Genomic DNA, 72,089 nt, shown 5'->3' on the forward strand with positions numbered 1-72,089 from the left:
CTTGACCGTGTGGAAGACAGAGTGTTTGTGGTGGTGCCAATCTGACTGGAAGCATTATCCGCTATCCAACTAACAACCTGTTGACACTGGTCTTGGTTCAAGAGCGGTGTACTGCTGCGGTCCCCAAGAATTTGGGACAGGACGTACGAGCGAGTAGATGTGGCCCTTTGTTGTGGCGAAATTAGAGCTTGCACACGACCTCGGTCTCTGCCTGCACCACCATCACGTCCACTTCCTTGTTCATTGCCAACGCCCCTGCGCATTTTGCAATGCTGTGCTGATGTGTATTCACTAGACTTGTGCGTTATATCCAAGTTTGTGCAAAACGCACACAAGTGCACCTGAACGCTGCCACCAACAGGCACACACGTGCGGTTTTTAAATGCAAGCACGGACGCACTAAGAACCTAACAGGTCTCTATCCAGGGACAATGTGGAGCCTCCCAATTTTTGGCTGCCCTGCCAAAGGGCTATACTACAATAGACCCACTTCCTTACAATGGGCACTTCAGGTTTACAGGCCCTCATGCACGTCTCTATCCAGGGACAACGTGGAGCCTCCCAATTTTTGGCTGCCCTGCCAAAGGGCTATACTACAATAGACCCACTTCCTCAAAATGGGCACATTAGACTCAAGAGGCCTTCATGTACGTCTCTTCTCAGGGACATCGAAGTGCCACACAATGTTTTCACGTAAAATCTTTCATGTAATCTCCAAAAGTAACATACACCAGCTCTATCTCACTATTGGGTATGTGCCCTTAACATTTCCGCCATGAAAATTCATTTTGGTGTCATTTTGGAAGGTTTTCTGGTGAGTCCATAAAAATGGCGTAAAACGCGGACAAAATTGTTCACAGCTGTGACTTTTGAGTGATAAATGCTTCAAGGGATCTTCCCCATGCTGTTGCCATGTCATTTGAGCACTCTTCTGAGACTTTTGTGACATTTTTATGGTTTCTACATGCTGCCGGGGGTCATTTCATAAAAATACTCGGGTCTCCCATAGGATAACATTGGGCTCGGTGCACGGGCCGAGTACATGAGTATCTTGGGATGCTCGGCCCGAGCCTCGAGCACCCGAGCTTTTTAGTACTCGCTCATCACTAATGTTAAAGCAATAGCAAAGTGGTTGTAAACTTAACTTGTAAATATCCTTACACTCTCTGGAGTGGAAGGATACATCACTCTCAAGTGATGTATCATTTTCAGACTGTGTATAGCAGTCTATTCATGTGTTCTATGACTCTAGAATTTGTATGAACTGGCGTTTGATTACCAAAACGTGCCAGACTATCTTTTACAGCAAAGACTTTCCTTAATTATGTGTAAAAAGTAGGATCAATAGCTTGTGTACTAGAATAAATTAAACGGAATGTTAAACAAAACATACAAAATACATATAAAACACATAAAACACATAATCCTATATTAATAACATTAGTGTCAAACCTCAATGGGAAATATTACACACAAAGAGTCGTATGTCACATCATATAGAAATATTTGTTCCAACTACAAGAACCCTTTCACCATTCTGAAAAAAGTGATTATAGCTCAGCTTCTTTATTCCAGAAAGCCTTGTCTTCAGCTAATAGAAAAAAATAGCTGTTGGTACATTTCATTTCAAGACAGGCTGCACTATGATAAATCTTAATGTGACATCTAACTGAGAATGTTGGCAGAGAAAATAATCCTGAAGCCCAGGGCAGGAGTAAAATGGGCTTGTAATGGTGTTGTCAGATATGACTGCACCACAGCACTACTGTCCAGGTTCCAGAGGAGATAAGAGAGTGGTGACCAGGGAAATCATAAAGCCTTATGCTTTATGTTCCACAATTTAGTAATTCCCTAAAGGCAATTTAACTCAGTTCTCTGCAACAACAAACCATTTTCTCAGTGTTTGGTAACAATTATACTCAAAACGTATCAGATGTTGTTACATTAGCCATAAGGACACCTATAAAGGAAAATTAAGCAGTGGGTCCCCTACATTGCAATTTGTTGAGTTTTGGTACTAAAAGTCATTTGTCTTTAAACCTCAGTGGAGATGATGACTGAAAAGCATGGCAGGTTAGATTGTACACTGCAGATAAAATAAAGACTTCAGAGTTGTGAAAACTATGTATGTAGAGAGCAAAAACATAAAGTTATATATGAATGAAGATACTTTTTTGATATACTATTATACTTTGATTTACTGTGAATATACACCTTTTTGTAAATCTTTTATATCTTTTCAAGGGACAATACTAAAGATACAACACTTTTATACAATGTAAAGTAGTCAGTATACAACTTGTATAGCAGTGTAAATTTGGTGTGCCCTCTAAACAACTCAACACACACCCATTAATGTCTAAACTGCTGGCAACAAAAGTAAATACACTCATATGTGAAAATGACCAAATTGTTGTGAATGGGGATCAGGTGTGTTAGATTTGGTGTTATTGCTTACAATCTTTCATACTAGTCACTGGAAGAGCAACATGGCATCACAAGACAAAGACTTCTCTGAGGATCTGAAAAAAAAGAATTGTTGTTCTATATAAAGTTGCCCTAGACGTTAAGAAGATTGCCAACACTCTTAAACTGAGCTGGAGCACAGTAGCCAAGACCATACATATAAGACAGGTTCCACTCATAACATGCCTTGCTATGGACAACTAAAGAAATTAAGTGTACATGCAGAGTCTTATACCCAGAGGTTTTTTCAAAATAGTTGTCCGAGTGCTCCCCGCATTGCTACAGAGTTTAAAGGGGTGAGATGTCAGAATGGCATTGCTTGGACCATACGCTGCACACTGCATCAAATTGGTCTGCATGGCTGTCACAGAACGAAGCCTCTTCTAAAGTTAATGCATAAAAAAGCCCGCAAAGCAGGCCCGCAAGCAGACTTAAAGGCATGGATTAGTGGAAGTATGTCCTATTGTTGGGTGAGAACGAGATAAATGTATTTGGTTCAAACGGTGTCAAGCATTTGTGGCGACAAACAGATGAAGAGTACAAGACTATTGTGTCTTGCCTACAGTAAAGCATGAAGGTGGGGTATCTTGATTTGGGGCTGCATGAGTGGGGAGCAACAGTTAATTGAGTGAACCATGAATGCTAACATGTACTGTGACATACTGAAGCAGAGCATGATCCCCTCCCTTTGGAAACTGAGTCACCCGGCAGTATTCACATATGATAATGACCACAAACACACCTCCAAGATGACCACTGCCTTGCTAAAGAAACTGAGGGTAAAGGTGCTGAAGTGACCAAGCATGTCTCTAGACCTAAACTCTATTGAGCATCTGTGGGACATCCACCAGTTTCCATTGGAGGAACACAAAATCTCTACCATCCACCAGGTCTGTAATGTCATCATGGAGGAGTGGAAGAAGATTCCATTGGCAACCTGTGAAGATCTATTGAGCTCCATGCCCAAAAAAGTTAAGGCAGTGCTTGAAAATAATTGTGCCGCACAAAATATTGACACTTTGGGCACAATCTGGCCATTTTCACTTAAGGTGTGCTCACTTTTTTGCCAGCAGTTAAGACCTTAATGGCTGTATATTGAGCTCTTTAGAGTGTACAATTAATTTGCTCTGTTCTACAAGCTGTACACTGAATGTGTACATAATATCAAAGTGTCATATCTTCAGTGTTGTCCCATGAAAAGATATAAAAAAACCTTTACAAAATTGTGATGGCTGTAGTCATTATTTTGATATACTGTACATAATATTATGTGTGTGGTTAAGTGTATATGGAACATGAGCATAAGACATGTATATAAAACACACCTTTGGTATATATATTTTGGCAATATCACTTTAGTTCCAACTAGTCATCTGGCCGTGATTAAAAAGTGACAAAGGTAAAAAGTTAATAGATCAAATCCAATCTGAGAACCACTGATGGCATCTAATTAACTAATAAATATATAAATATTGCAGCGTCATGTAAATCATTAATGTCACATCTTTGGGGGTCTGTCGCTCTGTACACTGCTTATTGGTAGGTGGCTGACACTAACGTATGTGAGATTGATGAGCTATCACAAATGACTGCAATTTCTTTTTGTTTTTTACATTGCCACGTTCTAAAAGCAAGACTTTTTTTTCTGTTAACCATGTAGGGCGTCTTTTTTGTGAAGTATATTACAATTGTCAGTGCAAAACACTTATGGAAACATATAACTTACTAAATAACTTTATAAAATCTTTGTGCAGGGAATGAATGAAAGAACAGCAATTGCACAATTTTTTTTTCCACTTTCATCGAGTTGCATATATCATGTTCAAACTTTATTCTGCAGGTCAGAATGAGTTTACCTAACTTACATGTTATATTAATGTCATTATCCTCTTTTGGAAAACTTTTTGCTTTAAGCTGCTGTAATTATATAAGACATTCTGAGAACAGATTGGAGAATTGATTTGCAGGACTCCACACCATAGACTGTCAGTAATTTGTAACTACTGGATTAGAGCCCTGCAAATCTTCTATGTCCTTGCATTCCTGGCTCTTCTATTGATTAATCGGCTTGTAGTGATGTCATCATTGCAACATGAGGCAAATAAGACAATACTTTATTGAAAGAAGAGTCAGGTGGTAAGGAGGTTCAGAAGCCTCCTGTCTAGCAGTCACAGACTACTCACCAGAGTCACCAGTGTGAAGGAGGCCTTAGAGATGGGAGAATCGATTTGCAGGACTCCCACTGTGGGATACTTGATGGCTGATCTCATGCACTCCAATACTAGTGCACTGCAGTGCCTGAGACCGGTCACAGATGTTCACTGAAACAGCCTGTTAGACCTTGCTTATAGCAGGATCAAACAGGCCACCATACCCTGAGGTCATCAGATAACCTGCTGTAGTTGTGCAAGGACAACTAGAAGCACTTAGGACAAGGACAACTAGAAGTGATTACGATCTCAGGGGCCAATGGTATTAAAGGATGTCTTTTAACTCCATTTTAACCAATTAGATCTGCCTTGATTGGTACCAAAACTGGTTGGGTGTGATGCCACAGGGTGCCAGTTGTCATGTACAGCTGTCAATCATGGGAATTTTACCTACTTGGGAATGGGGTGGGTGCTATATACTTAATCCTTGGCTCTGTGAAAACGTGGTTCAGAGAATTAAAACTTCTTAATGACTGCTGTAAAAGGGTGTATTGGTGGTTGTCAAGGGGTTGGGTTAAGGATTGGGGTTTACACATTTTACATGTTCTTCTTCCCATTACATGCTACATAAGTCTACACACTCACACATATAAACACACACTCATATACACACACTCGCATATACATATACACACAGTTATGTACACACACACTCATATACACACATATACTCACATAAACCCACACTCATACAAACACAAATGTACACACATATACACTACTCTGCACAAACACTCTCCTAAAAACATATGCACACTTATATACACACATACTCATATACACACATGAACACATAGTCTCATATACACACTCATATACATTTAGATTATCATATATACAAGGATAACCATGTTTTGATCAAACATCCAAACTGGTAAGTTAAACTGTTATGTTATGGTATGGAGCACTTTTTGTTATGGAGACTAGCCATAGTATTCAGGCTTGACCCCTTCAAACTATATACCCTTTCAAACTCCCCAAAACCAAAATTCAACATTTTATGAAGAACAAAAATGAAAAAATCAAGCCCACCATTTGAAAAGGGAACCCTGTCTTTTCCAAAGTTTGACCCTCCTTTTTGTAGAATCATATTTTTGCACCACCAACCTGCTAGGGTTTAAATGTGTGCGGTATTAACCTATAGTGCCGTCTCTCTTCATCTTACTTGTTTCTGAAGCTCAATGCAAAATCTCTCTAATGGTCAAAAAGTAAGAATGTTTAAATTCTACCTCTTCTAAATTCTATATTGTGCTTCCTCTTTTACATGTGCTTCCAAATGTCCTTTAAAACAAACATACATACTGTACTTACTTTTGCAGACTCTGACACTGATAACACCCTATCATGCTTTTGTGACACCCCTGGACTATTCAGGTCGTTGCAGGGTACTGCACAATCTTGCCTCCCCATGCAGGATTCAACCCCCCATGGTTCCGGGTCTCTATCCTGCATTACTATCTCCACAAGCAAATAAAATCCTAGCTACATCTTGCACCACACCCTGTCAGGCACACCAGTGGTCGGCTTAAGCTGGAATAGGGCCGCCCACCTAGGGGTCAGGAAGGGAGGTGGGAGGTGTCAGTACAGAACAGTGGTAGCCTTTGAGCTGAGAGAAGCTCTGAGGAAGTTGGGAGTTGTAGCTCCTAGGGGAAGCACACTAGGTTGCAGATGGTGGTCTGGGCCTAGAGGAGTTGGACCCTCGGTCGCAGGGGATTGAGGCTAGGTGCCTGGGACCTGTCTTGGAGGACGGTCAGCAGCCTAGGCCTAATAACCGGTCCGGGACCGAAGACACAACAGGGTACATGGACTCTAGGTCGGGAAGAAGCTTTGGGCGACCCGACAATTAACCTGTGGAGGACAGGGCCTCTATGGACTGTTTCTAAGAAGCTCAGAGAACAGGGGCACTAGCGCAACAAGGGGGATAGGGCTTTCCAAACAAGCAGCCCACTGAAATCCCAAGCGTGAGGTCCTGAGAGCAAGCTCCTTCACTTAGCCATAGTGGGGTGCGGGGCCCGGGAAGCTCTAAGAGACTTGATTTACCCAGTTGTCAGCGTCTGCTTTATTGCGGAGTGAGTACCTGATTAACACCTGCCATCATCAAGCCTGCGCTCCCCCTGCACCCCAGCATATCATCCAGAGTCCCGGGGCCTTCCCCTACCCGTGGATGGTAACGACATCCAGCTGCCCCACTCCATCACCCCGGGTACTTCCAATGGCAGCAGCGGTACTCCCAATTACTTTACATCACGTGTGGCATCACAAACTATATCTCCCCTGTAAATACCCCCTTATACATTTGAGTGTGGCTCCTAGCCCCCTGGTCCGGAGACCCTCGAGCCACGAGTAACCACCCCACATGGATCTGAGTGGTACGACCGCTGCAGGTGCGGCATACCTCAAATTTCTGGTGTCATGAACAGGATACGGACTGGACCCACTAACCTGCATGACGTACGCAAAAAGGCCCCGTTACACGCAGCGACGTATCTAACGATATATCGCTGGGGTCACGGATTCCGTGACGCACATCCGGCATCGTTAGCGATGTCGTTGCGTGTGACACCAACGAACGAGCGTTAACAATGGAAAATACTCACCTTATCGTCCATCGTTGACACGTCGTTCATTTTCAAAAAATCGTTAATTGTGGAGGACGCAGGTTGTTCATCGTTCCCGAGGCACCACACATCGCTATGTGTGACACCTCGGGAATGACGAACTACAGCTTACCTGCATCCACCAGCAATGCAGAAGGAAGGAGGTGGGCGGGATGTTACGTCCCGCTCATCTCCGCCCCTCCGCTTCTATTGGGCAGCCGCTGAGTGACGTCGCTGTGACGCCGAACGTCCCTCCCCCTTCAGGAAGAGGATATGCGCCGCCCACAGCGAGGTCGTTTGGAAGGTAAGTACATGTGACGGGGGTTACCGACTTTGTGCGACACGGGCAACAAATTGCCCGTAACGCACGAACGATGGGGGCGGGTGCGATTGCACATGCGATTGCACGATAAATCGACGCGTGTAACGGGGCGTTTAAAATCCAAAACTGCGTGTCAAAAATCCCGTTCCAGACATTTTCCACCATCTTTGGCACCAAAACGCCATTTTCCAGACCAAAAGCCTGCAAAGCAGAAGCCCCGACCTTCGTCCTGAGAGTGTGACCGAAATCGGAAGTTCCCAGGGTGCCCCAGCGCGAAAGTGAGTAGCTGGTGAAAACCAAGGGGAAGCGTGAAGATGTCAGTGCCGGATGATGGAAGCATTGCAGCGCTATTCCCACCAGACCAGGGTGAGGCGTATGCAGTGGGCGCTGCTCCGGTCGCAAGAGTGGCGGCACCCGGGGCTGAGGCGGTCATACCAATCATGCTGATCACCTTACCCTATGTGCCTGGCGCTGCCTGGATCCCACAATATGATGGCCAACCCGATGAATTACAGAGATTCAAGCGGAAGATCTGCAGAAGCACAGTCCTTGATATGTATGCCCCAACCGGCCGGCAGCGAGCGTCTGTGGTACTCGGTCAGCTGACAAGCGCGGCTGAGCTGGAAGTGGAAACTTGGACTGATGAGGACCGGACTTTGGTCCCTGCCATCTTTAAATGGCTGGGAGCTGCATTTTAGACCCGCACCGAATCTGAGCTGAGAATGAGGTTCTACAGCTGCAAACAGTGCCCCCAAGACAGCATCAGAGATTACGTTCTGAGACTGCAAGCGACGCTACAGACTCTGAAACTGATTAATGACATCAGTGAACAGGAGGGGAACAAAATGCTTGTGGAGCAGTTCCTACAGGGCCTGGGATTCGTGGAAGACCATAAGCAGCTACGGCTGTGGGCCCTGGAGCATCCAACATTAGACTTTGGTGTCTTGAAAGAATGGACGATCAAAGCTCCTGACTGTCCCCTCCAATCTTGGCAAGCCGGCACCTCTCCTCTACATGTGAAGCCTCCTGCCTTAGCATTGCCAGAACCAACACCTTCGGTAATGCCCGGGGGCGGAATCAACGATTATCTTCACAGGTGCAGCAGCTCAGCAGTGATGTCGCAAGGATATTAGAGGCGATGCAGCTCAAGCCAAAAACCAAGCCAGTAGGAAAGATTCAGCTAGCCAACTGCCAGGAGGATGTCCCATGGATGAGAGGGAGGACCTCGACATACAGAGGATGGAACAGCGACCGGTATGGACAGCTTGTTTGCTATAAATGTAATAAGACTGGCCATTATGCTCGGATCTGTCCTTTAAACGGGCAACCCCTGGGGCCAAGGGCCAATCCCTAGGAATAAACTCCCAAGGCCCAGCAGACTGGCGAGAGTGGTATGTGGGGGGACGACTCATCATTTCCATCAATCTGGATGGGATCCCGACCTCTGCACTTCTTGATACCGGCTCCCAGGTAACAACTATTCCCTATGAACTGTTTAAGAAGTTTTGGTTAGATGGTGAACTCACCCCGCTAGATGACAGCATTACTATCTATGCCGTCAACGGGTTACCAGTGACTCAAATTGGGTACAAGGAGGTGACGATTAAAGTTTGCTGGGTAGAGTTGGCGCGACAAGGACTCATAGGGTCGTGCAGAATGACCCTAGTGATTGGAACCCTAAGATCATTTTAGGAACAAATGTCATTGAAAACTGTATGGGGGAAGTGTTGTTTAAACTACAACAGCTATCTGAGACTATAGGAGCAGGGCAACAGAGGGTCCTGCAATGAGAGATCCGAGCCCTCCTGCAGCGGCAACAGGAAAATTTATCTGGAGGAGAAATTGGTGGTGTACGGGTAATGGATGTGGCCCCTCTTGTAGTGCCCCCGCGGAGTGAGATGATATGTTGCAGGGCAGCTGTAGGCTCCCATGGACAAGATTACCAGGCAGTGGTAGAGCCCCTGCCCTCAGAGCATTGGCCAACAGAATTAACGGCCAGGGGGTAGTCGATGGTCGGAAGGAAACGATGCCCGTGCGAATGTTGAATTGCGGGGAAGAGGAGGTTACGTTGCTCAGGTATGCCACAATTGCCAAGCTGTTTACAGTGAGCACAGACTCCATCCATACAGTGAGTTCCCCAAACACATCAGATCAGTCCCCCAGTGACAGTTCCAAGGGACAGTTAGAAAAGTGGTGCCAAGAGCTATATGTGGACACTGACTCTACACCTCCACATCACAAGCAAGGGGTCTACAGGGCTGTACAGGAGTACGAGCAGGTCTTTAGCAAGCATCCACTAGATTGTGAGCAGATAAAGGGAGTACAACACCACATACCCACAGGCGCACATCCACCCATCAAGGAAAGGTATAGGCCCATACCACCTGCCTATTACCAGTGCGCAAAGGACATGCTCAAAAACATGAAGGAGGCTGGGGTTATCCGTAATAGTTGCAGCCCCTGGACAGCTCCCCTGGTATTAGTGAAAAAGAAAGACGGCACTATGAAGATGTGTGTGAATTACCGACAAATCAACAAGATCAGATATAAAGATACCTACCCGATACCCTGAATTGAGGAGTCGTTAGCTGCCTTGAAGTCTGCCAATTATTTCTCTACTCTTGACCTTACTAGCAGATACTGGCAAGTGGCTGTTGCTGAGAAGGACCGTGAGAAGACTGCCTTTGCTACCCCGATGGGATTATGTGAATTCAACAACATGCCATTAGGGCTGTGTAATGCACTGGAAACATTTCAGAGACTCATGGAGTGCTGTTTGGGTCACTGCGACTTCAAAACTGTACTGCTGTATTTGGATGACATCATCGTATACTTTAAGACGAATGAAGTGCATCTGGAACACCTAGCGGATGTCTTCGAAGCCCTGTCCAGGTATGGGATGAAACTAAAACCATCTAAATGTCACCTACTGAAACATAAGGTCCAGTACCTGGGACATGTGGTCAGCGCTGAGGGTGTGGCACCGGATCCTGAGAAGATTACGGTCATCTAGAACTGGCCAAGGCCCAATACTGTCAGAGAGGTGCAGCGATTCTTGGGCCTGATGGGGTACTACCATAGGTTTGTAAAAGGCTACACCAAGATGGCGGCTCCCTTACAAGACCTCCTGGTGAGGCAACCAAAGCATGGCAAGCCCTCTGTTCAAGTGGGGTAGGGAACAAGAAGATTTCTTTGGGTAGATGAAGTCAGCTCTGACGGGGGATGAGATCCTCACATATTCCGACTACGGTCTCCCTTTTGTACTGGATACAGATGCCAGCAATGTAGGGTTACGAGCGGTCCTGTCCCAAGTCCAGAAGGGCAAAGAAAAGGTAATTGCCTATGCCAGCAGGAAGCTGAGGCCTACCGAAAGAAACCCTGAGAACTATAGTTCTTTCAAGTTGGAGTTCTTGGCACTCGTGTGGGCTGTGACTGAGAGATTCAAGCGCTACCTGGCTTCCACGAAATTTACCATGTACATGGATAATAATCCATTGACTCACTTGGACACGGCAAAGTTTGAAGCCCTGGAGCAGCGTTGGGTTGCAAGACTGGCGAACTATGATTTCACCATAAAATACAGGGCTGGCTGCAAGAACACCAATGTGGATGCACTATCCTGGATGCCCCATTTACGCGATGATAGAGAGGATGAAGATGACCTGGAGCAGATTGAATTGCCTGCCATTCATCGGCCTGTTAACGTGGAACAGCCCCTGTCCCATAGCAGTCAACAGAAGACAGCCTTCAATCCATTACCCCATCACGGTTGGTAGAAGGCTCAGGATGATGACCCTGCAATCCAGCTAATCAAAACACTGATAGCCCAAGCTGGCTCTTGTCTTGAACCAGGTGCTCCTGAAGATGCGAAGAAGCTGTAGCAGGAAAGGAGTCAACTGTATCTCCATCAAGGCAAGTTATGCAGAAGTCTTACCAACCCTAAGGGCGGCTTTGCACGTTGCAACATCGCACGTGCGATGTCGGTGGGGTCAAATCGAAAGTGACGCACATCCGGCGTCACTTTCGACATTGTAGTGTGTAAATCCTAGATGATATGATTAACGAGCGCAAAACCGTCGTTATTGTATCATCGGCGTATTCTCCGACATTTCCATAATGCCGGTGCTGCGACAGGTACGATGTTGTTCCTCGTTCCTGCGGCAGCACACATCGCTATGTGTAAAGCCGCAGGAGCGAGGAACATCTCCTTACCTGCCGCCGGCGGCTATACGGAAGGAAGGAGGTGGGCGGGATGTTTACTTCCTGCTCATCTCCGCCCCTCCGCTTTGATTGGCCGCCTGCCGTGTGACGTCGCTCTGACGTTGTACGACCCGCCCCCTTAGGAAGGAGGTGGGACGCCGGCCAGAGCGACGTCGCAGGACAGGTGAGTGCATGTGAATCTGGCATAGCGATAATGTTCGCTACGCCAGGAATCACAAGATATCGCTGCTGCGATGGGGGCGGGGACTATCACGAGCAACATCGCAGCATCGGCTTGCGATGTCGCAACGTGCAAAGCCCGCCTGAGATGCATGAAAGAATCTGCCAGATAGTGATACCTAAAGCGTACGTCCCAGTGGTTCTGGAAGCATACCACGACAGAGCATGGCACTTTGGATGGAAGACGTTAGAGATGTTGCTGAGAAGTCGCTTCTAGTGGATTGGGATGAGAGATACCATAGAAGCCTGGTGCAGGAACTGTGGTCCTTGCGCCTTGAGGAGGCAAGATAGCACCAGTCAGTGAGCACCACTCCAACCAATAGTCACCAAACAGCCCCTGGAGATTGTAGCTTGGGATCACGTCAAGCTCACCCCAAGCCGGAGTAGTTACACCTATGCACTCATGATGGTGGACCACTATTCCCGATTCCTGGTGGTGGTACCTGTGAAAGATCTAACTGCCAGCATAGCGGCGAAGGCATTCCAAGCACACTTTTGCAGGCCAAATGGGTATCCAGATCAAGTCCTCACCGATCAAGGTCCAGCATTTGAGGCTGAAATCTTCAAGGAATTCTGTAGCCTGTACAGGTGTAAGAAGATACGCACTACACCCTACCATGCCCAAACAAATGGGATGTGTGAGAAGATGAACCACTTGGTGATCAACCTGCTGAAGACTCTTCCACTTGAGGAGCGGAACCAGTGGAACGGAGCCTGACAAATTTCCTCATCTCGTTGACATCTACAATAACATTCCTGTGGGATCCGCCAAATCTACACCCGCTTACTTGACGAGAGCAAGACCTGGGAGACTCCCAGTGGACTTAGAAATGTTGGTTGAACTGCCTGAAGCCTACTCACCTGAAGCAGATTGGGACTCACATCGCCAGATCCAGTAGAAACAGATTCAAGAGTATATTGAAGAGAATTTGAATCAGAGTAGAGAGAAGAAGGAAAGGAACTTCAACAAACAGGCATAAGTTATCCATTTCTCACCATGTGAGGTAGTACTGAAGAGGAAGAGAAAGTTGCACATATTGGATGACCAATGGGAGAAGGAACCTTACGTGGTGCAACCCTCTAACTTGGACAACCAGAAGACTTGCCTCATCAGCAAGGATCAGGGAAAAACCACGTCTGCTATCTCCAGGGATCACTTGAAGAAGTGTCCAGAATCCCTCAGAGTTAAAGATGAACCTCAGCCCCAACCTCAGATTCGTGGAAAGAAAGAAGAAGATAATACGTACCATTCTAGGTGATTTCCCAGAAGACTGGCCCATGCAGAATGGAGCAGTGATAGTCCCTATGTTATCATTCCCACAACCCGTGGAGGAATCAGAACAGGAAAGGCTTACTGACACTGCACACAATCCCGCACCTACAGTAGTACCTGTACCCTTATCACGAACACGTAGAGTCCTACCAGCCACACATGCCACTGAGGGCGAGGAACCTGCAGCAGTCATTGCCACATCACAGGGGGAAGAAGAGGGTCCAGAGTTGAGAAGGTCAACCCGGGTTAACTTTGGTCAGCCCCCACTGAGATATTGAGATAAATGGTAGCGGTACCAGGCTATCTAAAGTTAAAATGTGTTAATTCTGTGCTTTCTTTTATATTTGTTTTCTTAGTTTGTTATTTTCCTAAATCAAATGATTAGTAAAGTTTAAAAACAATGCTGCTAATGTAAATGAAAATGTTGATTATCTGGGAAAGTCACCTGATTTTCTTTGAAAGTTAAATATGGACCATGGCTGCGGGACTGGCAGCGGCCAGCACGGACTTGTGCTTTTTGTATATAGTTGCACCCAGTGCGCCCACCAGAGTCGCCTTTTATGCCTCCGGGACTTCAAGGTTCAGGTTGTTTGGGTGGCGGGTTGAAGGGAGAGGGACACTGGGAATGGACTGTTGAAGGAAGGTGCTGCAGTAGAGTAGGCTGAGCACCGACTACCGCTACAACCGGTAGCGTTCCCAGGGTTGTAATCAGTAAAAATGAACTTTAAAAGTTTTTCTAATATAACGTTTAAGTAATGTGCCTCCCCTGTGAGGGATGAGGAATTGTTAATAAAAATGTTATTATTTTTCTCTTTTTCTAGTTCACAAAATAAACCTCTGGATGTCCTGTAGCTTGTGGACGAGCTACGTTTAACCAAGGAGGAATGTGATGCCCCTGAATATTTCAGGTTGTCATAGGGTACTGCACAATCTTCCCTCCCCATGCAGGATTCAACCCCCCATGGTTCTGGGTCTCTATTCTGCAGTACTGCCTCCACCATCAAATAAAATCCTAGATACACCTTGCACCACACCCTGTCAGGCACACCAGTGGTCGGCTTAAGCTGGAATAGGGCCGCCCACCTAGTGATCAGGAAGGGAGGTGGGAGGTGTCAGTTCAGAACAGTGGTAATCCTCGAGCTGAGAAGAGCTCTGAGGAAGCTGGGAGTTGTAGCTCCCATGGGAAGCAGAGTAGGTTGCAGATGGTGGTCTGGATCAGAGGAGTCGGACCCCCGGTCGCAGGAGATTGAGGCTAGGTGCCTGGGACCTGTCTTGGAGGATGGTCAGCAGCCTAGGCCTAATAACCGGTCCGGTACCAAAGGCACGACAGGGTACACGGATCCTAGGTCGGGGAGAAGCTTCAGGTGACCCGCCAATTAACCTGTGGAGGACAAGGCCTCTATGGACTGTTCCCAAGAAGCTTAGAGATCGGGGGCACTAGCGCAACGAGGAGGATAGGGCATTCCAAACAAGCAGCCCACTGAAGTCCCAAGCGTGAGCTTCTGAGAGCAGGCTCCTTTACTTAGCCATATGGGGAGCAGGGCCTGGAAAGCTCCAGGCTGATGGGCCACAACGGACACTCAAAACTAATGTGTTAGGAGGCAGGTTACGGACCACCAGGCAGTGCTGCAGGGGACGGGACTCAGACGAGCTTCCCCTAGAGGGCAGCGGCACCCAGAGACTTGGTTTACCCGGTTGTCAGCGTCTGCTTTATTGCTGAGTACCTGATTAACCCCTGCAACCAGCGAGCCTGCGCTCCCCCTGCACCCCAGCATATCATCCAGAGTCCCGGGGCCTTCCCCTACCCGTGGAGGGTAACGACATCCAGCTGCCCCACTCCATCACCCCAGGTACTCCCAACGGCAGCGGCGGTACTCCCAATTACCATACACCATGGGTGGCGTCACGAACTATATCTCCCCTGTAAATACCCCCTTATACATTTGAGTGTGGCCCCTAGCCCCCGGGTCCGGAGACCCTTGAGCCACGAGTAACCACCACCCACGGATCCCAGCGGTTCGACCGCTGCAGGGGAAGCACACTTTTCTGTGTGAACGTCTGCATCCCTTGGACAGCTTGCTACCTCAGCTTCAGTCTGACTTTGTACAGACACCCTGCTGTAAAATGGGTTCTCACAAGGCAACCATGTAGCATGAGCCCTAAAAATTGAATTACCTAAACACCGTTTAATGATCAAGCAACTGCATTAAACCAGAAAGAAAATTCTTAAACATGTTGCCCTGCTGTGAAATACACTCAATTCAACTAAATACTGTTATATTTATGTGTTTTGATGCAAAAGCTTATGACTCACTAAGGGGGTGCCCACTACTCACCAGTGGCAGAGATGTCCACCAAATATCCCCTGAAGAACCTGTTCTGCCTCCCGAAATTTGATCAGAAATGCCTCCTGTCCCTCCGAAGGCCCACCATATAATGTTTTCTGGAAACGCACAAATGCAACCAGACTCTGGTAAAGGAAAAAAAGCAAAGACACAAGTACACTTCTCAGAACCACAAACAAATGGTGCCAAAACAGCATGAACTAAATCTCCTGCACAGCTGACATTCTCACAAACTTTAGAGATATATACCCTTTTTTACTAACACAACTCACTAACTATATTAGTGATGGGCGAATAGTAAGATATTCGGGGTCGAATTATTCGTTCCGATCACCTAGTACTATTCCAGTACTCGACATAAATGGAGACGAGCCACCCCCATAGTGTTCGAGTTCGGTTCGTCGAACGGCGGGTGGGTTCGTTGAATGTTCGACGAACACCTTCGAACCCCATTGAAAACAATGGCAGGCAAACAAAAACATACAAACACATAGAAAACACACACAAAAAAAGGTTCAGCTTACCAGCATAGAAGCCACAGGACAAATCAGGAGGTGCACAGATCGATCCAGATGAGCCAGTTCTGGTATGAAGTACGTATACACAGAGTAAACTCCTTCTATGGTGTCCAAAAGTGAAACTACTCAGAAGTCCTTATAGGGCAAGGACAATTGACATACACAGCCAATGACACATGCCCTTACTTGTGTGCAAAAAATGCACTTTGCTGTGTGTGTGTGTGTGTGTGTGTGCGCGTGTGTGTGTGATTGGCTGACAGCCTGCACCGCCCCACTGTACGCGCTGTTGGGGAAAAAAAAATGGAGATCGCCATTATTTCAGGAACCCCGTTCCCAACCCCTGCACACTATACACTGAATTTAGGTATTATTATTAACTTTGCGCACATTGCGTAGTGTCCATACGTATAATTTTGCAGCGATTTGGCAGCACATGTGAATGTATTGTGACTGCAGAATTGATGCAGAATGTATGCACGCTGGATGCTTGCTCTGCCATTCAGTTCGGCTCCATGCCCGCTAACAGCAGAAGGTACTTTCACACTTGCGTTGAACGGCATCCGTCACAATGCATTGTGTGACGCATGTGACGGATGTGTTGTAAATAGTGTGGTATAAAGGCAACAGATTCCCGTGAAATTAAGCATTGCGTTAAGCCGAGAGAGAGAGAGAGAGCGAGCCCCCATCATCATCACCGCACACACCCAGGCACTACTGCACTCATCATCATCCCCGCACACACCCTGGCAGTACTGCCACCATCATCATCCCCACACACATGCAAGCACTGCCGCCCCATCATCATCCCCGCACACACCCCGGCACTACAGCCCCCATCATCATCCCCGCACACATCCCGGCACTACCGCACTCATCATCATCTCCGCACACACCCCGACACTAACGCACTCATCATCACCGCACACACACAAGCACTACCGCCCCTTTCATCATCCTCGCACACACCCCAGCACTACCGCCCCCTTCATCATCCTCACACACACCCCGGCACTACCACACCCATCATCATTCCCACACACACCCCGGCACTACCGCACTCATCATCATCCCCGCACACACCCCGACACTACCGCATTCATCATCACCGCACACACGCAAGCACAACCGCCCCCATCTTCATCCCCGCACACATCCCGCCACTACCGCAGTCATTATCATTCCCACACACTCCACGGCAGTACCACCCCCATCATCATCCCCGCACACACGCAAGCACTACCGCCCCATCATCATCCCCGCACACGCCCCGGCACTACCGCACTCATCATCATCCCCGAACACCTCGGCAGTACTGCCCCCATCATCATCCCCGCACACACGCAATCACAACCACCCCCATCATCATCCCTGCACACACGCAAACACTACCGCCCCCATCATCATCCCTGCACACACCCCGGCACTACCACACTCATCATCATCCCCGCACACACCCCGACACCACCGCACTCATCATCCCAGCACACACCCCGCCACTACCGCAGTCATCATCATCCCCGCACACACGCAATCACAACCACCCCCATCATCATCCCTGCACACACGCAAACACTACCGCCCCCATCATCATCCCTGCACACACCCCGGCACTACCACACTCATCATCATCCCCGCACACACCCCGACACCACCGCACTCATCATCCCAGCACACACCCCGCCACTACCGCAGTCATTATCATTCCCGCACACTCCACGGCAGTACCACCCCCATCATCATCCCCGCACACACTCAAGCACTACCGCCCCCATCATCATCCCAGCACACACCCCGACACTACCGCACCCATCATCATCATCCCCGCACACACCCCGACACTACCGCACTCATCATCACCGCAGACACGCAAGCACTACAGCCCCCATCATCACCGCACACACCCCGGCACTACCGCACCCATCATCATCCCCGCACACATCCTGACACTACTGCGCTCATCATCATCCCCGCACACACGGAAGCACTACCGCCCCCATCATCATCCCCGCACACACATCGGCACTACCGCATTCATCATTATCCCCGCACACACCCCGGCAGTACTGCCCCCATCATCATGCCCGCACACACGAAAGCACTACCGCCCCATCATCATCCCAGCACACCCCGGCACTACCGCACTCTTCATCTTCCCCACACACACCCAAGCACTGCCTGAGTGAAGTCTCCAGTGACAGCGCGGCTCACTTCAGTTGCTTCGTGAAGCTGACACAGAGCGGTTGTGTTCTACGGCACTCCCTGTCAGCTTCATGTAGCAGAGCTGAAAGCGTTGTGTGGATTACTTCGGACCTGGATGGGTGTTTGGGGATTAATAAAGTGGTAAATTATGGGGTTTTTTGTCTTTTATTCCAAATAAAGGATTTTTCAGGTGTATGTGTTTATTTACTTTCACTTACAGGTTAATCATGGAAGCTATCTTGGGGAGACACCTGCCATGATTAACCTAGGACTTAGTGGCAGCTATAAGCTGCCATTTAACTCCTTATTACCCCGATTGCCACCGCACCAGGGCAATTCAGGATGAGCCGGGTAGAGTCCCGGGACTGTCGCATCTAATGGATGCAGCAATTCCTGGCGGCTGCTGGCTGATATTGTTAGAGTGGTGAGCTCCCCATAATGTGGCACTCCCCATCCTGACAATACCAGCCTCCAGACGTGTGGCTTTATCTTGGCTGGTATCAAAATTGGGGGGACCACAGCTTTTTGGTTTTTTTTTTATTATTTATTTATTTATTTTACTGCACGATATAGACCCATCCACTGTGATTGGTTGCAGTGAGACATCTCATGTCTGACTGCAACCAATCATGGGCGCCAATGGGCGGTGAAAGCAGGGTGTTGTGAATGTCAGTTATGCTTTTGCTGCTGTGAGGCTCCCTCTTGTGGCCAGGAATGGTTTGGACAGAGACCAGGTGTGTTAAGCAATGGTCGTTTCCATTGCTAACTCTCTGCCTATGTAAACCCTGGTCTGCTATCAGGCTATGCCGGATGTCAGTTGTTCTTTGTACACCAGCCTACTTCATCCTGCTCCAGACCACATCTACCCCAGATAAGTGCTTCGCTCTTTATTTGTTGTTTGGGTCTTATTGCTCTTATCTTAGTTTGTCACTTGCTGTGGTTATTGTCAGTTGATTTGCTTGCAGTAATCCTCCCTCTCTTAGCTGGGAAGCTCCCTGCAGCTATATTTGGAGTATTGCTCCTATAAGTCCATGTGTTGGTTGCTTCTTGAATTTGTATGGTTCCTGCTTTCTGTTCAAGGGTATGACAAGAGCGCCTGGTATAGGACGGAGTTCAGATCTAGCGATCTGAGGGCTTTTTGTACTATCAGGTTTTTGGATTTTTGTAGGGTTTTTCTCTGGCCACCATCAGTCCCTTTCCTATCCTGTCCTATTTAGTCAGTAGGGCCTCACTTTTGCTAATCCTATCATCTATCTGTGTATTGTGTTTTCCTATATCACCGCAGTCTTTGAATGTGGGGGGCTTGCTATTCTTTGGCAATCTATTTTCTGAGGCAGAGAGTTATTCATCTTTCCTTCCTTTAGGATAGCTAGTTCTCCGGCTGGGTTCGCAGTGCACAGGATGTTAGTTCACCCCTTGGCTACTTTTAGTGTTGATGGTTAGTAAGGGGATGGTGGCCAGATTAGTTGCCAATGCTTTTGTCACCTTTTACCAATGATTTATGGTGGTCTTCTATGGTTCCGGATCATAACAGCAGGGAATACGAGATTGAATAATGAACGGCAGCCATTTTCAAAAGAGGAAAAGCCGCCGTAGCTTTGTGACAGCTATGCAGCTGATCGATGAGTAGGAAAGAGAGAGGGATTGTGCTGGGGATGCAGAATGCATGCAAATACGCAACGTGCGCACATAGCCTTACTGTGAAAAGTCACGCTTTTGGTGATGGAACCGTTATTGAACGTTAACTCGAACTGTCGAACGTGAAGCAAATCATTCAAGTTCGTCGAACGACTCGAACATCGCCCAAAACAACTCGAATTTGAAATTGGCGAATGGTTCGATTCGAACATCGCTCATCTCTAGACACAAATAATAAACCTAATGCAAGTCCATGGGGAACCCGAGAACATTTCGGGGAAATCTTCAAGAAGAATGCTCTGGTTCCCCATGGACTTGCATTTGGTTCGTTATTTGTGACAAATACTAGAATAATACTAGGTATTCGGTGGTACGGATAATCCAAACTCAAATATCTTACTATTCGCTGATCCATTAAGGACATCAATTCAATTTGTTTCTAACATAGGGGACATACAAACGGAATTGAGAAATGCTAATGTGAATATACAGTAAGTATGAGAGTTATGAGAAATTCTGGAAGTGTGGATTGATGGCTTTTTTTGTAGAATATCAGCTTTATTTAAGCAATAGATGGAGAATGGATCCTTGAAATCATTTGCTATGGTTGGCCCGAAGAACCAAAGTTTGACATCTCCATACATTTTGCCCCTTTATAAAATGGATAAATAATAGTAAAGGCTGCACATTTGAAGGTCTCTTTTTCAAATGCAGTACCACTTTAATTTTCTCAGAAAATAAATATGTGCTTGACCTATCAGCCTTTGTCTGTATCATCCTTTTTAATGTAATGGAATCTTTTAGTTCATACATTTGCTTTTAGCTTTGGGGCTTTCTATTATTTCTCTAAGAGAAATACAGACAAAACACAATTAATCTTCATTTACAGTAGAAGGCATGCATTAATTTAGTTGGAGACAACCGAAGTCAGATATTACTCAGGAAACCTTGTGGAAAGAATTGTTTGCACAGCTAAGCAGTGAGTGTAGCTGGGGTTTTATCATAATTATTCCTGTTTGTCTTTCATCATTTTCCTATTGACTGAGTGTCAGTTGGGGAATTGTATAATATTTCTAAATACTGGTTTTATTAAGTACATACCGACTGTTAAATTTATTTTAAATTCTCTTGTACATTATTGAAAAGCACAAAGTGTGTTTAATTCAAATAATTTGAGTGAAAAAACTTGGCTCCCTATTGTAAGAGTATGGAATTCTAAAGAATACTACAAGGTTAATATACTTTACGAGAGATCTTAACTCTCTGTTTGATAACTGTGTTACTAAAAGTGACCCTATTTTTGTCATGTATTTTGACCATACCTGGTAGCCTCTGACTGCTTCCTCTACTTTGGCTGAACCACTACTTATCTGCCTTTTCTGTGCTGTGAGAGAGAAACAGAATAGTTTCTGTTACAATCCATGGAACATCTTTGAGGCGCTTTCATACTTTACCTTGCCTGTTCTCTGTGCTAGCGGTGATCAGTAGAGGTCATAGATCTGAACAACACACACCCAACAGGCCGCTTAAGGCCAGCTGAAGAACGTTTTGCAAAAACATCTTCCTGTAGTCAACTGTATTCCCATCTTTCAGATGCGAAGAGAGTTGAATATTGGTGCTGTGACAGGGACAGCGCAGAGCTCATCAGTTCCCACCTCACCACACTACCGACCTCATCACAATGCTGATGTCACCGTGCCACTGCACAAATGTGTCAAGGATCGGATACAGTAAACGCTCCATCGAGGAGCTGAAGATTTAATATAATATAGGAGGGGTGGTGAGTTTTATGTTGCTATGAGGGTACATTATGGGGCACTGGGAAGGGAGTGCAGTTTAAAGGGCTGACAGTATGTGGAGGGGCAATCTGGGTCATATTTTGGAGAGAGGCAGTGTGTGGGGGACATTATGGAGAGGGGCAGAATGTTGGAGATATTATGGAGAAGGACATTGTGTGGAGGCCATTATGGAGAGGGACAGTGAGGGGACATTATGAAGAGGATCAGTGTAGGGGTGATGTTTTGTGGAGGAAGCAAAGTGAGGGGCAATTATGTATTCAGTGTTGCATCATGGAAGATATTTTTATTCATGGGGCATTATAATGATACTTTCATTTTAAAGGTCACTGTGTCAGGAAGTGCTGTGGAAAACTGAGAAGAGGGAGGTCTGGACAGATGAGCTCTGGGTGTGAAATCTCATCATGGTGTCTGCTCTACATGGAGACAAAAGGGATGAGAACAACTTCAATCAAAGAAGATGTCACCAGGATATGTATATGTTATTTGTGATCCTGCCTGCATTTCTTTAGTACTGTTGTTCCTGTATGGTCTGCAGACTGACGATGGTGGTAACAGCAACTTACCAGTGTTAAGGACATAATAGGAGCTGCATGCTCTAAAAAGACTATAATATTCTGCAAATCGCAATATTGCAAAACCTCTAATTGTCCTAAAAAGATAAAACGCTGAGTTTTCTTACGACTGTATCTAACCCCTCTTAGAGTCATAGCAATAAATGGTAAGTAACAGATTTAGCTGTCTAAAAGACATGTCCAGCAATGACTTGCAATACATTTACATGGCCATTGCTGAAAAAAATCAGCTTTTGAATTCATAGGAAAATTGTGTTGGCAAATCTGAAGTCTCTGTTGCTCCAGCTCTGTATCTGCCCAGTGCCAGCTCTTCTTGCTTGACTAACAGCCTCTATGCTGTGTGACTTTAGGCAAATGAGCCATTAATCTGGAAGGTGAAGCCAGGGCTGGGTGAGTAATAGAGCTAAGTGACAGAGGCTTTAGATCTACCATAGGCACTTCCATATTAATTCAAATACATCTCAGTAATGGAGGAATGGACTGGCCATGTAAAGGTATTGCTGGACTTGTCTTTAAAAGAGCTACATGCACATATAGCTTGGGAAGTAAAATCCTGTTGACAGATTCCCTCTAAGGGCTCACTCACAGAATTGTATTAATGGCAGAGTCACACTTGCAAGTGCCTTGCGTGTAACTCACACACGTTTCGCATTGCATCACCTGGCAAAGCCGCATACTCCCCTGACAGGAGTGGCTCAGTTGCATGTATTTCTATGCAGCCTAGCCGCTCCTGTCCGGAGAATGTCAGGCTGTGCTGGGTGATGCGATGTGGGACTCGTGCGAGTTACCTGCAAGGCACTGCAAGTGTTACTCTAGCCTAATTGGTGGAGTGCTATAAAAAAATTTGGGTGGCTGCAGGCTGCTATTTTTAGACTAGGGAGGGCCCAATAACCATGGACCTTCCCAGCCTGAAAATAACAGCCACCAGTTTTCGGCTTTATCTTAGCTGGGTATCAAAATTGGTGGGGACCACATGTCGTTATTTTAAATTATTTAATTAATTTAAAAAAGCCGCATGGGTTCTCTTGTATTTTGATACACAGCCTGTGGCTGTATGCTTTACTTGCACTGGGTATCTATATAAGGGACACCTGGCAATTTTTTTTATTTAGTAATTTATTTTTACATATTACTCGGGCAGAGAGAGCTTCTGTGAGGGTGACCAATCAGAGATTACAACATGCCAGCCAACCACAGATGCTGTCACATAAGGTGGACGGGAGAAGCAGTGAAAATGTATGAGGGATAATGAGCGGACCCAGAAGCAGTGCTACAGCTGTGCCACTGAGACTGGTAAGTATGATCTGCTTTAACCATTGTGCTTCCTTTTTTTTCAGTGATTTTCTTGGCCAATCACAGTGAATGCCAATGAATGGCATAGCTGCGATGGCTCCAGAGGTTCCCACAGCTGATTGGCTGCTCTGCAACCTTTCAACAAGCTTTATTCGGGTGACAAACCCAAACAGGAACCAGACATACAGTAAATAAGAGTGGAATCAGCGTTTAGCACCGAACACACGGTGTTCGGTATAGACACCAAAATTTACAATTCGGTTTAGCTCATTCCTAGTCTTCTCCAGTTTGTGATCTGCTGACTGCTCCAGTATTTGATGGAGCCCGCCAAATGTCACAACTCAATACAAGTCTATGGGAGCCTCATTTTTGCCTTTTTCTAGCTCTCATAGACTTGCATTGAGAGCTTATGAAATAATTTCTGACTTCCGGCCAGTCAGAAGTTATGCTCACAAGATGGCGTTGTGGGACCTGAGAGATGCCAAAAAAAGGTGAAGATACCAGATGGAGAGTATATGAAGGGGAAGGGAACTTAGATTGAGGGTAGGATTCCACTTGTGAGAGAATGTGAGCATTCTAAAGCATCACACTCTCATCCGTCAGATTGTGTGCTACCATTGAATGTACCCAGCAAACCTTGTATAGATATTTCCATGGATTTTACTACAGATCTTTCTCCCTCTGCTTTAATACTGTTTTTTTGTGGTTGATATGTTTTCTAAAATGACACATCCTATCACTCCACCATGTTTACCCAATTTGTCAGGCTTCCACCAGGGGGCACAGAGGCTGAATAGAGATGTAACTCCAAGATGCAGTTATCCTAAAGCCCACAAGAGGGCGCAAGCACTAGAAAGAGTAGTCAGCAAGCCTAAGTCTAAACCGGGATGTCACATCAATACAGGGGATACTTGATATTGTTCCTTTTGCTTTTTGTCCTGATGAAGAAGATGGATATGTCTTTGAAACGTGTTGACCTGCAGAAATAAAGCAAAAGGATTTCATCATATATCCTTGGATTCTTGTGGTTTCTAGCGCAGCATTAAACCCGGATTTCTCTTTTTTACCATATTGTTTCATCGTTTTCATTGAGGCTGCTGATGACCACCATTTGAAATATATGTGCTTATAAGGAGTTGTGCCTGACACAACTTTATCAGGTGAGTCTGCTTTGGCACCCTATCTGTGACATCCCATACCGGGTAAGACCTTATGTACGCTTTCTCATCCACAGATAAATAATGGGTCCTGATCTTAGCTCAGGTCCTGATCTTGCATCTACCTACCTCCATATCACTTGCTCCAGCCAGAACATGCACAGTAAAGCGGGCTTTACATGCTACGATTTCGCTACAGCGATCTCGTTGGGGTCACGGATTTTGTGACGCACATCCGGCCGCTGTAGCGATGTCGTAGCGTGTGACTCCTAGGAGCGATTTTGGATCGTTGCAAAAACGTCCAAAATCGCTCCTCGTTGACATGGGGGTCCGCTGCCAGTTATCGCTGCTGTCACAGAGGCGAAGTTGTTCCTCGTTGCTGTCACAGGGGCGAAGTTGTTCCTCGTTCCTGCGGCAGTGCACATCGCTACATGTGACGCCGCAGGAACGAGGAACATCTCCTTACCTGCCTCCGGCCACAATGCAGAAGGAAGGAGATGGGCGGGATGTTACGTCCCGCTCATCTCCGCCCCTCCGCTTTCATTGGGCGGCCGCTTAGTGACGTCGCTGTGATGTCGAACGGACCACCCCCTTAGAAAGGAGGCGGTACGCCGGTCACAGCGACATCGCTATGCAGGTAAGTATGTGTGATGGGGGGTGCCAGATTTTGTGCGCGACAGGCAGCGATATGCCTGTTTTACACAAACGATGGGGGTGGGTCGCATGCTAGCGATATCGGGCCGGATATCGCAGCATGTAAAGCCACCCTTAGCTCTAAACTTCTTAATATCACTAACAATTATTAGAATTTTATAAGAATTAAATAATTATTGGATTAGCAGAATCACTGTTTAGTTTACTTGAAAGCCATTAAATTAATTTGTCTTTAATATACCAGTTTTGCAATAGCCTAGAACTTAAGCAATGCACCATAATGATGAGATGTCTTTGTATAGTAATAGAGATAATGACAATCATCATTCTCAAAGAAAACACTCATTTTTTAGGGAATTTCACTGTGAAAACATTGACCGCTCAATAAGAAATGGTTAGATTTTATGGCGCCATCAATATTCTGCACATTCAGCATTCTATTTCTAGAAGCTTAAAAGAACAATGATCTCACCAGACGTTTTATAGCAAAAAGTGAACCACTCAACTTCTTTAAGTTATTAGAAGAACAAATATCAATAAAGCAATTTAACATCAGTAATGATGCAATTAGGCTGCACAGCTGTATGTCAGATTTCTGTTTCTACAAAATATTTTGTTTATTTCTTGATGGACAAATCACATGTTACGCCAAATTAATAGATTATTTTAAAATAATTAACACACTAACAGGATCTTGCTGTTTTTTGTTTATTTCCTGTAAATTTATATTTTTATACTGGTTTCTCACACTTTTCTTAAAATGCAACATTTGCATGTTTGTTATGACACATTGAATCTTTATTTGCTGTTAAATATTACAATACAATCTATATTACAATATGAAATGCAATGCATAACATTCTTTCTGTTGTTGACATTTTAGTGGTTTTCTTTTACAAATGTTATGGTGGTGATTACTTTAGAATGTACCAAGGTCTGGAGAATGTGGACAAGGCATATTTCTTTTATTTCATCCATAGGCTTCTTGACAGTTGTTGCAATTTGCCAACCAAAATACACTCACAAAATGACTAAGTAACTTATTCATCCAATAATACAAATAAGTATGCTTTGAATTCACATTACACATCAAAAAGCAGTTGTGAATTTATTTTTTTTTCTATTGGATTTTGAAATACCTGAATATTACAAGTGTGTTCAAATCCATTGAGGACAAATTGTCGAAATGTGGAGAAATTACAGGATGGTTCCAGATACACTGAGCATCTTTTAATAAATAATAGGAATGTGTAACTCATTTCCAAAACTATTGAAATTGCAGGAATAGAACACTAGAAGCACAATCAGTATAAATATACATCACAGAATGTCCCAACAGTACAGGAATACGTCACACATCACTAGAACCACTATGGGTGCATGAATACATCAACACAACCGCCATCAATGCATGTATACCTCACCAGAACCACCATCAGTACATGAATAAATCACTAGAACCACCATCAGCACAGGAATATATCACGAGAAACACCATCAATACATGAATACATTACCAGAATCCCCATATGTACATGAATACATCACCATCAGTAGAGAATGGTGCTATCATCAGCAATACATGACCACAATCACCATCAATACATGCATACCTTTCCAGAACCACCAACAGTATGAATACATCATTAGAACCACCATCAGTACAGGAATATATCCCAAAAACCAACATCAGTAAAGCAATACATTATCTATCCCACCATCCTCGCAAGAATACATCACCGCAACCACCAATGTATGAGTACTAGAGGTGAGCAATTCCCTTGAAATACAAATGCGCTAAAGTTTTCCCAAAAATGAGATTTGTGGAAAATAAATTTGGGTAAATCTCTATAAAAGGAAACTCTTACAAAAAACAACAATAAGAGGTTAAGATTGTGACACTATTTTACTAGTTTCATTTAACAATTTTAGGTGCCAAAAAAATACTTCTGGCGATTGATGCAAATTACTTTTCGTTTATGTAGTTAAATAGTGATTAGGGATGAGTGAACCCAAACTGAAAAGTTTGGAGTCCGTTCCAAAAACATGGTGCTGAACCCCGAACAGAGACTTTTGACTGTATGTCCGGTTCCTGTTTGGTTTGTCACCTGAATAAAGCTGGTTGAAAGATTGCAGAGAAACAAATAACCAAGCTTTTAGGCTGTGGGAACTTCCGAAGCCATCACAGCCATTCCAAGTATTAGCATAGCTGTGATTGGCTGGGAATATCACTGTAAAAAAATGACATGAGCTAAACATGGAAATGAAATCGTAGCAAGAGCAGGATAGTTATACATACCATGATTCCCGGAGGATCACACTGCAGTCAGACTTTCTTTTGGGCCCACTAATTAAATTTCATCAATATTCACTGCTTCCCCCGTCCACCCTCTGTGCCAGTGTGATTGGTTGCAGACTGCTAGTCACAGAAAAAGAAGAAAGCATGAATGGTATGCCCTTTTTTGGTAGGAAAGGATACATGGGAATACACCAGAAAAAAAGGAATATTTGAATTGGCATTAGGTTCCACTGCTGTCATCAGGTGGGGTTAAGATGTGTGGACCAATCCAGGGCTTGTTCATTTTGAGAGGGCTTCAGAAAACATTTTTTTTTCAATTTTGTAAAGAGTGAGATTCCTAAGCTGCTAAAGTTTTTGCATTAAGACCAAGTGCTGAAGTGCATTTACCCTTGGGGCATACATCTATACAAAGTCGGACTGGAGTTACTGGGACCTACAGGGAAAGTGACTCTAGGGCCCACTCTAAAGCTATATGCAAATACCTAATTAGCCATTATCCACAACCCCATTATAGTGGGGCATTGACATATACAGGCAGGTCCTGCACATCTCCTGTGCTCACCATAACTGTGATGTTCAATTACAGTAGTTTGCAATAAAGGGTTGTTTGGTGAAAACAAGTTATCAACGATCCACAGGTTAGGTAGGTGATACCTTATTGATCAGTGTAATCCGACTAGTGGAAACTGCACTGAAGAATGGGGAACTTTTATCCCGATTACCAAATGCAGCGGAAGCAAGTCAGTCACACTCTGTGGAGCAGACAGATAAAAACAAGTGCAGTGCTCACAGCCACTGAGTGAATGAATGGAACAGTGGGCCAGTCGGACATGAGCTCCAATGGGGATAAAAGTTGCACATTTTACCGATCAATGCAGTTCTCAGCATCCAGACCCCCAGTGTTGAATAAGTTATCACTTATCCTTAGGCCACATTCCACTTTCAGTATTTGGTAATTATATTACATCAGTATTTGTATCCAAAATCAAAAGTGGGTGAAAAATGCAGAAGTGTTGCCCGTGTTTCTATTATACTTTTCCTCTGATTTTGCCACTCATGGTTTTGGCTACAAATACCGCTGTAAAATACTGACCAAGTATCAACGTGTGCATGTGGCCTTAGAAAAGGTGACTCCTTGTTTTCACCTGAGAACCTCTGTAAGTGCATATTTGCTATAGTGTAATAATCACAGGACAGGGATAGGTTAAATATTCAAGTATTTAATCTCTACTGGAAATAATCTCCCACTTATAGATAGAGAGAAAAAGTAGCCTCCATACCAACACAGTCCACTATACCAAGACCAATAATACCACATACAAGGAAGCAATACCACCATGTCATGACCAATCCATATATTACCACCACATAGTGACTGAATACAACCACATAGAAAGGAGAAATACCACCACACTGTGACCAGAGCACATCTTACCACCACATAGTGACTGAATACAACTACATACAAGGGAGAAATACCACCACACCATAATTAGACCACATGGTAATCAAATATTACCACATAAAAGGGAGAAATACCGCAGTACTATGACCAGGCCACATAATGTCCAATTAATACCATATACAAGAGACAAATACCACCAAACCGTGACCAGACAACAAATTACAATGACTCTGCAGGAAATAACACACAGTCACCTATAGCTGATCACTCAGAGAGCACATTCTATGCTTTTTTCCCCAATTTATACACTACGTCAGACTTTTGTTTCCCCCATTGAGGATAGTATCCTCAAAATTAACCTAGAATTAATCAGTAATAATGTCTCCTAATTTGACCCTACAGTAATTATGTCCCCACATGCCACCATAAATCAATAATGTATGTTCCTCATTCTTGCCCTATATAGCAATTATGCCCCTCATCCTTGCCTCTTTTATTTAATAATGCCCTCCATCCTGGCCCGCTTTATTTAAAAATGTATCCCCTCTTGCCCCCTTTTTTTAATAATGTCTGGGAAAACAAGGGGATTTAGAAAGGGTTGTTAATTGTTTCCTGCACAATATATTCCCCCACACACTGCTCCTCTCCAAAATAGCCCCACAATTTGCCCTTTTCAATAATGTCCCCCCAAAACTTGCCCTTTCTATAATATCTCCCCCATACTCTCTACATAAATTCCCCCTGCTCTTTATTATACTATGCTGCCTTTCACAATACCCTTCCTAATTGCCTCATAATGACCCTCATATGCCCATAATGTACCCCATAATGTCACAATTTGCTTCATAATTTCCTCCGTTGCTCCATAATGTTCTAATCAATTCGCTCCATAATGTACCCATCATCTCATAATGTCCTCATAATGGCCCTCATTACCCCAAAATGTCCCTATTTATTATATAATCTCCCCCACTGTCTTATAATGTACCAATTTGTTTTATAATGTCCCCCATTTCCCCATAATGTGCCAATTTACTCCACAATGTCCCTAATTGCCCCGCAATGTCCAAATTTACTCTATAATGTCCCGCACTAACCCATAATGTCACAATATGCTTCATAAGGTCCTCATTTCCCCATAATGTCTCAATTTGTTTCATAATATTCCCTTCCCCATTAAGTCCTCAACTGCCCCATAATGTCCTCCATTGCCACATAACATCCCCCACCACCCCATAATGTCACTTGTAAAGTAATACCACTCATTCCCCACCACAGCCCCCTGATCTTAAACTATTCTAGGTGATCTTCGGCTCCTCATGGAGTGCTTACCTGTTCTCTGCAGACCTTCGCATTCTCTTCATGTCTGTAACTGCGGCGCTAGTGGTAGTGTGATGACAGCCGCTACATGTCGGTGCGAGGCTGAGTACCTCCTCTGCCTTAGTCTTGTCACCGTCCGAACTGTTCAAATGTACACATATCTGAATGATGCCGTGTGTACATTTGATTTCTTACGACTGTATCTAACCCCTCTTAGAGTCATAGCAATAAATGGTAAGTAACAGATTTAGCTGTCTAAAAGACATGTCCAGCAATGACTTGCAATACATTTACATGGCCATTGCTGAAAAAAATCAGCTTTTGAATTCATAAGAAAATTGTGTTGGCAAATCTGAAGTCTCTGTTGCTCCAGCTCTGTATCTGCCCAGTGCCAGCTCTTCTTGCTTGACTAACAGCCTCTATGCTGTGTGACTTTAGGCAAATGAGCCATTAATCTGGAAGGTGAAGCCAGGGCTGGGTGAGTAATAGAGCTAAGTGACAGAGGCTTTAGATCTACCATAGGCACTTCCATATTAATTCAAATACATCTCAGTAATGGAGGAATGGACTGGCCATGTAAAGGTATTGCTGGACTTGTCTTTAAAAGAGCTACATGCACATATAGCTTGGGAAGTAAAATCCTGTTGACAGATTCCCTCTAAGGGCTCACTCACAGAATTGTATTAATGGCAGAGTCACACTTGCAAGTGCCTTGCGTGTAACTCACACACGTTTCGCATTGCATCACCTGGCAAAGCCGCATACTCCCCTGACAGGAGTGGCTCAGTTGCATGTATTTCTATGCAGCCTAGCCGCTCCTGTCCGGAGAATGTCAGGCTGTGCTGGGTGATGCGATGTGGGACTCGTGCGAGTTACCTGCAAGGCACTGCAAGTGTTACTCTAGCCTAATTGGTGGAGTGCTATAAAAAAATTTGGGTGGCTGCAGGCTGCTATTTTTAGACTAGGGAGGGCCCAATAACCATGGACCTTCCCAGCCTGAAAATAACAGCCACCAGTTTTCGGCTTTATCTTAGCTGGGTATCAAAATTGGTGGGGACCACATGTCGTTATTTTAAATTATTTAATTAATTTAAAAAAGCCGCATGGGTTCTCTTGTATTTTGATACACAGCCTGTGGCTGTATGCTTTACTTGCACTGGGTATCTATATAAGGGACACCTGGCAATTTTTTTTATTTAGTAATTTATTTTTACATATTACTCGGGCAGAGAGAGCTTCTGTGAGGGTGACCAATCAGAGATTACAACATGCCAGCCAACCACAGATGCTGTCACATAAGGTGGACGGGAGAAGCAGTGAAAATGTATGAGGGATAATGAGCGGACCCAGAAGCAGTGCTACAGCTGTGCCACTGAGACTGGTAAGTATGATCTGCTTTAACCATTGTGCTTCCTTTTTTTTCAGTGATTTTCTTGGCCAATCACAGTGAATGCCAATGAATGGCATAGCTGCGATGGCTCCAGAGGTTCCCACAGCCTAAAGGTTTGCTGATTGGCTGCTCTGCAACCTTTCAACAAGCTTTATTCGGGTGACAAACCCAAACAGGAACCAGACATACAGTAAATAAGAGTGGAATCAGCGTTTAGCACCGAACACACGGTGTTCGGTATAGACACCAAAATTTACAATTCGGTTTAGCTCATTCCTAGTCTTCTCCAGTTTGTGATCTGCTGACTGCTCCAGTATTTGATGGAGCCCGCCAAATGTCACAACTCAATACAAGTCTATGGGAGCCTCATTTTTGCCTTTTTCTAGCTCTCATAGACTTGCATTGAGAGCTTATGAAATAATTTCTGACTTCCGGCCAGTCAGAAGTTATGCTCACAAGATGGCGTTGTGGGACCTGAGAGATGCCAAAAAAAGGTGAAGATACCAGATGGAGAGTATATGAAGGGGAAGGGAACTTAGATTGAGGGTAGGATTCCACTTGTGAGAGAATGTGAGCATTCTAAAGCATCACACTCTCATCCGTCAGATTGTGTGCTACCATTGAATGTACCCAGCAAACCTTGTATAGATATTTCCATGGATTTTACTACAGATCTTTCTCCCTCTGCTTTAATACTGTTTTTTTGTGGTTGATATGTTTTCTAAAATGACACATCCTATCACTCCACCATGTTTACCCAATTTGTCAGGCTTCCACCAGGGGGCACAGAGGCTGAATAGAGATGTAACTCCAAGATGCAGTTATCCTAAAGCCCACAAGAGGGCGCAAGCACTAGAAAGAGTAGTCAGCAAGCCTAAGTCTAAACCGGGATGTCACATCAATACAGGGGATACTTGATATTGTTCCTTTTGCTTTTTGTCCTGATGAAGAAGATGGATATGTCTTTGAAACGTGTTGACCTGCAGAAATAAAGCAAAAGGATTTCATCATATATCCTTGGATTCTTGTGGTTTCTAGCGCAGCATTAAACCCGGATTTCTCTTTTTTACCATATTGTTTCATCGTTTTCATTGAGGCTGCTGATGACCACCATTTGAAATATATGTGCTTATAAGGAGTTGTGCCTGACACAACTTTATCAGGTGAGTCTGCTTTGGCACCCTATCTGTGACATCCCATACCGGGTAAGACCTTATGTACGCTTTCTCATCCACAGATAAATAATGGGTCCTGATCTTAGCTCAGGTCCTGATCTTGCATCTACCTACCTCCATATCACTTGCTCCAGCCAGAACATGCACAGTAAAGCGGGCTTTACATGCTACGATTTCGCTACAGCGATCTCGTTGGGGTCACGGATTTTGTGACGCACATCCGGCCGCTGTAGCGATGTCGTAGCGTGTGACTCCTAGGAGCGATTTTGGATCGTTGCAAAAACGTCCAAAATCGCTCCTCGTTGACATGGGGGTCCGCTGCCAGTTATCGCTGCTGTCACAGAGGCGAAGTTGTTCCTCGTTGCTGTCACAGGGGCGAAGTTGTTCCTCGTTCCTGCGGCAGTGCACATCGCTACATGTGACGCCGCAGGAACGAGGAACATCTCCTTACCTGCCTCCGGCCACAATGCAGAAGGAAGGAGATGGGCGGGATGTTACGTCCCGCTCATCTCCGCCCCTCCGCTTTCATTGGGCGGCCGCTTAGTGACGTCGCTGTGATGTCGAACGGACCACCCCCTTAGAAAGGAGGCGGTACGCCGGTCACAGCGACATCGCTATGCAGGTAAGTATGTGTGATGGGGGGTGCCAGATTTTGTGCGCGACAGGCAGCGATATGCCTGTTTTACACAAACGATGGGGGTGGGTCGCATGCTAGCGATATCGGGCCGGATATCGCAGCATGTAAAGCCACCCTTAGCTCTAAACTTCTTAATATCACTAACAATTATTAGAATTTTATAAGAATTAAATAATTATTGGATTAGCAGAATCACTGTTTAGTTTACTTGAAAGCCATTAAATTAATTTGTCTTTAATATACCAGTTTTGCAATAGCCTAGAACTTAAGCAATGCACCATAATGATGAGATGTCTTTGTATAGTAATAGAGATAATGACAATCATCATTCTCAAAGAAAACACTCATTTTTTAGGGAATTTCACTGTGAAAACATTGACCGCTCAATAAGAAATGGTTAGATTTTATGGCGCCATCAATATTCTGCACATTCAGCATTCTATTTCTAGAAGCTTAAAAGAACAATGATCTCACCAGACGTTTTATAGCAAAAAGTGAACCACTCAACTTCTTTAAGTTATTAGAAGAACAAATATCAATAAAGCAATTTAACATCAGTAATGATGCAATTAGGCTGCACAGCTGTATGTCAGATTTCTGTTTCTACAAAATATTTTGTTTATTTCTTGATGGACAAATCACATGTTACGCCAAATTAATAGATTATTTTAAAATAATTAACACACTAACAGGATCTTGCTGTTTTTTGTTTATTTCCTGTAAATTTATATTTTTATACTGGTTTCTCACACTTTTCTTAAAATGCAACATTTGCATGTTTGTTATGACACATTGAATCTTTATTTGCTGTTAAATATTACAATACAATCTATATTACAATATGAAATGCAATGCATAACATTCTTTCTGTTGTTGACATTTTAGTGGTTTTCTTTTACAAATGTTATGGTGGTGATTACTTTAGAATGTACCAAGGTCTGGAGAATGTGGACAAGGCATATTTCTTTTATTTCATCCATAGGCTTCTTGACAGTTGTTGCAATTTGCCAACCAAAATACACTCACAAAATGACTAAGTAACTTATTCATCCAATAATACAAATAAGTATGCTTTGAATTCACATTACACATCAAAAAGCAGTTGTGAATTTATTTTTTTTTCTATTGGATTTTGAAATACCTGAATATTACAAGTGTGTTCAAATCCATTGAGGACAAATTGTCGAAATGTGGAGAAATTAGAGGATGGTTCCAGATACACTGAGCATCTTTTAATAAATAATAGGAATGTGTAACTCATTTCCAAAACTATTGAAATTGCAGGAATAGAACACTAGAAGCACAATCAGTATAAATATACATCACAGAATGTCCCAACAGTACAGGAATACGTCACACATCACTAGAACCACTATGGGTGCATGAATACATCAACACAACCGCCATCAATGCATGTATACCTCACCAGAACCACCATCAGTACATGAATAAATCACTAGAACCACCATCAGCACAGGAATATATCACGAGAAACACCATCAATACATGAATACATTACCAGAATCCCCATATGTACATGAATACATCACCATCAGTAGAGAATGGTGCCATCATCAGCAATACATGACCACAATCACCATCAATACATGCATACCTTTCCAGAACCACCAACAGTATGAATACATCATTAGAACCACCATCAGTACAGGAATATATCCCAAAAACCAACATCAGTAAAGCAATACATTATCTATCCCACCATCCTCGCAAGAATACATCACCGCAACCACCAATGTATGAGTACTAGAGGTGAGCAATTCCCTTGAAATACAAATGCGCTAAAGTTTTCCCAAAAATGAGATTTGTGGAAAATAAATTTGGGTAAATCTCTATAAAAGGAAACTCTTACAAAAAACAACAATAAGAGGTTAAGATTGTGACACTATTTTACTAGTTTCATTTAACAATTTTAGGTGCCAAAAAAATACTTCTGGCGATTGATGCAAATTACTTTTCGTTTATGTAGTTAAATAGTGATTAGGGATGAGTGAACCCAAACTGAAAAGTTTGGAGTCCGTTCCAAAAACATGGTGCTGAACCCCGAACAGAGACTTTTGACTGTATGTCCGGTTCCTGTTTGGTTTGTCACCTGAATAAAGCTGGTTGAAAGATTGCAGAGAAACAAATAACCAAGCTTTTAGGCTGTGGGAACTTCCGAAGCCATCACAGCCATTCCAAGTATTAGCATAGCTGTGATTGGCTGGGAATATCACTGTAAAAAAATGACATGAGCTAAACATGGAAATGAAATCGTAGCAAGAGCAGGATAGTTATACATACCATGATTCCCGGAGGATCACACTGCAGTCAGACTTTCTTTTGGGCCCACTAATTAAATTTCATCAATATTCACTGCTTCCCCCGTCCACCCTCTGTGCCAGTGTGATTGGTTGCAGACTGCTAGTCACAGAAAAAGAAGAAAGCATGAATGGTATGCCCTTTTTTGGTAGGAAAGGATACATGGGAATACACCAGAAAAAAAGGAATATTTGAATTGGCATTAGGTTCCACTGCTGTCATCAGGTGGGGTTAAGATGTGTGGACCAATCCAGGGCTTGTTCATTTTGAGAGGGCTTCAGAAAACATTTTTTTTTCAATTTTGTAAAGAGTGAGATTCCTAAGCTGCTAAAGTTTTTGCATTAAGACCAAGTGCTGAAGTGCATTTACCCTTGGGGCATACATCTATACAAAGTCGGACTGGAGTTACTGGGACCTACAGGGAAAGTGACTCTAGGGCCCACTCTAAAGCTATATGCAAATACCTAATTAGCCATTATCCACAACCCCATTATAGTGGGGCATTGACATATACAGGCAGGTCCTGCACATCTCCTGTGCTCACCATAACTGTGATGTTCAATTACAGTAGTTTGCAATAAAGGGTTGTTTGGTGAAAACAAGTTATCAACGATCCACAGGTTAGGTAGGTGATACCTTATTGATCAGTGTAATCCGACTAGTGGAAACTGCACTGAAGAATGGGGAACTTTTATCCCGATTACCAAATGCAGCGGAAGCAAGTCAGTCACACTCTGTGGAGCAGACAGATAAAAACAAGTGCAGTGCTCACAGCCACTGAGTGAATGAATGGAACAGTGGGCCAGTCGGACATGAGCTCCAATGGGGATAAAAGTTGCACATTTTACCGATCAATGCAGTTCTCAGCATCCAGACCCCCAGTGTTGAATAAGTTATCACTTATCCTTAGGCCACATTCCACTTTCAGTATTTGGTAATTATATTACATCAGTATTTGTATCCAAAATCAAAAGTGGGTGAAAAATGCAGAAGTGTTGCCCGTGTTTCTATTATACTTTTCCTCTGATTTTGCCACTCATGGTTTTGGCTACAAATACCGCTGTAAAATACTGACCAAGTATCAACGTGTGCATGTGGCCTTAGAAAAGGTGACTCCTTGTTTTCACCTGAGAACCTCTGTAAGTGCATATTTGCTATAGTGTAATAATCACAGGACAGGGATAGGTTAAATATTCAAGTATTTAATCTCTACTGGAAATAATCTCCCACTTATAGATAGAGAGAAAAAGTAGCCTCCATACCAACACAGTCCACTATACCAAGACCAATAATACCACATACAAGGAAGCAATACCACCATGTCATGACCAATCCATATATTACCACCACATAGTGACTGAATACAACCACATAGAAAGGAGAAATACCACCACACTGTGACCAGAGCACATCTTACCACCACATAGTGACTGAATACAACTACATACAAGGGAGAAATACCACCACACCATAATTAGACCACATGGTAATCAAATATTACCACATAAAAGGGAGAAATACCGCAGTACTATGACCAGGCCACATAATGTCCAATTAATACCATATACAAGAGACAAATACCACCAAACCGTGACCAGACAACAAATTACAATGACTCTGCAGGAAATAACACACAGTCACCTATAGCTGATCACTCAGAGAGCACATTCTATGCTTTTTTCCCCAATTTATACACTACGTCAGACTTTTGTTTCCCCCATTGAGGATAGTATCCTCAAAATTAACCTAGAATTAATCAGTAATAATGTCTCCTAATTTGACCCTACAGTAATTATGTCCCCACATGCCACCATAAATCAATAATGTATGTTCCTCATTCTTGCCCTATATAGCAATTATGCCCCTCATCCTTGCCTCTTTTATTTAATAATGCCCTCCATCCTGGCCCGCTTTATTTAAAAATGTATCCCCTCTTGCCCCCTTTTTTTAATAATGTCTGGGAAAACAAGGGGATTTAGAAAGGGTTGTTAATTGTTTCCTGCACAATATATTCCCCCACACACTGCTCCTCTCCAAAATAGCCCCACAATTTGCCCTTTTCAATAATGTCCCCCCAAAACTTGCCCTTTCTATAATATCTCCCCCATACTCTCTACATAAATTCCCCCTGCTCTTTATTATACTATGCTGCCTTTCACAATACCCTTCCTAATTGCCTCATAATGACCCTCATATGCCCATAATGTACCCCATAATGTCACAATTTGCTTCATAATTTCCTCCGTTGCTCCATAATGTTCTAATCAATTCGCTCCATAATGTACCCATCATCTCATAATGTCCTCATAATGGCCCTCATTACCCCAAAATGTCCCTATTTATTATATAATCTCCCCCACTGTCTTATAATGTACCAATTTGTTTTATAATGTCCCCCATTTCCCCATAATGTGCCAATTTACTCCACAATGTCCCTAATTGCCCCGCAATGTCCAAATTTACTCTATAATGTCCCGCACTAACCCATAATGTCACAATATGCTTCATAAGGTCCTCATTTCCCCATAATGTCTCAATTTGTTTCATAATATTCCCTTCCCCATTAAGTCCTCAACTGCCCCATAATGTCCTCCATTGCCACATAACATCCCCCACCACCCCATAATGTCACTTGTAAAGTAATACCACTCATTCCCCACCACAGCCCCCTGATCTTAAACTATTCTAGGTGATCTTCGGCTCCTCATGGAGTGCTTACCTGTTCTCTGCAGACCTTCACATTCTCTTCATGTCTGTAACTGCGGCGCTAGTGGTAGTGTGATGACAGCCGCTACATGTCGGTGCGAGGCTGAGTACCTCCTCTGCCTTAGTCTTGTCACCGTCCGAACTGTTCAAATGTACACATATCTGAATGATGCCGTGTGTACATTTGAACAGAAGCATAGTCTCCAGGAATTGTGCACCGCATATGTGTAGGCCTGGATCAGACCACATGACTTTGATGTCATCAAAGGTCATTCTGCAACCGCAGACACTGCAGAGATAATACAGAACTTGTGCTATCACTGCAATTTATGATTGAAAGACTGGGGGGGAGCTCAGAGCATGGGGTCCTGCCCAGGCTGCCCACACATAATGCTGGCCCTGAGAAACAGATGGCCCAGTGGCCCTGTACAGCTACCCCACACTACATAAGGCAAGGGGGCCCACTGAGAACTCGGGGCCTACCAGGGGTTCCCCAGTGCCCCGGTGGCCTTGTCCGACCCTGCATCTATATATGTAAGAGAATTGTAGCGGTAGACTTCATACACATCCTATAAAAATTATGAAGGAGGGCATGATGACCCTCTAAAGGTTTTGACCAAGTGACGCCTGTTTACAATCCTAAAATTATATTTTGTAATTGTAAAATTGGAGTGAGGGCCACCTAATAACCTTCAAAAGATTTTTAGTGGGGGCCACCTGATGACCCTCTAAAAATTTGGAGTGAGGGCCACATGATAACCCTATTGATATGATTGAGTAGAAAGAGGAAGATAAGAAGAAGAAACAATGTATGCTCTTTTTTGAGTGAAAAGGTGCATGGGAATACACTAGATAAAAAACGGAACATTTGAATTGCCTTTAGGTTCCGCTGAGTGTGGACAAATCCAGGGCTTATTCATTTTGGCAAGAGTCAGTCTGTCAGCATTCGCAGTTGTCAGGCAGATGCACCTATCAGTTATGACCACGGCAGCATAAAAAAATTTGGTGTGACAAAATTCTAGTGGCACGGCAAGCAAGCACTTCTAAAGCATAGAGGATCACTTCTTACCACATGTCCAGCTTAGATACTCAATAGTTGTATGGCACAGAGGAATCACAGAGAGTGCTGGTTAGGTTGGCTAGGTACTCCACCATCTTCAGAAAATGTCTCTCCTTGTCAGACTATCCTGCACATGAGGGCCTGAGTGCTGGGAGGGTCTAATGAAACTGTCTCAGACCTTTCATAGTGTTCCCCTGCCTCTGTTGGACCTGGTGTGTGTCTCATTCATTTCTCCAAGGATTTGTGAACCCTGCTGCCACCATTGTCAGATGGAAATTGTTTTAATAATTGTTGTACAAGAGCCTTCTGAAATTGCATGATTTTACTAGTCCTCTCTGTTGCAGGAAAGAGATACAGAAGGTTCTTCTTGCAGCAAGGTTCAAGAATGGTGAACAAACAGTAATCAATGTTGGGCAAAATGAGCATTACGCAAGACTCATGGGTGAGGCAATGGGAAATAAAGTCAGCCATGTGTGCCAGACTCTCAACAGGTAAGATTTTCTTGTCCCCCACCAGGAGGATGACACCCAATCTCCTCCTCACTCTCCTCCTCCTTTTCAGCCCATCCACGCTAAACAGATGGAATGAAGCTGATGTGGGTAGTATTTTCTGTATTGAAGGCAACCATCCCCTGTACTTCCTCCACCCCCTCCTCATTATTAACCAATCCATGCTAAGAGCATGAGATGAGGTTGAGTTGAGTAGCATCACCCTGTATATTTTCTTCCTCCATCTCCACCTGGTCCACATGCAAAGCTTCCTCCTTAATTGTTGCATCGAGCGTTTGAGTAGACATAGAACCACAGGATGGTTACGCTGATTATGGCGTCATTGCCGCTTACTATTTTGCTAGATTCTTCAAAGTTTTGTAGAGCCTCACAGACATCCATGGCAATCCGTCGGTTCTTACTGTATGTGGGTAGGCTGACTGAAATACTGAAGGACATGTTGTAGACGGTATTTAACTATTGCCCTCTGCTGCACAATTGAAATATTATGTCCCAAGAATGACAAAAGTATTTTAGGAGTGATACCTTTATAGGGTAAGCAGAAAAATGATATTAGCAAGCTTTCAGACCACAAAGGCTCCTTCTTCAGGCATATTACAAATTAATTACTGAGACCAAATCACAACATTTAGAGTAAAGGAATGTTACAACAGGTTGTGGGAAAGATGATGCCTCCTAAAGATAAGCCAAGGAAATCAAATTAATTTTTTTCTTAGAAATGCAGATGAGTTGGAAGTGGTCTGTTCAGATCACTTCTGAGGTTCTTCTGTTGGAGGTGTGAAGTGTGTCCATGTAGTGAGTCATAAAACCAGGTGTTAAACTGAGTCCTTTTGTTTAGGATCCAAACATCCTTATCAGTTTAAATTCCCAATTTTTTCTCTCTCTGTCATCTTTAAAATGACCTTTCAGTATTAGTACTTTTAAATCTTTCATACTGTGTGCCGGTGTGGAGAAATGTTTTCCCACAGACGCGTCCAGTTCATTTTTTACTGTGTGCCTGTGTAGATTCATCCTTGTTAGCTGTTTTTGTTTAATTTCCCCAATATATGTTCCCCCAGGGCACCTTGTGCACTGTATCATGTATACCACATTGGAGGATGTAAATGAAAAGAGGTCCATGATCTTGTAGTTCTGATTTGTGTTGGCTATGTGGACCGTATTTTTTGGTAAAATGTGGGTACAGGTCTTCCATTTCTTACCATTACAGAGGAATGTGCCCGTCTCTGATGGTGATAAGAGGACACTTCTAACAAGGAGATTCCTCAAGTTAGGGGGCTGTTTGTAGGAGAGAAGTGGTAATTCTGGGAATATTACTTTCAGTCTGTGGTCTCTGTGGAATATGGATTGAAGATCAGCACCAATTTTCCATAGGATGCTCATGTGGGGATTATATGTGACCACAAGCGGTACTCTATTGTTATCCTCCCTCTGTTTGTAATCCAAGAGGCTGCTTCTTGGGATCCTTGTAGCTCTGTGGATCTGTTCATCTATTACCAGTGGATGGTATCCTTGTTGTAGGAATGTATTTCTCAGGGATAGCAGATGTAGTTTTCTGTCCTCACTGTCTGAGCAGATCCGGATGTACCTCAGAGCCTGACTGTAGATGATGGATTTTTTTATGTGTCTTGGATGAAAGCTGTTCCATCTCAGATATGCCGGACGTCCTGTAGGTTTATGATAAACTGACGTTTATATGGTATTGTCTTTGATGTATATGTTGTATCCAGAAAATTTATTTGGGACTTTGAGAAGTTGAGGGTGAGTTTGATTGTTGGGTGGAATTTGTTGAATTTGTTGTGGAAGGTGATCAGATCATCTTTTGAGCTTGTCCAGATTATTATCAGATCATCAATGTAGCGGAAGTATGCTAGAGGTTTAATAGCACAAGATTCCAAGAATTCCTCCTCTAGTTTAGCCATAAACAGGTTAGCATATTGGGGTGACATTTTGCTTCCCATAGCACTGCCGATACACTGTTGGTATATATTATCTCCAAAGGAGAAATAATTGTGGTGGAGCACAAACCTGATGAATTGCAGAGCTGGTTCCGTGGCCAGATTGTTTTTCTTGGAGGAAATATTTGCATACAGCAATTCCATCTTTGTGTGGGATGTTAGAGTAAAGAGACTCTACATCCATGGTGGCTAATATTGTATCCTCTGGAAGTGGACCCAAGGCTGACAATTTGCAGAGAATGTCTGTGGTATCCTGGATGCAACTAGGTGTGCTTCTCACCAGGGGTTTCAGAGTGTTCTCCACCCAGCGTGAGATATTCTCACTTAATGTCCCAATACCAGAGATGATGGGTGTTCTGTCCCCACTTAAAGGTGATTGAAGGCATGTAGTTGTGGGATGGCATGAGAATCTTACCTCGTTTTTCCTATAGGTGAGGCAGACATGACCAGAGCGCTCCAGAGTTAAACATGCACATGCTGAGATGAAACAATGGTGGTTTATTTTCTCCAAAGGTTAAGGACATGCAGGAGTACAGTGGTCCAAGTACCTGGCATTGTGGTTATCTTGTTTCTGGAGCCACTAAGGTCAGAAGACTTTGCTTCAAGCAGCTCAAATAAGGGGTGTTATTCTCACAATCTCTGGCTGATAACTGAACATGCCAGGAAGTGATGTAAATGGAGCAGCAGACACTCCCATGGGCTGGACGAAAAGAAACAGAGGAGTCGAAAGGTCTGACCAGTAGATGGCAGCAGAGACAAGCATGAAAAAGATTAAATAATAGTTTTAACTAAAACAAGTAGGAACAGCACACTCCCTGTCTGAAATTCACTTTCGGAATTTCACTATTGAGCCTATAATATAACCTGAAAGGAAAGGCAAAAACAAACTCAATTGAGTCCAAAACAATAAGAATGGCTCAAAGTTCAGGTCCGGTAGCGTTCATCCTGTAGGGACGCTCTCTTTGGGCAACAGCAGAACAAGTTTGTGGATTGGCCTTGCAAAGGTCTTCGTCTCACCTTTCCTGATGACCTTTAGCTCCACCTTCCAAACATTGCCGTCCTGGCTAGGCAGTATCCTAGTAATCAGTCCCATAGGCCAGTCAGTCCTTTCTGCGGTCTGGTCTTTCATGAGGACTAGGTCTCCTTCCTTGAGGTTTGGCTTGGGACGTCACCACTTCTTTCTTCCTTGAAGAATGGTGAGGTATTCCTTCCTCCATCGGTTCCAGAAGAAGTCAGCCAAGTATTGAACCCGTTTCCAGTGTTTTTAATAAGTGTTCGCGTGGGTGAACTCTCCACTGGGCATTACCGCGTTGTCAGTTTTTTGGGTAATAAGAATAGTAGGAGTCAATATGGTTGATGTTTCTGGATCCATGGTCACCGGCACAAGGGGTCTTGAATTGATAATGGCTGAGACTTCAGCTAAAAGAGTGACTAGAGTCTCATGTGTGAGTCTTGAGGAATTGATGTCCATTAGCATGGAGTTCAAGATGTTGCGTGAAATCCCGATCATCCTCTCCCAGGAGCCTCCCATGTGAGAACTGTGAGGGGGATTGAAGATCCAGGTGCAACCTTTCTCTGCCAGCTGATCTTGGATAGGCTTGGTGTCGATGTTCAGTTCTCTACATGCACCGACGAAGTTGCTTCCACGGTCAGACCTCAGCTGTTTCACTGGTCCTCTGATGGCAAGGAACCCTCTCAAGGCGTTGATTAGGCTGGAGGTATCCATGGACTCTAACACCTCAATGTGAAAAGCTCGAACACTCATGGAGGTGAATAACACAGCCCACCGCTTACTGTTTGCTTGGCCGCCGCGAGTTCTGCGTGTGGACACCATCCATGTTCCGAAAATGTCTAGGCCCACGTAGGTAAAAGGTGGCTCTGTAGAAAGTCTGTCTGTAGGTAAGTCAGCCATTTTTTGGTACAGTTGTTTTCCTCTTGCTTTACGACAGTGCACACAATCATGTAGTATTTGTGCTACATGTCTCTTCATCCCAATTATCCAGAGGCCTGCAGACTGTAAAGCGCCATTGGTAATTTGCCTGCCTTGGTGTTCAGTCTTTTCATGGTGGTGTCGGATCAGCAAGACTGTAACATGTTGTTTGTTGGGAATGATGAGAGGATTTTGTTCTGCAACTCCGAGATGAGCCTGGTTTAAACGACCACCAACTCTCAGTAAGCCGAAACTGTCGATAACTGGGTTTAAATTGGCGAGAGGGCTTCTTAATTTTCTTAATCGTCTGAATCTTCTTAATCTTCTGAATCTGCTGTTTGTTGTATAAACACTTCCATTCTATGGCGAATTCACTCTGTTGGAGGTGGCGTATTATGAGGGACTCGCTATGAGAGATTAAGGAATAACGTTTGGAACTCCATTCTATGTCTGAACTGGGTGCAAAAAACCTAAAAAACATCACTATGGGGAGATAAGGTATGCACACCAGTGACTATGGAAGGGGAATACATGGAATAGCAGAAACTGCTGTGTGAATACTGACATGAAAAATTCAATAGCTATTTGTAAGAATGAAATGTGAAAAATGGAACCTGCATTACTGCCATGAATATATGAATAAAGAGAAATTTAGCTACTGAATTGATCAATGCAGAAGAGCCCCAACACTACGCCAAAGTATTTCTCTACGTTGGGGTCCCTAGCTTGTGTGTGTCCTCTCATGCAGTTAAAAAACTTACCGTGTATGGGACGCTGAGACCCAGGCTATATATGCGTATAATGTGGATTGGCAATAGGTGTGTATGGGGAGGGTTCACAAACGAAAAACTACTAACATTAAGGAATAACGTTTGGAACTCCATTCTATGTCTGAACTGGGTGCAAAAAACCTAAAAAACATCACTATGGGGAGATAAGGTATGCACACCAGTGACTATGGAAGGGGAATACATGGAATAGCAGAAACTGCTGTGTGAATACTGACATGAAAAATTCAATAGCTATTTGTAAGAATGAAATGCAGGTTCCATTTTTCACATTTCATTCTTACAAATAGCTATTGAATTTTTCATGTCAGTATTCACACAGCAGTTTCTGCTATTCCATGTATTCCCCTTCCATAGTCACTGGTGTGCATACCTTATCTCCCCATAGTGATGTTTTTTAGGTTTTTTGCACCCAGTTCAGACATAGAATGGAGTTCCAAACGTTATTCCTTAATGTTAGTAGTTTTTCGTTTGTGAACCCTCCCCATACACACCTATTGCCAATCCACATTATACGCATATATAGCCTGGGTCTCAGCGTCCCATACACGGTAAGTTTTTTAACTGCATGAGAGGACACACACAAGCTAGGGACCCCAACGTAGAGAAATACTTTGGCGTAGTGTTGGGGCTCTTCTGCATTGATCAATTCAGTAGCTAAATTTCTCTTTATTCATATATTCATGGCAGTAATGCAGGTTCCATTTTTCACATTTCATTCTTACAAATAGCTATTGAATTTTTCATGTCAGTATTCACACAGTAGTTTCTGCTATTCCATGTATTCCCCTTCCATAGTCACTGGTGTGCATACCTTATCTCCCCATAGTGATGTTTTTTAGGTTTTTTGCACCCAGTTCAGACATAGAATGGAGTTCCAAACGTTATTCCTTAATGTTAGTAGTTTTTCGTTTGTGAACCCTCCCCATACACACCTATTGCCAATCCACATTATACGCATATATAGCCTGGGTCTCAGCGTCCCATACACGGTAAGTTTTTTAACTGCATGAGAGGACACACACAAGCTAGGGACCCCAACGTAGAGAAATACTTTGGCGTAGTGTTGGGGCTCTTCTGCATTGATCAATTCAGTAGCTAAATTTCTCTTTATTCATATATTCATGGCAGTAATGCAGGTTCCATTTTTCACATTTCATTCTTACAAATAGCTATTGAATTTTTCATGTCAGTATTCACACAGCAGTTTCTGCTATTCCATGTATTCCCCTTCCATAGTCACTGGTGTGCATACCTTATCTCCCCATAGTGATGTTTTTTAGGTTTTTTGCACCCAGTTCAGACATAGAATGGAGTTCCAAACGTTATTCCTTAATGTTAGTAGTTTTTCGTTTGTGAACCCTCCCCATACACACCTATTGCCAACCCACATTATACGCATATATAGCCTGGGTCTCAGCGTCCCATACACGGTAAGTTTTTTAACTGCATGAGAGGACACACACAAGCTAGGGACCCCAACGTAGAGAAATACTTTGGCGTAGTGTTGGGGCTCTTCTGCATTGATCAATTCAGTAGCTAAATTTCTCTTTATTCATATATTCATGGCAGTAATGCAGGTTCCATTTTTCACATTTCATTCTTACAAATAGCTATTGAATTTTTCATGTCAGTATTCACACAGCAGTTTCTGCTATTCCATGTATTCCCCTTCCATAGTCACTGGTGTGCATACCTTATCTCCCCATAGTGATGTTTTTTAGGTTTTTTGCACCCAGTTCAGACATAGAATGGAGTTCCAAACGTTATTCCTTAATGTTAGTAGTTTTTCGTTTGTGAACCCTCCCCATACACACCTATTGCCAATCCACATTATACGCATATATAGCCTGGGTCTCAGCGTCCCATACACGGTAAGTTTTTTAACTGCATGAGAGGACACACACAAGCTAGGGACCCCAACGTAGAGAAATACTTTGGCGTAGTGTTGGGGCTCTTCTGCATTGATCAATTCAGTAGCTAAATTTCTCTTTATTCATATATTCATGGCAGTAATGCAGGTTCCATTTTTCACATTTCATTCTTACAAATAGCTATTGAATTTTTCATGTCAGTATTCACACAGCAGTTTCTGCTATTCCATGTATTCCCCTTCCATAGTCACTGGTGTGCATACCTTATCTCCCCATATCGCTATGAGAGATGTCCTCAGCAGAAAGGGGTTTGTGGCAGACATGCCAGCGATGACAGTCTTTGTTTTTAAGGTCCGTACGATAGCATCTGGCGATATGCACTAACCTAGCGACAGTCCTGACAAGCCTCATCCAGCTGGGGAAACGTTCAAAACGTTGGCAACCGAGGTTGGAAGTTTTTTCTGCACTGGTGGCCAGGGTATTGACCTCAGCTCGGACATCTGGATTGTTGTCTGGATCTAGGATGCTGAAGGCTTCCTGGACACCTTCTTCTGACTGGCTCAGCAGGAACTGTGGACCTGTAAGCCAAGAAGAGTTAGCAAAAAAACTTATGGACATAGGTCTAGTTGCGTGATCTGCTGGATTCAGTTCGGTTGGTACAGGTTCTGCTAGGTTGTTGCAGACTTCCTTGTCCATAAAGGCAACGCTGTGTTCTCTCATTTCAGGCTTGCTTTTCATGGAACGCTTAAGAGAGTTACACCTAGTCTGAGCTTGATCTCGGTTGTTTGGGAGTCTTACTCTGGTAGATCGGAAGGGTAATGGAGAGACTCAGTGGTTGGTTTTGTCTTTAGAAAACTCACAGTCCATTATTTTGATGAATTCTCTGTCCTCTACTGACAAGGCTACTTTATCGTCGTCCTTGGTTGTGTGAAAGACTGATCTTCCCAAGTGGTCGATATGCAGAGAAGAAGCAATGTCAGGTAGCTGTATTGTGTCTGGAAACTTCTCTTTCACTCCATAGTGATGAGGATATGGCTGTAAGCAGGTTGTGCGCCCATCTCCATACACGTAAGTCTTGAAGGAATCAATTTCTGATCGATCATTGCACTCATTTCCTATGACTACCCATCCCAAGTCCAGTCTCTGGGCGTATGGTGCATAGTCAGGCCCCTTACACTGTTGTCGCACATTGTGTACCCTAAGATTGTCTCTGCCGAGCAGGAGTAGAATCTCTGCGTTATTGTCCAAAGGTGGGATAACACTACCAAGGTGTCTCAGGTGTGGTTGATGAAATGCAGCTTCTGGGATAGCAATTTCATTCCTGTGGCTGGGTATTTGGTCACATTCAACGAGTGTTGGTAGAGGTATTTCAGTCTTCCCATTGATAGGAGAAGCAATGAATCTCTGGGCTCTTTTACCACTAGTCTCTAAGCGACCCGAGCAGGTGTTCAAGGTGTAGGGTTCTGATGGTCCATTAATTCCGAAGGCTTCAAAGAATTTGGTTCCTGCCAGGGACTGGTTGCTTTGGTCGTCTATAATGACATACACCTTCATTGCCTTTTCTGGATGTCCCTCTGGATAAACCTTGATGAGGCATATTCGGGCACAACATTTCTCCATTTGGCCCTCTCTACATACCTCTGGGCATGAGCAGGAGACGGCTGTGGTGGTGTCAGTCTGATTCTTGGACTACCCGCCATGATTTGGAGTGGGAGCGATGGTGACTGCAGCCGGTGTGTCTCTAGCTAGCTGGGTTGGGTGCATGGCTGAAACGTGTTTTTTGCTATGACACTCCTCATACTTGACGATGGATTTACAGTCCTTGGCCATGTTATGCGCAGCATTTGAAACAGATTCCAAGCTCTGTGAGGACTTTCTTGCGATCCTGTAGGGTTTTGGATCTAAACCCTCTGCACTCGTTCAGTGAGTGTGGTTTTTTATGTATGGGACATTCTCGATTGAAAGAGTTATCTCGTGATAAGATGGTATACTGTTTATCTGTGGGTGCTGCAGGTGATGGTAGCTCAGTCTTCCTAACACTCACAGTGTTCTTAATGTCTCTGCGTTTGTTCATGGCACCTTCATACCTTGATGATTATGTTGTTGCAGATGCCAAAGTGTTGAACTCTAGGAAGTCGAGGCTGGGGTCTTTCCTCATCTGGGCCTGCTCGTCGATAAACCCGCAGAAGTGAATAAATGGGTGAAAGGTGACTTCATGCACTTTTTTGTACCTTGAGACTGACATTGCCCATTTCTCCTGCAGACTGTATGGCAGCTTCACCACGATTGGATTCACTCCATGGGCTGTATCCAGGTAGCACAGCCCAGACAGACGAGGGTCTCTGTTGTTGAGCTCCAGCTCCATGAGCAGATTACTTAGGTCTTGAAGCTTGTGGACTTCTTTAAGGTTGATCTTTGGGATGTCCTGCAGTCTCTTGAATAGGGCTTTCTCTATTGCTTCTGTGCTGCCAAAGGTGCGTTCCAGTCTTTGGCATGCAGCAGCGACACCTGCTTCTGCTTGTCCCACATAGACGGTTCTGAGGCTCTTGATACGGTTTGTAGAGCCTGGGCCCAACCACTTGATTATGAGGTCGAGCTCCTGTTCTGCAGTCAAGTTGAGATTGGCGATGGCTGCCTTGAAAGTTGCTTTCCAGGCCCTGTAGCTCTCTGCCCGATCATCAAATTTCGTGAGACTAGTGTTGATTAGCTCTCTGCTCACCATGAACCTGGCAAACTCAGACATATCTGATTTCTCACCACTTGTTGCCAAGACGACTCGTGATGCCCCTGGGGCATATAGGCTGCCTGGCGTGAATGGATGAGATGTTCCCGGATAGAATGACGTTGCTGCAGGGTTGAGCTGTGGTTTAGCCTCTGTAGATTCTGATGACCGCTGCTTGAGCTGTGGAAGTGGGTCAGGAAACACTTGGTTGCCGTCTTTCCTTGGTGAGTGTGTTTGAGAGGGCACCTCTTGGTGACTGTTATTAATTTGCTCGGGTGCTTTAGATGGTACTGGCACTGGTAGAGGTAAGTTGGAGGTTTCGGTGTTGTCGGCCTGGACGGTACTGCAAACCGGGGTTGCTACAGGTAACTGATTCAGTACATAGCCTCTTGTGTGATCAACTGGATTGTCGGCTTCCAGTGGTGGCGAGTGAGCTGGATCAAGACCTTGGCTCAATTTTTGCTCAAGTAGTCTCACTTTAGCTAGTGCAATTTCCTCTTCCATCTGTGACCGAAGAATCTTTATCCGAGCCTCCGCTTCTGCCCTTTGGCTTCGTCCTCTACTTCTCTTTCTGTGAAGGAACGTCTCACCTTGAATTCTTCTGCTCTTATGCGGGCCTCTAGTATCCTGTCGCTCAGGGCTGAGCTTCTTGAGGATGATGACCCGGACGACCGAGAGGAATGTCTAGATGAGGTTGCTCGGTGTGATCTCGTTTCTTGCTGGTGAGAGATACGGTGTTCGGCCTTGTCTATGGAATCTTACACCTTGGCATCTCTTTCCTTGTCCACCTCTTCTGCCTTGCTCAGGTCTGAAAGAGCTTCATCAATTTTAGAGTCTTTTAGAAAGGTAATCTACCTTGTTAACAGTCTCTTGTATCTTTCATGAGCTGTGTTCAGCCGTTCCAGAGCGGCTTGTAAGCATGCGGCATCACCTGATGAGGATTCAAGTCTTGACATGTAATAGGTGACTCGTTCCCACTGTTCTTCCAGGTGTTCACATAACTCATCTTTCACAGTGTGATAGTTTGCAGTGGCCTTTATCGTGGGTTTGGAATAGCGCTTCGGTCGGACAACTTGGTCTGCTGGAAGCGCGTGTACTGCCTCCTGGGCTTCATAATGGACAGTGTCAGGGAGTCCTTGCGGAGCTGCATGACGATTTTCAGACCCCTATTCAAAAGTCAAGTTTCTTAAAGAGACAGTACACCCTAAATCAAAATGGCCAAAAAAGACCTCGGAACGAAGGTAAGATTCTCACACCATCCCACAACTACGCGCCTTCAATCACCTTTAAGTGGGGACAGAACAGTCAGAAGACTTTGCTTCAAGCAGCTCAAATAAGGGGTGTTATTCTCACAATCTCTGGCTGATAACTGAACATGCCAGGAAGTGATGTAAATGGAGCAGCAGACACTCCTATGGGTTGGACGAAAAGAAACAGAGGAGCCGAAAGGTCTGACCAGTAGATGGCAGCAGAGACAATCATGAAAAACATTAAATAACAGTTTTAACTAAAACAAATAGGAACAGCACAATGGGTCTCCCTGCATTACCTTCTTTATGTATTTTGGGCAACATGTAGAAGGTACCTGTTTGGGGATTATCTGGTATTAGATCCAGTAGAGAGGATGACATAGAGCCAAACTCATTGATGATATATGTTAGTTCCTTTGTGTATTTTTTGGTGGGATCTTCCTGGAGCGGAGTGTAGTATTTGTTATCCAAGAGTTGTCTTTGTGTTTCCTGGATGTAGTCTGTCATATTCATAATTACTACAGCTCCTACTTTGTCTACTGGTTTAATGATGATAATTTTGTTAGATTTTAACGATTTTATGGCTTTTCTTTCCTCCTTGTTAATATTGTGTGGTACTTTGTGGTGGTTGTCCAAAATGTCAGATTTGACTTTTCATGGAAACAGTCTATGTAGTGGTCCAGAGTTTGGTTTTGCCCTGGTTGTGGGGTCCAGTTTGTCCTCTTCTTCTTTTTTGATGTGTCTTTCACATTGACTTGTGATGTAATATCTGTGTGGTCATGGAAGAATTCTTTTAGCCGTAATTTGCGGAAGAATTCTTCAACATCACTACAAAACCGAGCCGTGTCAAGTTGCTTAGTGGGACAGAATGTTAGTCCTTTTGATAAAACATTCATTTCTACCATGCTTGGCTCATAATCTGAGAGGTTCACAACAGAGGACAATGTATTTAAATTATTGTGGAACTTGGGATTACCTTCAGCTACATTGAGACCTGCTTTCTTCCTGAGTCTGATGAGTTTCTTTTTATTATTGATAATCAGGCTCTATTGTAATTTGTTGTAAAAATCCTGTAATGTGTCCTTAATTAGATGTGATCCAGGTCCTTGTATTATGTCCTTTAAAGAATCTATGTTGCACAAAAAGCCTTGCTAACATTTGTAATGTGGAGTTCCAGGGTGTAAGCATGTCACACACCTATTGGTTCGGTAAGCTGGCATTTGGAAGCACTCCTGCCGCACTGCCAGACCGGTGGCAGCTGAAGCTGTCCTGCAGAGATGGGCACACACGTGGCATACCTTCACAAGTATCTCAGGCAAATATGGGTAGGTTTACAGTAAACACTGAACTACTACATTGAACACGTGGCCAGGCATGGTACATGTGCAAGCTTACCAAGCTACAGAAACACCATCCGATTACAGTCATTATCACACATGTCTATGTCTGGTTGTAGGTTCTCCAGCAAAAGACCCAGATCTTTCTGGTCTGTTGTATGTTTTATCAATGCTGTGGCGGTGTGCTTTTTATCACCAAAACAAATTATTTTCAGCCAAGCTTCTAACTGCTTTACCAAGGCAATGCTGCAGTGCTTCTAGCTTGCGACTGCTGTGGATGACATGCTAAAAGATGACAATTTGGAGATGGAGGTGGAGGGGGTGCAAGAACTGGTGTAGAAGGTAAAAGAAACGCTGTTGGAACTAGGGACCTCTATCCTTGGCGTCTTTAGCACATGTCTTGTCCAAGAGTCTGACTAAGTTCAAGCCTCCACAAGGTTCACCCAGTGTGCTGTCAGGGAAATGCATCCCTGGCAACAAACACTTGTCCACATATTGGTTGTTAAGTGGACCTTCCCAGCAACTGTGTTGTTGAGGGCACAAGTGATCTTATGAGACATATTGCTGGTGTAAGGTGGGGATGGAACACTGTGAAAAATAGTGGCAAATGGTGACAGAGTAAAAGGTATGACCGCCCTTATGAAAGAATGCTGCTCTGGGACAAGGAACCACACAGTTGCTTATAGTACTTATGAATGTGCAATGACAGGTGCCAAGTGGGATGCATCCATTGCATGCCAGCATCCTGGACAGGGAATTTGAAAACACATAGCATGTAGCACACATGTGGTTGTAGCATAGAGGCAGTGGTATCACCCACAGACACTGATTATGGACCCAGTTGTTCAGACCAGCTAGACTCTTGCTTTGATGACATGTGACCGAGCATGCTGGTGATGGGCAGGCTGGTAGTGGTCAGGTTCTTGCTGACTTTGGTACAGCCCAGTTTGCAAATGTCTGCTTTTCTTGAAAAAAGTACCAGACTGAAAAAAAACCAACCCTTGGCCTGATAACTTGCCGCATGTGGATGCCATAGGCAACAGTATACTGCCTTCTCCCTGTGGCCATCTCTTTTCCTGCCTATTGCTGTGCTTTGGATTCTGCCCTCTCTTTTGTGCTGCCTCGCTCTGCATGCCAGCTTCCAAGGTTTATTCACTGACTTCATCATCCACCTCCTCATCTTCCACTTCCACACTCTGGCCCTCCTGACTTGTTTACTGTCACGACCTCACTGGAGTCTACTCCTGTGACTTCTTCGGTTACCAGGAGCTGCCGTATTCCCACCATGGACTGTGCTGGAGATAGGAGAGGAGTCAGTGCCAGTGGCTCTGGTGGGCGCAGGCTCCGCTCATCCACTAAGCTGGCTTTCCCTGGGACCTGTAGTACCACTGGCTAACTGTCAATTGCATGTGTCTTCCAGCTGAAGTTACCACCATTCAGCTACAGCCAATGGGAAGAAACCACACCCTTCTAATTCACCCTCTTTTCTTCTGGTTACTGCAAGAGATTTTGTATTCCTGCTTGTGTCTGGTTCCTATTCTACTCTGTCTATTAATCCCTGTGTTTTGACCTCTGGCTGCTCAATGACTACTCTCCTGACCTCTGCCAAATTTCCTGACTACACTCCTGCCTGCCGATTTTGTCCCTTTTTGTGCCTCCTGGTTTGGACCTTGCCTGACGACAACTCTTTCCTAGATTGCAGCTTTCCATAGGCAGCAATCTCCTGGACACTGTGTAATTCCAAATCTCTGTACAGGGGTGAAAGGGTTTCAGGGTTATTAAGATCCTGCCGACTTTGTGGCTAGTCCTAGTCTGTCCATGACAGTCATACTGAGTCTACGGTCAAGGACAAATGTAACATTGTCTTAACATCATCCTGAATGATCAACTGCGTCTTATCATCATCTACCTTTTGAGACACTAATTGCGCACCATCATCTTCTTCTGACTATGACTGCTAAAAAATTTTGGCATCACTACGCACAATCTCTTCATTTCCCTCTTGAAATGCATAGGGAAAAAGGCCAGAATCAATAAATGGAAATCTATAGAGCTCCCTGGAATGTCTGAGTGGGGGATCACTTGTCTCCTGGGACACAGAAAGGTGGGAGGTAGGAGCATCAGGGTATGGATTATGTGGTTCAGATTTTAGTAAGATTGGACCTTGTAGATGACAGGGTGGTGTGTTGAAATACTGGACTCATGATCTGCCATCCAGCCAATCCCTTATTCCCACTGTTCTGGCTATAAAAGGCCACATATGTAGCCCGTCAAAAAAGGACTTTTGGTTTTATATTGCAGCAGTATAAGTATAGAACAACTGTTTTGAGTAAGCCCTGCCTATATGCCTGCTCTAATCCTAAACTATTCCTCCTCCAGCAGCTATCCTGACACTGAATGCATGTGAGAGCAGTTTTATTATAAGAAAGTTTTAAATGCCGCACTAAAAACCACAGATGCTGTAGATAAAGAGATTTCCTATATTTCACAGTTCTACGCGTTTCAGAGACATCTCCGTCTCCTTCCTCAGGAAAAGAAATCATATTACAAACAACAGGCCAACAGGACCTATACATAGGTCCTGTTGGCCTGTTGTTTGTAAAATGATTTCTTTTCCTGAGGAAGGAGACGGAGATGTCTCTGAAACACGTAGAACTGTGAAATAAAGGACATCTCTTTATCTACAGCATCTGTGGTTTTTAGCGCGGCATTTAAAACCATTTTTCTATTTTCTGGGGCCGCTGCTAAACCGCATAAAAACACTTACATGCGATCATAGGGGGTTGTGACTGGCACAACCCTACCAGGTGAGTGTATCTCTTTCTGTCTCTCTACCCTCATACCGGGTAAGACCCTATTGTGCTTTTTCCCCCCTACAGCTTTATTATAAGAAAGGACAGTATTTAGCACTAAAAATTACATTTGGTTTTAGGTTACAGGAGCAGTATAAGTATAGAAGGACTATTTTGCAAAAAACCCTGCCTACGTGCCTGCTCTACCCTAAGCTTTTCCTCTTATATAAAGTCTCCTTGAATTGAAGTGTGCTGAGCATCATGCCCCAGGATCCCTATAATCGGTCTCCCCCAAACTAGACTCTCTCCTCTGCAGTCAATCCTTAATACAGCAGCCAGGGTCACCTACCTGGCTAACCGCTACTTGGATGCCTCCTCTCTGTGCCAGTCATTGCACTGGCTGCCTATATATCACAGGATCCAATTCAAACTGCTTGTTGTCACTCACAAAGCTCTCCACCCCCTACATCTCCACCCTCATCTCTGTCTATCATCCTACCCGTTCTCTACGCTCTGCAAATGACTTTCGACTAACATCCTCATTAATCCGAACCTCCCACTCTCGGATCCAAGACTTATCCCGAGCTGCACCAATCCTCTGGAACACTCTACCCCAAGAAGCTAGGATGAATCACAACTTACTCAGCTTCAGATGCTCCCTAAAAACGCATCTTTTTAGGGTGGCCTATCACACTCCCTAGCCGAATTGAATTTGCATAACTCCACATCAAACTCCACTGCACCCAAATGCATCTCAAGGTTCTGGCCAACTGGGTAAGGAATCCCTTATCTATCCCCCATCTCGGGAATGTCATTCTAAATAAGCACTTGCACCTTGTTTCCACCCACCCATCTCATTGTAGATTGTAAGCTCTCACGAGCAGGGTTGTCTCTTTTTTTTCCTTACTCTAATCATTGTATTTTCTATAACTGTCATTTGTTTATATAAGACCTCCTGCATTGTAAAGCGCTGCGGAATATGTTGGCGCTATAGAAATAAAGATTTATTATTATTATTATTATTATTATTATTATTATTATTATTATTATTATATATGACCTGATGACGCAATGTGGCTGGCCAATCACAGTAATGCCAGTAACCAACATGGCTATGGTATTATGGTGTATTGAGGCACCCAGCTGAGTAACAAGGGTGCCTAAGCACCCCGATGATCGATCAAGTATTGAACAGTGGAGAGCATGCTCATGATCATTGCCTAGTGGAGCTACAATCTCTAGGTTTCTTAATGGCAAGTGGGTGCTTATGATGGCCTGTGGATCCAATTATTGTGTGTGCATCAAGAATTTCCTGGTAAACATGTTCTACTGGTGCTGTGTAAAACTCTTCATGCGAGTGACCATAAATAACATCCTACATAACAACAAATAGTATTACTAAGCAAGTTATCATATTTGTAAAAAAAACCTTCAAGACCGATAACACATAATTACGTCACCAGCCATATCTTTGCCGTTGATGCAGGCTCAGGCGCTGAGCCTGTATTTTTGCCATCAAGTCAATGTAATCAGCCATCAAGTCCCTCTAATAGCCACTCGTGGCTGTTAACCTATTAAATGTCACTGTCAATCATTGACAGTGGCATTTCACCTGCACAGACAGGAAGCATGTCATTGATTATCCCATCGGTGCACCCGTCAATCCGTGATCCTGGGGTGCTGATGGGTTGTCATGACAACCAGAAGTTAGTTGCTTACTCCTGTGCCTGTCATCACGATCCTTCTGTGATTGCCAGCTGCCAGCTGGCTTTCATAGGAGATCATGATTTTTGCTATACAGAGTTAGTGCTGATGCATTGCTCTGTATAGTACAGGTGAGCGGACAATCACAGCTCCAGGGACTATTAAATAAGTTAAAAGTAAAAAAAAAGGTTAAAAAAATCAAAGCACATAACAGTTTAATTCAACCCCTTTTGCAACATTAAAAATATTTTTTTATCATAGCCACATTCAGAAATGTCTGATCTATCAAAATATTAAATAAATTAATCTGATTGGTCAACGTTACAATCAGAAAAAATCAAAATGACAGAAATACATTTTTCGTCGACACAACATTGCAATAAAATGCAAAAAGAGCTGATCAGAATATTGTGCCTACCAAAAAATAGTATCAGTAAAAATATTCGCTCAAGGTGCTAAAAAAAAAGGCCTCTCACAGTCCCAGATCCAAAAAAATAAGAATATTACGGGTCTCGGAAAACAAAAGCAATTTTTTTTTTACTAATTTCAGAATTACTTTTTACCACTTAACCCCTTCACGACCATGGATGGATAAATCTGTCATGGAGCGTGTCCCGTTAAGCCCCACCCCCTTGCGGTCGGCACACATATTAGCTGCTTTCAACAACTGACATGTGTGCCTGCTAGCCGAATCGCTTCCACCCGCGGCCATTAACCCCTTAAATCTTTCTGCCAAAATCTGGCAGCAAGATCTATATGCGCGCAGCCATGTTTTTTACTTACCGCCGCCCCCACCGGAAGTCACGTGCGTGATCACGTGACATTCGGTGGTTGCCATCGTAGCACAGGGTCATGTGATGATGCCTGAAGCTATGATGTTTCACTTTCGTTTTCCCTCGGCACGGAGCAGAGGGAAACAGAAAGTGACTGTATCTGCTGTTTAAAGCTGTATAGCTGTGATCAGCAGATAGATAAGAGCGATCGGATTGCTGATCGCTATAGCCCCCTAGGGGGACTAAAAACACCAAAAAACTGAGCTGTAACAATGTTCAGTAAACATGCAACATTAAGCATGGTGATTGCAGTCTTAAGACTAGAAAAAAACAAAGAGAAAAATTGTACGAAAAATACCCTGACTATAAATAAATAAATTGTAAGTGCTTAATAGCAGGGTACTTAGTATATACATTTTTGCAAAAAGGTAAAAAGCTGTCTCACCTCGTCACGGTGTACCCATCTGAGACAGTCCCTAACCTACTAAAGTTAAAAACATTATCAATACCTGACTTGTGTCATGTCAAAACTCCAATATGAATGGTGGCAAGTGGTCAGCTGTGTCCCAGATTAAATACACAGAAAAGTGAGTCGCAATTACTTGTTCAGTCTGATCGCTATAGCCCCCTAGGGGGACTAGTAAAATAAAAAAAAAAAAGTAAAAAAAAAGTTTTAATAAATAAAAAAAAAACAAAAAACCTAAAAGTTCAAATCACCCCCCTTTCCCCCATTGAAAATTAAAGGGTTAAAAAATAAATAAATATACACATATTTGGTATCGCCGCGTTCAGAAATGCCCGATCTATCAAAATATAAAATCAATTAATCTGATTGGTAAACGGCGTAGTGGCAAAAAAATTCCAAACGCCAAAATTACGTTTTTTGGTCGCCGCAAGTTTTACGTAAAATGCAATAACAGGCGATCAAAACGTAGCATCTGCGCAAAAATGGTACCATTAGAAACGTCAGCTGGAGACGCAAAAAATAAGCCATCATTGAGCCATAGATCCCAAAAAATAAGAACGCTACGTGTTTCATAAAAAGGGCGCAAAACGTGCGCCACCTTTATTTAACAAACTTGTGAATTTTTTTTGACCCCTTAGATACAAGTAAACTTATACATGTTTGGTGTCTGCAAACTCGCACCGACCTCGGGCATCATACCCACACATCAGTTTTACCATATAGTGAACACCGTGAATAAAACATCCCAAAAACTATTGTGCCATCAGACTTTTTTTGCAATTTTTCCGCATTTGGAATTTTTTTGCTGTTTTGTCTCGCAAAAAACAAGCCCTCATATGGCAAGATTGACGGAAAAATAAAAAAGTTACGGGTCTCGGAAGAAAGGGAGCAAAAAACAAAAACCGAAAGTGCCCTGGGGCTGAAGGGGTTGAATAAAAAAAAACCTCTAATTATATAATCAACTCTGATTTACCATATACTGAACATGGAAACGAAAAAAAAACTACAAAAAAAAAATTGTGGAATTGCACTTTTTTTTGCAATTTCACCAGACTTGGATTTTCTAATGTTTTACATACAGTACAATATGTGGCAGACTGAATTCTGTAATTCAAAAGTACCTTTACCTGCAATAAACAATCCGTGAAACAACTGTATGACTGGAAAAATAAAAAAGTTATGGCTCTTGGAAGAAGGAGAGGAAAAAACTAAAATGGAAAATAACCTGGGGTTGAGGGGGTTAAACTAAATAGCACAGTGCAGGAAAATATCCGGCGTATATTAGGCAATCTGTCATAATGTTCCTTACAACTCGTCTTCTCTCTCCAGTTTTGCTGTAAACCTATAAAATAACACCAAAATCAATAAACAAAATGCAAGGTTTGGCAATAGCTACTATCTAATGAGTGTATTTTATCACTATCAATAAAGTCTTGTTCTTTCTCCCTTTGGCTCTTTGCCTTTGGTTCTTTAAAAGACTGAACAAGATATTGAAAAGGTTATTCTTTTATCTGATGACACATGTTCCTACTGGGAAAGACAGGATGCTGTTTGATTATAAAACTGCAGATAATACTGTTTGGCCTTTAACAAAATGAATAAATCCTTTGCTGGATTTTGAAGAGCAGAACAATAAATTACTGGCAAGACCTTGATAACCAAGAATTCCTTCATTTACTGTAATTCTTTCGGTTTACTGGTGAATAAGGGTGAGCGAACCTGAACGGTAAAGTTTGGGGATCATACCGGACAGCCATCTTACGGCACAAAAATTTCAGGTCCCTATTGACTGATATGGGGGTCGGGGTCATGGGTCACGTTCCAGTCAAGTCCAGGTCCCGAATCAAACTTTTAACTAATCTATGGCGGGACCCGAATTTCCATTGACCCCCTCATCCCCACTGCTGAACAGATACTTTTGATAATTGTGTCTTTGGACCTTATGTATCTTTTCCTATATAGCAACCATATGCTGTATAGAGACTGTAAGCATCTACATTAATTTTGACTGTTTAGAAACATTTTTGTCTGTCTTACACATAAACTTATACTAATTTTATAGTGAGGTAATAAACCTATCTGTAAACTTTTGCATTGAGGGAAGAAAATGGTGTTCAGGAAGAGCATCCACACAGACCTGAATATTAAAGCGAGTCTGTAACTAGAACTTGTTTAGTTTAGGAATTATACATGACCTATTTAAAGTCAATCTGTTGCAAGGGTTTTAATGCCCCATCTAAGAGCAGCATAATGTAGGGGCATAAACCCTGATCTTAAAGGGATCCTATTACTAGATTTGGCAAAGGTGAGCTGCAATGACCGACACTGAGGTCCTATATACAGCATTCCAGAATGTTGTATATAAGAGTCCAAGCCGCTGTGTAGAATGTAAAAAGCAATTTTATAATACTCACCTAGGAGGGTGGTCCAGTACAATGGGTGTCGCTGCTGTCCAGTCCGGCTCTTAATCTCTCTAGTCTGGCACCTCCTCTCTGCTGCGATCTCCATCCTTCTTCTACTCAACCCAGTGTGGATGACGTATCTATGTTATCCGCACAGGCCGAAATTGCATAATGCGCAGGCGCTAGGAAAGGTTACAGACTGCCCGCGCATGCGCACTATAATACTTTCATCTGGCCTGAATAGGGGAGATCAAGGTGCGCCTGCGTAGTACCTCAATGATGCCTAGTGTGGATGGCGTAGGACGCGTCATGCACATGAGACTCAGAAGAAGGAGGACGGAGATCGCTAGAGAGAGGAGGCGCTGGACCAGAGATCAGTAGGGCCAGACCAGAGAGTAACAACACCCATTGGACCCTAGGTGAGTATTATGAAAGTGTTTTTTACTTTCTACACAGCGGTCTGGGCACTTATATACAGTATTCTGGAATGCTGTTTATAAGAGCTCAGTGGTGGTGGCAGCAGCTTATAGTCACCAAATCTGGTGACAGATTACCTTTAACAATATATCACCTGTTACTCTGCATTTAGATAAAATGTTTTATCTGACGCAGATTTAGCAATTCTCAGAATGTTGATCCCTGTATAACCGTGGCCACAGCGCTGCTTGGCAGTTTTATGCCTATGCATGGTGTACACAGAAAGCTGAAAAATCAGTGGCGGGGCCAAGTTATGAAGACCTCATAAATAAGGAGAACAACCTTGCAACAGGTTTACTAGTCCTCTAATGGTATAATCTCCTACTTGTAAAACTGTGATTTTTTTTTTGTTTAAACTACATCGAACAACCAACTAAGTAATAAATTATTGGATTCAGGGTCTCAACCACTACATTATGCTGCTCTCAGATAGCAAAAATCTGATGAAAGATTCCCTCTAATGTATAGAAGACATATTAGCTTTATTAAATACTTGGCTTTGATGTAAAAACAGAACAATTCGATGAGTTAATGATGTGTTACAATTCTCATTATTAATAGAGATTGTCCCATACACTTCATGCAACTGTCCAATAAGTACTGACAGTGTTAGGCTATGTGCCCACGTAGCGTATTTTCATGCAGTTACGCTGCGTTCTGCATGCGTCCTGAGTCCCCAGCACAATCTATGAAGATTGTGCCTAACCCATGCCCACGTGGCGTATTAGAACGCAGCTGTCACGGGCAGGGAGGACACCGCTGCTGCGCTCGCTAATGCTCGGGTTTGGCACTGCTGTGGCTGCTGCTCGGTGGCTCGAGCGGTGGGCCGGATCCGGGGACTCAAGCGGCGCTCCTCGCCCGTAAGTTAAAAGGGTGGTTGGTTTGGGGGATTTAGTCCGTGACGCCACCCACAGGTTGTGATGAAGATGGGCACCACCGCTGCTGGTGACGGGGATCCCGGGAGCGATGGTAGGGAGCAGCTGGGATGTTGTTTTCCCCCTCTGTGGGTAGAGGTCGGTGGTCCCGGGGCTCGGTGGTGTGACGGGGAGGCAGGGTTGGTGAGGTGCAGGGTTGCAGGGACAGCGCAGCGCGGTGCCGGATGGCACGGGTGTACTCACTCAGTAAGAGATGCACAAAGTCCTCGGTAAACCAAACAGCTGGATGGACAGGTCCCGCAGCCGGCTGCAGTGTCTCTCCCCGGACAGGTGATGGCGGCTGTCTTTCCCTGCACCTTTGTGTACTGTTTGACTACGATGGGTCCCCAACGGTAGTCCGCTCCCCGGTGTATGGATGCCGAAGGCGCTGGCCCTTGGGTCTCTAGCCTTAGGTGGTAGCTGTATACTCTCACGGTGCGGATGGTTGCCTTCTAACGGGTCTTTGGCTGTTAGGAAACCCCTGGGGTTCATGTCACACTCGGATTTGACTGTTGACCGCAACTCCAAGCCTAGTCGGGGTGCGATGGCCCTGCCTGTGTGTGCTGGCTTCACTTCGCTCCCCGGTCGGTACCGGCGGGCCACCGCCCGACCCCGGTCCTACGGTTCCGCGTTGATTCACCACTCCTGCAGATGGCCACCACCATCTGCCAACCTTGTTGTCAGTGCCTGGGCCACAATTCCACCCAGACACTCTCCACTTTACTCCTCTCACTTCAACCTCCAGGACAAATTTGTCTCTTTTTCCCGCCTCCAGGCCTGTGAACTCCTCGATGGGTGGGGCCAACCACTGGGCTCCGCCCTACCTGGTGTAGACATCAGACCCTGGAGGGAGGCAACAAGGATTTTGTGTTTGGCTAATGTTACTGTCTAGTGGGGGTTGGGGTGTGTGTGTGTGTGTTACCTATGATGACCTGGCTAGTCCAGGACGCCACACAGCGCTTCAGCTGCTGCCGAAGCGCTGCGTTCTAAAAAGCAACATGTCACTTCTTTCATGCGCTTTGGATGCAGGTCCCGCTCTGTCTATGGGAGAGGCTGCATCCAGAGTGCATGAAATTGGCTTTTCAGTACGCAGTGTTTCTGCAGCGATTTGAAGCGCACGTGTGCTGTTCAAATCACTGCAGAAATTTCTGCAGGGACAGAACGCAATGTGGGCTCATAGCCTTATAATGCGAGACGGTAATTATACATGGCCAAAGATTGATTTTCACTATATTCTATATTTATATATTTACTGTATATATATATATATATATATATATATATATATATATATATATATATATTTATATATATATATATATATATATATATATATCCCTTCTTTTAGTCATTTTTCTATATGATAGTGATAGTCTATTGTAGCGCCCCTGAAGCCCTCAGGGAGCTACGAGGTACTGCATCCCAACCAGGATGCAGGGCCTATTCCCAGGGACCAAGAGGACCAGTGCCGGTAACAACAAAAACATTCCCGTTTATCTCTATTTTTCCCCAAATACCCCATAGACTGGTACCAGGCTAGGGTTGGACAAATGGATGGCCACTTAGAGGTGGAACCGATCCAGTCCACTAGACGACCAGGTGGGAGGGGCAAACAGTGGACAGTCAGACAGTGGAGAGTCAGACAGTAGTCTGCAGGAGTCGGTGACAGAGAGAGGAAGTGAGCGGACGCACTGACGGGAGTGTGACAGTGACCTGAGGGCCCAGGCGGTTGGTTGCCGGTGGAGTACAGTGGAGAACTCCCGGAACCACAGCACCAACAGGGTACAGAATCCTAGGTCAGGCAAATGCTCCAGGCAGACCGGATAAAATCTGGACAGTGAAGGGACCATCAAGGACCTCACTGACCTTGAAGTTCGGGACACAGTAGCAACGTGAGAACCAGGGAACAGGACCAGAGACTCCGACCCCACAGAGTTCACGCTACCATCATACAGACTGCTGAAGAAGACAACCAGGAGGGGACCATAAGGCTGCTCCAAGCCACGGGTACCCACCAACCAAAGAGAGGTGCAGGGGAAAGAAGCCACCAGGTCACTAAACCGGAACTGGGACTAATGGGACCTGCGGTCAGCAACAGCCTTCCTCGGGTGACCAGTTTCCACCTTGCCATGAGAAAAGGAACCAGCTACACTGCAACCCCTTATGTGGCCTACTTTCTTTCAACACCCATTAAAATCCCCTATCCTCTGGGGCCTGGCCCTGCTTGCGGAAGGCTTAACATCCAGGCTCCCACGAACACCAGCCCCAGTAGTGAGAACTGTGCAGCGGCGGCTCCATCCACATAGCCACAACCATCAATTGGCGTCACATAATAAACTTTTATATAATTTCCCTGTAAATATACCCCTTTTAAAAAGCACCCAGGGCACGGAACCGGGCAACGGCCACCAAGTGATATTTCCCCAGTTATACATCGCCCGGGACCGAGTACCCCATAACCCTGGGTGACACACTATTATAGATAACTTCAGAACACCCTAATGAAATATCAAACAAGTTTTCCAATGAAAAATATTTCTTACCACCATTCCATAGGAAAGTGATAGATGACTGATCAGTGAGGGTTTAACTGTTGAAATTGCCACCATTCACTGGAACAAGAGTTCAAAGAGCGGTATCGCGCATGCTAGAATAGCACTTTGCTCACTTTTGTTTACTTCTTGAGTCTATAGGAGCCCTGAAGAAATTGGGGGGACATTATAAGCGCAAAAGGGTTTTATCTGGAAAAAAGACAGTAATTATAGTAAGAAAGTGATGCTGCTCACTTGGTGGGGTTGAGTGACTACATCATTAGTAAAGCCTTTTAAAAAAGATGTTCCAGATACTGGTTGGAGAGTCCAATGGGGTAGGCAATATAGTGGAGAAAGAGGGTAATCTGCACTGCTGGTTTCTTATCCAAAGGGTAAAGCCCAATATGTGGTATTGGGTTTTATTGTTAATGTGTTTCAAATTTAAAGGGTTATTCCCATCTCCAAGATCCTATCCCAATATGCAGGAGGTGTAATAATAATAATATTACCAAATACCTCCAATTAGAAATGCAGTATAGTTCTCCTGATATAGCTATGTCTGTTACGTCATATGCAGGGCACTTTAGCTTAGGTATCCATGGTTACAAACACAAGCAACTAACTAATTTTCACAATATGAGTGAAAATTTTCACAACATGGATACCTAAGCTGCAATGCCCTGCACATGAGGTAAGAGAGATGGCTATATCAGGAGTACTATACTTTATCTCTAAGTGGAGGTATGTGCTTATATTATTATTGTTACATCTACTACATATTGAGATAGGATCTTGGAGATGGGAATAACCATTTAAACCTTTTCTTCCGGAAAACCACCATAGTTCTATTGTGGTTCTCCTGAAGCGGATGTCTGTGAAGTTTGAAACGCGTTGAGAATAAAAGAGCATAGACATTTGTATACTGCATATTGGCCTTTTAATATAGATATGAAACCAGCAGCGCAGATCACCTTCTCTACTATATTGTCTATAGGAGCCCTAGTATGCATGAGTGACTAATGCTCACCCATATACTGTAAACTTAGCGGTGTTAATTAATGCAGAGTAATACTCCTTCCACTGCTCTTGGAACCCCAAATGTTCTGGACATAGGACCCCCACAGTCAGACAGTTATTACCCATCTTGTGTTTTGGTGATACTTCTTTTGTCCTTTGTATTGGTAATAAATTGGGAATTACCTGTTTAAAATGTGATTTAATATATAGGACATGTCATGGGCAATTTATTCTAGTATGTTTTTTACTGATTTATTGAAATTATTACAAAGCTGGGTTTTTCAAGTTTTTGCTGTAATTTATTGCTTTTATTGCAGTATTGATGTGATTGTTACATATGCAAGTTTTAAGAACAGCACAAAGAATTGCTTCAGTTTTACAGGTGAAACATATCAAAACTTTCACCTGTGAAATAAGAATTACAAAAATGCATCAGTATATCCCCCCATGCATTTAACAAGGATACGGATAAGGATTTAACAACTGCCTTATATTCCGTTACAAAAGAGGAAAAAGTGAGAAAATGAGGATAACAATCCTAAAACAAGCCTTTGTGCTTATCGAGAAATATATAAGCTATCTATAGAACAAGCTGCAAAAATATATAAAAATGAAAAAGGGTTGAGTTCAACTTGTTATATAACATAAGTCAAAGACAATGAGAGCGCGGGAGGCGATGATTGCCAGAGGATTCGTCTTCAAACAAAAAGTGCAACAGAGGATAATAACATGATTTAAATAAAACACATATCTTCAGGCAAAGTGATTGGGATATTTAAGGTCAGTGCCCATAGTGTTCTTCTTTTTATATGTATTGTGTTAGTCAAACATGAGCAAATCCTGAACATTCACAACTTATCCTGCCTTGGGTACAAGAGAGATATGATTGATAGCGGCAGAGGAATGTTAGATATTCAGTATATCTGGCATAATATCTCTATGGCTGTGCCTGCCGAATTGTTCTAAATACTATGATCATTAGTAATCTAGAATGAACTATGATTTATAGATTTTTATATATTTTTATTACTATGTGTTAGTTATACTATTCCTTTAAAGGAAACCGGGATCACTGCTGCGCTTGTCACCAATGACACATAAAGGATATTATTCCAAGTCATTTATTTGAAGTATAATACAGGTCTATGCGTTTCAGGGGTCTCTGCTCCCTTTCTCAGATCAGTATATTAATGACACAGAAAATGTACACAAGGTCATATGCATGAGTATAAATACCCCAGGTAACAAGCGCGGCAGTGATCCCCGGTTTCCTTTAAAGACTCATCTCCAAAATTGCCGGTTCGCAGCTGTCTCCACCAGCGAATATATCTTGTTAGGTGTTGTGACCTCTTCACAACATCTATAGGTGAGTGCATCTTGTAATTATTTACACCATAATTTTATCAGTTAAGACCCTATTTGCCTGATACCCAATTATACTATTCCAACATTTGTGCTGATCAAGACAATTTGTGATATATGACTTCATGCCTACAAACAAGCAATAGGGTCATTCCATGGTAACCTACGTTACATTCAGAAGCCAAACACTGAATTAATAATGGTTACAGACTGTTCTTTTAAGGCAGGCACAAAAATGAGGGAATGTATATTGTATATTGAACTATTCTCAATAGAATTAACACACAGTTTGAATTTTCAAAAATACAAATTAAATAGAAAATACAATGTTATTACTTGGTAACTTATGTTTCTTTTTGTGTAACAAAATGTACAATATACATTCACTCATTTTTGTGCCTGCCTTCAAAGAACAGTCTGTAGCCATTATTAACTCAGTTTTTGGCTTCTGAATGTAACATAAGTTACCGTGTAATGACCCGATAGTGCTATTTACTGAGCCACTTGCAGATCATTAAAAAACTAAGGCGGGCTTTACACGTTGTGACATCGCTACCGATATATCGTCGGGGTCACATCGTTAGTGACACACATCCTGCGCCAGTAGTGACATCGCAATGTGTAAATCCTAGGTGCGACGATGAACGAGCGCAAAAGCGTAAAAAATCGCTGATCTGTGTCACGTCGTTCATTTCCATAATGTCGTTACTGCTGTAGATACGATGATGTTTGTCATGACTCCGGAATGTCTGACTGAAGGCCTGTGACCTTCCCCAACAACACCCTACCCCCTAGGGTTCTTATCTAAAATAAACACAAACCCTGTGTGACGTTGGAATATAAAGGCCACAGCAGCCCCATTTATTCATAACATAAACATCAGCCATGTAACAATACAACTCTTCATTGAAGAACCCGAAAAGGAAGGGGGGGGTACCTGAAGGTTAACCAAAATGTTCTTTGCAACATCAGCCTGTCTCCTGACCCTCAGCCGCAACACACCGACTCGAGAGCCCAAGCCAGATGTTGCCCCCACTACGTCCCGCTGAGACTCAACCCAGCAAGGACCCGTTTACCAAACAATTGCACCGCTAGAGGTAACCCGCTCCGGCACTGGGTTCCGTCCTCTCCTCTGTGCAAACCCCCACCTTCAGACACCCCCCTCCTTTCCGCCGCTGCGACAAATACGATCTTCCTTCTTTTCTTCATCGATGTCGAATCCACAATTAGGGCGGGCGGGCGGGAACGATTCCAGTCACGTCCAGGTAGGAATGGCCCACCCCCCTCTGACCTGCCCTATATACGACCCCCTATAGCCACCACCCCCTGACCAATCACACTGACCCCTGATCCTAACTGCCCCTTAGCACCACCCCCAAATTTCGCGCCCAGACTGACTTTCTCCATTAACCCCTTATTAACCCTATGGCCTGGCATCCCTCCTAGTCATGTAGCCCTCCCTTAAGCCCCTTCGGGTCAGCAGTCCGGGCTCTTCCTTGACTCCGGAATGTCTGACTGAAGGCCTGTGACCTTCCCCAACAACACCCTACCCCCTAGGGTTCTTATCTAAAATAAACACAAACCCTGTGTGACGTTGGAATATAAAGGCCACAGCAGCCCCATTTATTCATAACATAAACATCAGCCATGTAACAATACAACTCTTCATTGAAGAACCCGAAAAGGAAGGGGGGGGTACCTGAAGGTTAACCAAAATGTTCTTTGCAACATCAGCCTGTCTCCTGACCCTCAGCCGCAACACACCGACTCGAGAGCCCAAGCCAGATGTTGCCCCCACTACGTCCCGCTGAGACTCAACCCAGCAAGGACCCGTTTACCAAACAATTGCACCGCTAGAGGTAACCCGCTCCGGCACTGGGTTCCGTCCTCTCCTCTGTGCAAACCCCCACCTTCAGACACCCCCCTCCTTTCCGCCACCGCGAGCTCGCATGACCCCTTGTGCGCGCGAGTCCTCCCACACCAACAAAGCCTTCTCAAGCCCCTCCATCAGCCCTAAGGCCCAAATATCATTTCCCACCGAATTTAAATGGACCCCGTCCCGGCGCAACAAGTCGGCGGACGCCGCTTCCAACTCCGGGTGCCGAACAGAGACACCCCCAACCCGGGAAATGAACCGCCCAATCTCCCGATTCACTTTACTTCGCGCCCTGTTTACTGCCTCCACCGACCTGGCGTGCCGCCATGTCAGCCGCGCAACCATATCCGACCAGACAATTACTAGACCCGGGTGGGAAGACAGGAGCCGCAGGCAGTCACATTTTATGTCTTGTATCAGGTCCCTGGAAGCCCGGAGACCCAGGTCATTCCCACCCGCGTGTAGTACTACCACGTCCGGTGCTCTGTCCAGCTGCGAATGGTGGCGCCAGGTAGGCAACACCTCACTCCACAGCATGCCCCTGACCCCGATCCATCGCACAGTAGCCTTTTCTCTGGGAACCCCCAACTGGCGGCCGTCCGGTCGTATTCCCGCACGGAACGCCCCCCAATACACGTATGAGTGGCCGAGCACCCACACCAACAATGGGAAACCTACAAAACAAAAGGTGACAACACAACAGGGGAGAGGGGGAGGGGGGCACAAGGAAGAAAATGGGTAATGATTACCAAACCAATACAGCCCCCGACCCCCCCCCCCCCTCCCCACCCGTAGCTCACAACAAGTTCGGCCGAACGTAAGATCGAAACCTGGCCGAGTCCCATCGTCCAATCTTACGGAGAGCCTGCGCGCCCAGACCCCAACGAGCCGCCTGAGTCGCAGCCCCAATCCGAAAGGAGTGCGACGCGAACTCAGCCTCGTTGAGACCGCAACACTGCAGGCACCTCCGAAAGATGCAGACAAATTGGTAACTCGACAAGGCTGACCCGTCCTGGTGGGACAAAAGGGGCCCCGGGCGAGCTCCCCTCACCTCTAAAAACGCCGACAGCCATCTGACAGGGCACTCCGCTAAACCAGGTACACCCCATAGTTCCACCATCCGACCTCTACCCAGCTGGTCCGTCTTTGACCGTCTCAAGCAACACCGCACCACATCCATACCGCATTCCACGTCCTCCAGCAACAAACCTCCGTGACTCCTCGTGTTTCTGCTCACCAGTTCACTAATTCTAAACGCCCCAAAGAAGGCCAAAACAAAAGCGGTCCCGAACAACTGGCATTCATACTCCGAACAGCACACCCGAGGCAACACCGACAACAGCTTGCCCAGCAGCTCAAAAGATACCGGGCGCCGAAGGTCTCGGCGCGCCCCCGCCCTCCGGTAACCCTTCATCACCTGGCGCACCCAGAAATCCTTCGTAACGTCCTTCCAGCCCAATAACTTGAAAAAGAAGGAAATGCCCGCTAACCTGCCCGCCACGGCCGACCACGAAAGGCCTTCTTCCTTAGCCCTGCCCAACATAAACAAAACTAAATAAACTCTGTCACCTTCAGATACATGACCTCCCACCTCATCAACCAACTCGAGCCAACGGTCCCACGCTGAATTATAGCTGCGCCACGTACTGGGTGCCACCGAATGTCGGATCAATTCCCAGGCCGGCTGCAAACCAGGTCCCACAACCAGACGGGCCATACGGTCTCCTGCTGCTCCGCGTCCGGCGCCAGCATTCGAAAGCGGTCCCACTGGAAGCGAGATAAAGCATCAGCCACAGAATTCAGCACCCCCGGCACATGTACAGCGCAGACCCACAAGTTCAACTCCAGACATTTCAGCACCAAGTGACGCAAGAGGTCCACTACCGGGGGGGAATCAGCTGTCAACTTGTTAACACACTGAACCACCCCCAGGTTGTCACACATGAAACGCACCTTCCTGTCTTTCAAATCCTGTCCCCAAACCTCTAAGGCCACGACAATAGGGAAAAGTTCCAACAGGGCCAAATTCCTAGTCAGACCGCAAACCCGCCACGAATCAGGCCACCTGCCGACACACCATCTCCCCCCAAAATATGCGCCAAATCCACTGGATCCCGCCGCGTCCGTATACAGCACCAACTCCTCATTTGACACCACCTCACGAAGCCACAATGACCGTCCATTGTACAGCTGCAAAAAACGGGACCACACTCTCAGGTCCGCCTTATGCTCCACCTTCAAACGCACAAAATGCAAAGGGTGCAACACACCGGTGGTGGCTTGAGCCAAGCGACGGGAAAAAACTCTCCCCATCGGCAATATTCTACACGCAAAATTCAACTTCCCCAACAGGGACTGCAAGTCCCGTAAACGAATCTTCTTGGCCTCAATGGCCCCTTGAACACAACGCCTCAAATCCACCAGCTTGTCCTCCGGCAAGCGGCACTCCATGGCAACCGTATCCAGCTCGATACCCAGGAATTTCAAAACCGTAACCGGACCCTCCGTCTTCTCCGGCGCCAACGGAACGCCAAACCGGCGAGCAACCTGCTCCACTGTCCGAAGCAAAAGGGAACACTGCGAGGATCCCGCAGGCCCCATGCACAAGAAGTCGTCCAAGTAATGCAACACTGAATCTAGACCCGCCTCCTCCTTAATTACCCATTCCAAGAAACAACTAAACTTCTCAAAATAAGAACATGAAATTGAACAGCCCATAGGCAAACAACAATCTACATAAAACTTGTCCTCCCACCAACACCCCAACAGGTGAAAACTGTCCGGGTGCACCGGCAACAGGCGGAAGGCCGCTTCTATATCCGTTTTCGCCAACAGCGAACCACAGCCCAACTTCCTTAACCATTCCACAGCCTTATCAAAACGGACATACGAAACCGAAACCAGCTCAGGATCAATACCATCGTTCACCGACCGGCCAGTAGGATAGGATAAATGGTGGATGAGCCGGAACCTGTTAGGTTCCTTTTTTGGGACCAACCCCAACGGGGACACAACCAAGTCCGGCAATGGAGGGGCATCAAAAGGCCCCGCCATCCGTCCTAGCCTCCTTCCGTAACTTATCCGCAACAACCTCACCATGTAGGCGCGTCGACTGCAAATTTTTTAAACGAATCTCTCCCGTCTTAACCACTGACGGTATCTTGAAACCAAAACTAAAGCCGTCACTCAACAATTCCGCCGATCCCCGGTCCGGGTATCTACTTAGAAACGGCGCCATCCGATCTACCCTCACCGGGGTCCTCCCTTTTTGACGAAGACTCCGCGGCCTTTCCTTTTCCCTTCCGGAAGCACTTAAGGTGACTGTGGGCGCCACCACAGCCCGAACACTCGTGCTTGAATCGGCAGGAAGACCCAAACCGGCATTCCTTCTCATTAAACTGCCAGCAAACGCCCTTTTTGGGCCCCGACGAGGTGCCAAATGATCCCCCGCCGGTGCCCCCTGGAAAGGACTGTGATGCCGACTTCGGCGCAGCCATCAGCCGCATCCATAGACTAATTTCTTTGTGGTCCCACCGTAAACTGGGTCTGACCGCCTTCCTCTGGCGAAACTGCTCGTCATATCTTAGCCAAGCAGTCCCCCCATAGGTCCTATACG

This window comes from Anomaloglossus baeobatrachus, chromosome 4, assembly GCF_048569485.1.
Source record: "Anomaloglossus baeobatrachus isolate aAnoBae1 chromosome 4, aAnoBae1.hap1, whole genome shotgun sequence".
Lineage (NCBI taxonomy): Eukaryota > Metazoa > Chordata > Amphibia > Anura > Aromobatidae > Anomaloglossus > Anomaloglossus baeobatrachus.